The sequence below is a fragment of the Panthera uncia genome, chromosome F1, assembly GCF_023721935.1.
Source record: "Panthera uncia isolate 11264 chromosome F1, Puncia_PCG_1.0, whole genome shotgun sequence".
In the NCBI taxonomy this organism is placed as follows: domain Eukaryota; kingdom Metazoa; phylum Chordata; class Mammalia; order Carnivora; family Felidae; genus Panthera; species Panthera uncia.
Window position 1 is genome coordinate 29,065,336 of NC_064813.1, and position 72,089 is coordinate 29,137,424.

The window sequence follows — 72,089 nt, forward strand, 5'->3', positions numbered from 1 at the left end:
ACAGCACTGAATTTCATTGCTTGTCTAGAAGCCACTTAGATTTTCACTGTTGGTAGATCTCATCAGTGTTGAAGAGGAAAGAGAGGTGAATCTGTCAGCCACCTGAGAACAAGACAGACTAGCAATGCTCACACTAGAAAAACTTCAGTGGATGTTAGAAGCTGGAAGTGATGAGGGTTTGGCTTTAGAATTTGATGACATATCCCTGGCAGGTGTGGGTTCTGAGCATGAAATAGGCATGTTCCCCAGTCAAGGTCAGGCACTCTTACAAGCACTATCTATAGAAATTCCGACCAGGGTGTCTGCCCCATGACCAGACCTAGATGCGCAAGAGGAGGGTAAGACTCTTAGTACAAAGACATCTCCCTATGTCACGAGGTTTCAATATGTGCTGGAGAAACAGCTCCCTCTTCCTGGCTATTAGAGAAGCCCTCTACCTTTAGTGTGAAGTAGGTTTATTTTCCCTTTCACCAAGTTTCTCTCTTTCTAATGCATCTTTCATATTGCTGCTGAAGTGATCTTTCTAAAATATATGTTTAATTGTATATTCTTCTCTCAAGCCTTTTTTTTTAATGTTTATTTTCGAGAGAGACAGAGAGCGAGTGTCAGAGGGGCAGAGATAGAGGGAGACAGAGGACCCGAAGCAGTCTCTGTGCTGACAGCAGCAGATGCGGGGCTCAAACCCACAAACCATGAGATCATGACCTGAGCCGAAGTCGGACGCTTAACCAACTGAGTAACCCAGGCTCCCCTCTTGTCTCACGCCTTTCAATGGCTTCTTAACTTTCTCACTCAACTGAATCTACACTATCCTTTGTGATCTGGCTCCTGTCTTCTTCTCTAGCTTCCTTTCCAATTCTCTTAAGGCTCTATTGAAACACGTGTCATTCTCTGAACAGAACATGCAGAATTGGGGCCTCCATACCTTTGTGCATGCTGTTCTCTTTTTCTAGAATAACTTTCTCTTTCTTAATGCAAAAATCAGCTTAAGCATCCCTTTTCACTCTCCAGGTTAGTGAGTGCTCTATGCCTCCAATGCTCTAAGCTCCCTCCCCTTAGCACTGGTCACATGTGGCCCTACTTCTGTCTCCTAGAGTCCTTAGAGTCCTTGGGAGAGTACCAATCATTCGTCTTCGTGCCTCCAGTGCTCAGGATGGTGCCTGTCACGTAGTAGGCACTACAAATGTCTCATAGCAATTTTGTCTGAGGAATGGAGATGAAAGAAAGGAGCTGCATGTGTGGAGTTGTCTTCCTGTGGGAGAAGGAAGGTAGGAAGGCATCAAAATACTTTGCAACAACTTAAAGTTGTGGTGAGGGCTGAGCTCTAATTCAGCAATGGACAGATGGTCACAGTCCTCTGCCCCGTTGGTCTTTAGGTCCCCTAGGTCAGCTGTTCACACCACTCAAAGTCACCTCCCCGTTGCCCAGTCTCCCGTTGTATTTGGCCCTTGTGGATGAGGGCTTTGGATTTGACCTGTTTGGAGCTGCTTTCTAAACACTGGAACCTTGTCACTTCTTCTCCAACTTTTCTGTACCTCCCACCCCGCCCCCCTGTACACCTGTTCGTTTCTCTGTGATCAAGTTTTAAAATGCATCAGTAAAATATCCCCCAACCAGAGCTGATCCTTCTGCTAATACAAAGTGGCAGCTTTTAAATAGGGTAGCCTTCAATTGTCACTTTCAATCACAGGCTCTGCTGAGGGGGACTTAGAAAGACTTAATCGTCTTAAGAAAACAAACAGAAGCCCTCTGCCATGGAACAGCATGCCGGCAGATAGACAGATAGGAGAGAGGACAGACACTGGCAGGCCCAAGATCCTTCCTGGGATCCACCAGGGTTGCTCCAGCAGGCACAGACCAGGTCCCTGCGAGTGAAACTGACAACTCGACATGTCCCTTATCCTTTCCAATTAGCATCCAGCTCCCGTTCTTTCCCTCTTGCTGTCTGCCTCCCTCTGTGCATCTGGCCCTTATAAAGAAACAAGGTCTGTGCTGTTATTCCCCACCCAACCCTCCCTCTTCATCTGAGCTGACCCCAGATCATTAAAACTTAGAATGTGATAGCTGAAAATAGACTAGTCCATGAGAAATCCAGTCCAGCATCCTCATTGTACGGGTGTTAGGAAGCTCAGCCAGCGACAGCCATGTGTAAATGGTCACATAGGCTAGAGTGAACCCAGATATCCTTCCAATTCCTAGCCCAGTTCTCTTCTGCTACAGTAGTACTTCTCAATGGGCTACACATTCAATCACCTGGGGATCTTCAAACAAACAAAACTTTGCCAATATCCCTACAGAATTCTCATTTCATTGGACTTTGGGGGATGCAGGCATCAGTATATTTTAGGAACTCCCTATATGATGGTCATGTGGAGCTAGAGTTCAGGATCACTGTATTGCATGCGCCTTCTCAGCCTCTTTCCCAGCTTCTGTTCAAATTCATTGAGTCTATGTTTGGGGTGGGGTTGGGAAGGGTAATTAGGAAGAAGAAGGCTGGGTTGCTGTATATTGGGAGGCAGAAAAGAACTCAGGTAAGAACCTCCGTGGGCCAGGTCAGAGACCCCCAACTGGTGATTGCTTAATACCTTCTGAAGGAGGGATTTTCCCTTTTGTTCAAACCCATGCTATCAACCATTTTTACTAACTACGGAGCCAGGTACTAAGCATCATTAGTTTGTATGGGTTGTGTTTTAAAAACAGACAAAGGGGACTGGCTCTTGATTTCTGGGAAAACAGGTAACAGAAAAACATATGCAAAAAACTTAAAACCTCTACAAAGAAACATGCCTCCAGAACCTTGCATACACACAGCCAGCTCTGGACTATGAACACAGTCATTCCAGCGGCCTTAAGTTATTGGTCTCTTAGAGCAAGGGTGTCCTGCTCACAATAGGCACTCCATAAATATTTGATGTGTGGACTGAAACACTGAGTCTGAAGGTGAGGAAGGCACCAGAGATCAAAATGGCCCCAGAGGACAAGGAAGTAATGAATAAGCCATCTGCAAGGTCACTCTGGAGGGCAGCTGGGCATGTGTCCTAAAGCTGACTTCCCACACCTGGTTGATGACAAGACTCAACTGAGGATTGAAAAAATATAGATTTTTGGTCTCACCTAGACCTACAGAATCAGTCTCCAAGAGTGGTGCCTAGGAATCTACATTATTTTATAAGCACCCTGGACAATTCTGATGACCAGTCAGGTTTGGTCATTTCTGCTTGAGGGAACCTTAAACCTGAACTTGATTCACCACGTGGTGAAGCAATTTAAAGTTCTACTTGGGATCACCCTGACTTAACTGATTTCAGTCATGACGTCACAACTTGCTAGCTATCCCCTTTGAGTAAGTCACCCCACCTCTCTGAGCCTGCCCCATCATTTGTAACATCCACAAAGGACAGCAGTCGTGTGGGTAAAATGTTTAGCAAGATCCCAGGCAAAAAGCAAGCCCTCAATAACCGGAAGCTGTTAGGATTTCAGCATCCTTTCTATGCTAAAGAAGAGAGAGGAGTAGCCAAGTGTCAGAGGCCTCACATCTACGGAGTGGGAGGCTGGCTGCTTCCCTCTCCAGCCCTGGTCAGTTCAGGCTGAATAACTGGGTGCTGGGAAAGGAAGTGAGGACTTCCATTTTATGCCACGTTGCCCAGTGTCTAAGGGGCGAGGTAAAAGGCTGCAATGTTTGTGTTCTTAGAACTCACTGGCCTCTATTCCTACGTCCTTCATTGTGTGGCTGGCAAGACCTAGAACCTAGAATCTCTTTGGGTTCCAGTATTCTCTTTGCGAAATGGGGATGATAACATCCAAAGTCCCGCCAGCCTCACTGAGAGCCTGGGAAGATCAAAACACACTGAATCACAGTCTACCCCGTTCGAGCTGGTAGTTAGCGCATGTCTGTGACGATCAGGTGCCACGCTAAGTGGCTTACGTGCACTATCTCGTCTGACCATCATAAGGGCATTAGAGGTAAGTTTTATCTTATACCCACTTTGCAGTTAGAAAAGGAAGGCTTGATGAAGACTAGTGACTCTAAGTCTCACAGCTGGTAGAAGGTGGAGTGAGCAACCAAACTCAGGCCGGTAGGACTTCCAAGTATAAAGTCATATCCATGACAGTGTCTCATGTCACCACAGTCTGTCACTGACATCTCAATCCTCTCCTCGGCCAAAAGGGCTAAATGATCTTTCTCTCTGAGTGTCTGGGTGTCCTATTTGGAGCCCAGTTTTTGACTCTGAGGCCTGAGTTTTACAACTATCCCCATGCTTTCCCCCAAACCAAACGTGGTAGTTAGGGGAGAGCTGGCTACATCCGACTGCACTTTTAAGAATCTATTCATCATAAAAATCAAACTTGCTGAATTTAGTTCTGTACTTTCATTAAAAAATAAAACCATCCGGCTGTTTTGATTTGCTAGGGTGCTTTACCGTGGACGGACCTCTATTTGGGAAAACTTGGCATCTAAAAGCCCATAGTGACAAAATCGATATATTAAGGGTGAATATTCACACGTTGTAAAAGGATTCGTTTCAATGTTCGTTTCAACTGCTCTTTCCTAAATTGGTTTCTTTTTCTCTTACTAAGTATTTGGCAGAGTGACTGGGGTGGGGAGAGGGAGGCAGAAAAAGTTCACATGGTACAGAAAGAGCAACCCGGAAAGTCTCTAAATGAGTCACTGGAAACACAGGATCACGTTTACCCAAAGAAATGATTATCTACAACTTGTCAGGAACACGACAGTTGCACAAAGTACACGTGAAGCTTCTTGATGTTTAATCGAAGGTTACAACTAAGACTCAAAGGGCTGGATTTGTGCCTAGTAAGTGAAAAACGGCACGAGATGTGAGTCAGTCGACATCCCTCTCGTGCTGAATGCTACCTTCTGAGTCCCAGTCTGGCTCTCCTGGTCCAGAGATCTGTTTCACAGGAACCTGAAAACCTGCCAAATCCATCACCGGTGATGAGCAGGTGAGCTGAGGAGCCCCTGATTTATGTCAAAGCATCCTAGGGGCAGAGCTGCCTTGCAAAGGACTGTCAGAACTGATCAATGAATAAACGAAGTCACTGACCAGGGGGACAGCTCACTCTCTTTCTTTTTTAGGGATTTTGTAATGAGAGAAATCACTAAGATTCATTTCGGGGCATGATGATATTAGCATACCCCCCCTCCCTTTTTTTAAATACTTTTCTTGGGGCTAGGGAGGAGAGAAAAGGGAAGGATGGAAGTCAAGGGATTTTTACCAAGGGAAAATCTATTCACCCAACTGGGGGGGGGGGGTGAGTTTGAGATGCTGCTCAGGGACTTTTTGAAGTTGTGAGGCCCTGATCTGCATGGGAAAAGACCAGACGTGTTGCACAGATACTCATTTGTCAACTTCCTCTGTGACTGGGCTCAAAATGGCTGTGTAAATAACTCAGCCGGGGAGGATGGCAGAGCAAAGCTCTGGCAGTTATTGTGCTATGAAATATGCATTAATTGCATTAAACATTCAGTCTGAAACTCAGCAGTGAGGCCCCTTTTGTCAGTTTTTATGGTGCACAGACAGAGACACCAGGATGCGGATGGCAATGGCCTTCTGTGTAGACCCCAATGCTGCAACAGCCCAAGCTTCTCCTCAGATGCTCCAGGAGAGGCGGGCAGCGCCCCGCTCAGCACCACGGTGCACACGAGGCCAGGGTCACCCGCTCTCACTCCCCAGGAGCCCCCCACCTCTGCTCTGCTCCCTAGACGCCACCCGCCCTGTCTTGAATTCCAGCCAGTGAGTCATTTCCTACTTGTCCGCCAGTGACAGAAGGGTTGGATGTGGAGGTGGAGGGCTCCGTGGCGTCTGTCCCCATGAGGGGTAAAGCGACTTCCCTCAAATAAGGGAAGGCAGTTCTCGTTTGCAGTTGATTACGACATTTGAAAATTCGAGGTGTGCTTTATCAGGGGGAGACATCATGTCAGGGCAAAAGAGCCGGAAGTGTAACAGATGCTTTTGAAGAGAGATATTGGAGAGAGAGAGAGAGAGAGAGAGAGAGAGAGAGATTTAATGTGTGCTAGAGGAGTCAAGCCTTAGGATGTAAAGTGCCTTTGGTCTTACCACTTGCACAAAATGAAGCACAAGAATCTCACTGGGGCATTCAAGGCCCTCTTCAGTTAGGCCCAACGGAACCTCCCTGACCTTGCTGTCTACGGTTTCCCTACGCTGAAGCCACTCTCTAACCAAAGTGGATGACATGTTTCTTAACTTGGCTTTTCTATCTGCCTGCCTTTGATTACACGATTCTGCCAAGCAACCAGTCAATCACGGTTTGCCGAGGACTGATAGGATTTTAACCCCGAAACGCCCAAGTCGCTGGAACCCCTTCAGTGCTAAGCACACCAGGTCAGTTGGTTCCCCCTGCTGTTCCCTCTGCCTGGAATCAGTGGCCTTCCACTCTGCATTTTCGCTCAGATAAATCCTTCCAAGTCATGTCAAATACCATCTCCTCCATAACCCATTCCATGCTTTTCCACATCGACTTCTCTCCCGCCACAGACCTCTAACAAACCTACCTCATTAACGCCTGTCGCTCTGTCAGAGCATTCAGTCCCCAACGTTTACAGAGAACCTTGTCCTTTTCCGCCTGCCCACTCACCACGTCCTCTTCAGGCGCCTGCCCACAAGGAGCCGGGCCCGGTCTGTGGAGGCCGCAGAGAGGTCAGCACTCGTAACACGGTGGAATAAACCTTTAACAAGTGGATGTGCAAATTCCATGGTCTAAGGATGAAAGAGTCGTCAAGACTGTCAAAGATCAGAGATTCAGGACTAGGGAAATTGCTAAAAGGAAATACAAAGTTCTGAAAATTCTGCAGACTCCCTTCCAGAACAGTTAATTCCTGGGAGATCTAAGGTCTTTGTTAATTTTTTCCCTTCACCAGAATTCTTGGTGCAGTGAGTGGGGATTCTTTTGCATTTATACATCTAATCTTTATGGGGGGGGGGAATAGAATCTCCTAATTCTATGTTTAAAGAAAAAATAACATGTTTTTTAAAAAATTTTTTTAAGTGTTTATTTTTGAGAGAGAGAGAGACAGAGACACAGAGAGCAAGGAGGGTAGGGGCAGAGAAAGAGGGAGACACAGAATCCAAAGCAGGCTCCAGGCCCTGTGCACAGAGCCTGACATGGGGCTGGAACTCATGAACGGTGTAATCATGAGCCGAAGTCAGACGCTTAACCAACCGAGCCACCCGGGAACTCAACATATTTTTCTTAAGTGCAATAAAATCAATGGTCATTTTGTTATACACACACACACACACACACACACACACACACATTGTGTGTGTGTGTGTGTGTGTGTGTGTGTGTGTTTGTGTTTATCCTATGTCATCATCCAAGGATAACCACCATTCACGTTTTGACGTATAATCTTCTAGACTTTGTATAGAAGTGAAGATAGAGATTTTAAAGCAGAATGAGATTTTACTACACATACTGTTTTCCACCCCAGTTTTAACAACAAAATACCTCTCCACATATTTGTGTATGTGCATGTGTGTGAATGTATACACACATCTGCCACATCATTGCTAATAGTCGTATATATTGTATTGGGTAGATGTGCCTTCATTTATTTAAACAATCCTGTAATAGGATCTAGTAAGATCATTTTTTATTTTTACCATTATAAATAATACTGTAATAAACCTCCTTAAAAATGCACATTTTCATAATTATCCAATATGATCAGACAGATAAAACCCTCCCAGTGGAATTACTGGGACAAAGGATGGGCATAATTTAAGGCATTTGACGCATATTGCCGTTTACCCATCTAACTTACATTTCGTAAAAATCTGTTTTTCCGTACATTTTTGCCAGCCAACATATATTTTGTCCAGCTACAATAGCTAGAGATCCCAAAGAGCATTTTTTCTCAGCGAATGCCAACTTCCGTGATCGCCACCACACAAAGTAAAGGAGAAATCAATCCAGGGGTGGCGTAAGTGAAGGAAAACCCCAAACAAGCCTACTCGCAAGGCAAAGTAGTTAAGCTGTCTTCTTAAGCTCACTCCATCAGAGTTATTGCCACTTATTCATAAGGGCATCCAGCAACAGCTGTTCACCTGGCCAAGCAACCTCTCCAAAGAAAGATCCCCATATGTTGCAGGGAGATGCACGTGAGCTGGTTCTTAGAGAGAAAATGACCTTGTTTCCTGGTTCTGTGTGATGATGCTTCAATCAGAGAGAAGGGGGCGGCGGGGGGGGGGGGGGGGGGGGAAGAGCCCAAATTCAAGGCTTGTGGAGGAGAAACTTGTCATCTTCATTATTTTATTGGGTTCAAAGGGCTCGCCCACGCTTTGTTTCATCTGGAGGTGGACAAACAAAGCAGGTCTGTTAGTGACACTTTTATCACTGGGCTTGCCCAGAGCCCACAGGCAGCAAGTGGCAGAACCAGGCCTGGAACCCAGGGCTTCTCGAACAATCTTGTCACTGTAAATCTCAAAAAAAAAAAAAAAAAAAAAAAAAGTTCCGTGAAGTTACAACAGAGAGAAAACAGGAGTAGAATTCTGACATTTTTGCAAATATTTATATACGTAATCACAATATGTTTGTGCTACTTTTAATTTCTTTTTTAAATGTCAAAGGTGGTGCGGGACCTCTGCTGCAAGGGACAGGTGGGTATGGAAGTTGTACAATTGTGGTTGTCTAAGGGCTATGGGGAAATGATTGGCCATGTACTTAGCCCCACCTTGTGTTGCTAGAAAAGTCTCAGTTTGGTCATCTGAAAAATGGGGATCTACCTCCCAGGGTTTCTGTGAACATGAAAATGCCTCAGAGCCAGTAAGTACCCAATGACACTCTATCCTGTGCTTTTTATTCTTTGAAGCAATTTCATCCCCTCTCCTGGACTCTAAGCTCTTTAAGAGCAGGAATAACGTCTTGTGGCTCCACTGCTGAGACCAGGGTCCTGGATGACATTCCTCCTACACACCCACAGGCGTATGCAGACTACATGCTATCTTCTGAAATTGTACTGGAACATTATTTTATGTTATACACAATGTTTAATGGACATTAAGTAACATTTCATAGTAATATATAGAAGTTTTTAAATACATGAGTTCATAATATGGATATTTTTTCTTTAACTTTTTTTTCCCATTTAACACTACAATTTGGACATCTTTTTATGTAGGTGCATGTAAATCTTCCTTATTCTTTGTATTGGCTACATAATATTTCATCAAAATATTGGACTAAAATATCCAATGGACTAAAATATCATAAGTTTATTTTAACTTTTTTTTGGTAGATTGTTGGATATTTCAAATTTGTCACTTTCACAAGTATTGTCATGAAACATTCCATATATATGCCATTGTCTACATATGTAAGTGCTTCTTGGAGTCAAACCTGGAAGTCAAAATTTAGGGTCAGAATTCTTGTATCTTTCACATTTTCATCAATATTGTCAAACTGACCTTCACAAGGCTGCTCTGAAATATTCTCCTATGCATCTGAATATTCCTGTTTCCCTGGGTTTATAGACCAGCCCTGGGTTTTATAATCTTGGACAATTGGGAGAAAAATTCTATCTGTTGTCATTTTAATTTCTTTTTTAAATAGTGAAGCTGAACATTTTACTGGCAATTTGTACACTCTTTTGTTTAATTGTCTGCTCCTGCTTGTCAGTTTTTCTATTGATTTTTTTCCTTATTGATTTATTTGAATGCTTTGTGTACTAAGGATATTAACTCTTTTATCTGCAAGTTTTAGGTACTTTTGTTATATTTTTAAATTATTTTTAATTTTGACATAGGGATTGTCTCTTTACTCTCTCTGGCTTGGTATTATGCTATAATTGTCTTATTTTGTCCTGACCTAATTAATGCATTCTCCATTTGTAAAATGATAGGACTTGAGCAAGGTAATTTTTAAAGATGTTCTATAGAGTCAGGATTTTACATGATCTAGAACTGCATTGATTCAGACAAATATATGGCAGCCAGTGTAACTTTCAGAAAACACTGTATTGAAAAGATATATCTTAATAAAACATTTAGTCCTTCCATATGTAAAATGTAACCATAATGTTGGCCAGAAAATATTGCACACGAGGGGCCTTCAATGGATATTTTTAATTTAAAAAATAAAATTAATTCATTCAAAATTCAACATATTTGATGAACTCCAAACTAACGATTTAATCATGACTTGCTTTCCGCAGTTCCACGAGGTGGCATCCCAGGAGTCGACGTTTTATGCTGAGCGGCTGTGTCCTCTAAAGCTCCAAACGATTGGACCCGAATGGACACCTGACCCAGAAGCAGCCAATCCATTGGCTGGACAGCAACGAACGACCTATGTGACTTATTTATTTATTTTTAATTTATTTTTGAGAGAGAGACACCCCCTCCCCCGCCACAAGTGGCGGAGGAGCGGGGGGGGGGGGGTGTACAGAGCATCTGAAACAGGTTCTGTGGGACAGCCCCAGAGCCCGATGTGGGGCTTGAACTCACTAACCCACTAGCTATGAGACAACGACCTCAGCCAAAGGCAGACCCTTAACCAACTGAGCCACCCAGGTGTTCTCATGTGATTTATTTTTTTTAAAAAGAATAAAGAAAAACAGTGGGGCAGTCAGATTTCTATTTCGGCAAATTAATTTTGGGAAACTGAAAGAATAAACCAGCTTGCAGTAGAAGGTGCAACCCCAAGAGTCGTCAGACAGAACTATGCTCTTCCGTATGTATGTTGACCCCTTTAAACTCCGAAAAGGGCCAGCTTCGTGGACAGGCAGCCAGTGGTCAAACAGGGCCCCATGCTTGGATTTAGTGCTGAATTTTATTTTTTTGAGTTTGGGTTTTGTTGGTGAAGTGGATGGGACAATGGAACATGGACCAGGCGCTCGGCTTCCCGAGGCTGCGTCCCAGCCCTGAGTTCTCAGACCTGCTCCCCCTCGTCCGTCCCACCTTCTCCTTCCTTCCTCCTCCCTACACTGCCCAGCAGGGAGCCGAGTCTGGGCCGGGGAGGGCTGGACCCCTGTGCCCTGTGGCATCTGGAAATGGGGTGCGGTGACAGCTGTCCTTGCCCCAGGCTGGCACACCATGGTTCATTTGGTGTGATTCATTTGGTGATTCAGTGGAGCAATCTCTCAGCCTCCCCCAACCCAGGTACTTAGTGCATCATCACCCGCAGAGATTGGGTGTTGGGGATGGCCGTCTGCCTTGGGTTGGGGCAGTGGACTTGTGGGAAGGGATGATGCCTGGCTCAACTCCTCCACTCCTCCCTTAGGCATGGTGCTCATCTGGTGGATGGCAAGGAAGGGGAACCCAGCCGTGGGTGCCAAGTTTCAGGCTTGGGCTCCTAGACACCAAGAGAGTCTGCACTGCCCTGCCAGTGTCTCCGTGCCTGGGGAAGGTGGTGTTAAATAGCAAATATAAAACACCAAGGAAGTGGAGACAGAAAGAGACAGAGAAGAGAGACAAAGGGCCGCTGAAGAAAGAAGTGTTACATTTTAGTTTGCATTTTTTCCTCCGTTTTAAACAAGGGACCCTTCATTTATTTTGCAACGGACCTACCAAATTATGAATAGGTCCTGACTCTAAGTCAGCTGCAGAAGCCATTAGTGAGGAAGAGAGAACAAAATGGATGTAGAGAGAGGAGCTGACACATAGAGAACAAGAGCTACCTCTGGAATGTGATGAGGCTTCACTTCCAGTCTAGACACTTGTAATCAACCCTCTTCTCCTGAGGTAACAGAGAAGAGCTCTGTGTCTTGCAAGTAAATAAAACTGATTAAAAGATGAAGGCAAAGACCCCCTGCAAGGTTCTAGAGAGTCCCAGCCCTTGTCTCAAGGAGAACGAAATGAGATATAATAACACAATAAATAATAATAGTAAGGACAATAACATATCACATTTAATCCCCACAACAACCCGACTACCCCATGAGGGAGGAACTATACGTTCACAGATGGGGGAACAGAGATGTAGACAGTCCAGAAGGCAGAGCCGGGACCTGACTTGCTGCCTAGGAGAAATTTTTCTCAGAGTGGTAGAAAACACCAAAATATCAGTGAGAGGGGAGCAGGCTGCTTCCAGCTGGGGAAATCAGGGGATGCTTTTTTCAGAGGCTGTGCCCAACATTTAGCATATACTTGGTAAAGGTTTGCTAAAAGAACCGAATGAATGAATGAATGAATTTGTATTGGATTTAAAAGGAAAGCTTTGGGGATGGGGGAGAAATGAATGAATGAATGAATGAATGAACTTGGATTGGATTTAAAAGGAAAGCTTTGGGGATGGGGGACAAAAACAGGTGGGCAGATCATTAGCAAAGGTCTAGAACAGAAAATGGCAAAGTGAGCTTGCACATGGGCAAGCAGGCCAGCTTGGCCGGAGTTTAGGGCACTTAAAGGGAGCAAGAAGGATGTTTGGACCAGTAGAGTCTCCAGGCCGAGAAGTGTGTGCTGTATTTGGTAGGTAATCTTGAACCACTGAACATTTATAAGCAGAAGAGATATGATCAAAGTCATGCCGTAGGAAAGTTAATTAGTTGATAGTGAGTAGAATGAATCAGAGGAAACAGAAACAGAGAGCAAGGAGATATCAATAATGTGTGAGAATAGACCAGGCAGGAGGTAAGGAAGGCTCCAAGAAGATGGAGGGAAAGGATCTGATAAGATACTCGTCACAGGAACAGACAGGAGTTGTCATGTAGTTGTCATGTAGGTGTGTGAGCAGGGGTGATCAAAAAAGGTGGTTCTCGGGGTGCCTGAGTGGCTCAGTCGGTTAGGTGTCTGACTTCAGCTCAGGTCATGATCTCACAGTCTGTGAGTTCAAGCCCCGTGTCGGGCTCTGTGACGATAGGTCAGAGCCCAGAGCCTGCTTCAGATTCTGTGTCTTTCTCTGTCTCTGCCCCTCCCCTGCTCATGTTCTGTCTCTCTCTGTCTCGAAAATAAATAAAAACATTAAAAAAAAATTTTTTTTAAAAAAGGTGGTTCTTGGGTGTGTAGCCTGTGTGCCTGGGAAAAAGGAAGCCAAACCAGTAATCCCAAAGTCAGACGGTGGATCTTTTTCTTATGTTGACAAGGAGGGAAGGGAAGGAAAGGCCCTGAAAACACCGGGTTCTTCCTGCGTTTAACTTCACCCTGGGGATGGATATGGTAAGTGCTTTCTTCAAAATTTCAGTCCAGTTCCAATCACATGAACATGAATTCGGTGGGATCTATATTTCAGGGTTTTATGAATATAGATAGTTAGAATCTTAACATGAAAACAGAGGTATGGCACTAATTCCAGCTCCACGAATTTAGAATTTGTGACTCTTCTAACTGGCTAGGCAAAACTTTACCTTCATTTAAGCCAATTCATGCTTCATAAACCAGGACACATGGCACGTTTAAATATTTCAGGGGGGGCATCTACCACATTTGAGAGAGTCAAACGTTTTCACGTTATTCTCCCACATCCTGACGAGCATCGTTCACGTAAAATGGCGGAGGCGATGTTCTTTATAAATCCCTCTTGTCGTTTCATTAAAGAGGATCCTTTGGCTCCTCAACAAGACCCGGTCCGGGTGCTTGAGCTATCATCTGCCCTCATAAGAAGTAAAAGTGCATTTCTTAAACTCCTCCTCCATTTCAGGCTTCTTCCTGATTCAGGCTGACCTTTACCATACATCACTGCAAAGAAATCCCCGAGGGGTTGGTTATCACGGTGAGCTGCTAGTCATCTGAAAGGCGAGGTCACTGCCTCTTTGTAAGGTCTGCTCACACTGTGAAAAGGGCCATTGGAGGCATGACAAGGAGGCTCGCCCAGGCCGTTCCACTCCGCCGACTTCCAGATCTGGGCCGAGTCGATTGCTTTTCATTTCCCAGTACCTGAGATCCTGCCATCACATCGGCCTCCTTGACACTGGCCCCGGGTTTCCAGACTAGGACATGGCTCCAGCTCACCCAGTTCACGCGCCAGTAATTGGGTCAGTCCTGTAGTTATCGACTTATTTGTAATTTCAAAAAGGCTGCATGTCGGGGAAGGGAGTTCCCATTTGCCAGGGTAAAGAGAGGGGGGTGGCCTCAGCTCTGGGATCTGGAAGCGGGGACAAGATTAACCAGTCGTCGGAGCGACTTCAGCCATACCTTAAAGCATTTCCCTTCAGATGAAAATGTTCCAGACTAGAAGAGGCTCCCAGAGAAGGCTGGGAAAACAGCCCTCAAGGTTCAAACTGACAGAATGGAGCCTCGCTGCTCAGAGTTGGTTTCTAAAGGCAGAATGACCTCTGAAATCTTGCCGCAGGACTTACAGGCTGCTAATTGGCACAATGGGTAAATATGCCGCATGACCGTAATCGATGAGAACGATTTCTCCAGACCCTGGATGAAGCCGGTGGTGTTAGCGCAGCGCCCTACTGTGCACGCTTTCGGGGAGGGGGAGGCCGGCCTGCACGGTTACCCCCTGATTTCTCCGGGCCACAGAAGGCAGTGTGAACAAAGGGAGGCATAAACCACAATCAGAGGACATGATTCTTCATTCCTTCTCTTTTACTAAAGTCACGATGCCAGCCTTCTAAGCGTTTGTGTTATTTGTATAGGCAACAGGCTTCCTAAGCGGCTTAAAAATGAACCGCTGAGGGTCACCTGGGTGGCTCAGTCGGTTAAGCTACCGACTTGATTTTGGCTCAGGTCTGATCTCCCGGTTGATGGGATCCAGCCTCCGGTCTGGCTTCCTGCTGACAGCAGGGGTCTGCTTGGGATTCTTTTTCTTTCTCTCTCTGCCCCTCCCCCATGCATGCTCTGTCTCTCTCAAAATAAATAAATAAATACACATCTAAAAAGAAATGAGCCACTTACAATCTTCTTTGCGGGTTGGCTTTGCCCACAGTAGGTACTCAATAAATGTGTGATTAATTAAATTGAGTCAGTGAGCAATGACGGCTTTTGTTTTGTTTTGTTTTGTTTCCAAATGGGTCTCCTTTTTCTAAATGGAAATCCTGGGGCTGCCCTCGTAGGTGAAGATCACTTTCTTCCCTTCCGCATTCCAGGCATGTGCCCAGAGGCCTTGGGCGGGTGAGGCAGAGGAGGGTCTAAAATGAGCTCACTGACATCAAAATCCCCTAAGGCTTCAGAACCTGGCACTTGACATTTTTCACATTCTCTAGAGATACTGGCTTACGTTTAAACTTCATTCCCTTTCCCGTTTCTTCTCCCTGTCCCCCCCCAACGAAATGAATTATCTTTGCCTGTCCCTTATACAGTCAACCATTTCAAAACAAACTCGCCTCCTGGACAGAGGGTAGCTTTAGGGACCCTTGTAACCAGGCTGAGGCACCCGGAGCTAATATTAAACCAGTGACCTCGGATCTCCCCGAGAGCACATGGGGGCCACCACACCTGAGAAGCTTGTTCTTTGACCCAAGACACACACCTGCTGTAGGAATAAAGTGGATTTCCCATGTGAAATTGTCCCTGACGCCCCAACTTGAATTGACCCCTTTGCAACCTGACCTTAAAGAAATCAGTTAAATGCTTAATTGGTGGACATATCAGGTGTAAACAAGGGATGGGGGAGATAGTTTCCCTGAAGTCAGATAAACTACTTCCCCTTTCCCTATCGTTTTCTTTTTTAAAACTCGATAGACTCCAAGGTATACGAAGGTATTTATTTCTGAGAGATGTTGTGGACGATATGCCTTTACAGACATTTATGTGCCTCTGGCATGGTCACAGGTAATAACCTTCTCGAGAATAAATGTTGAGAAAGCTGCATTGTAACAGACAGAAACTTGAACATTTGTGTCAGTGAGAAGTTAACCCCCCACCCCCCAAAGGAAGCAAGATTCTTAAATCAGTAACGTGATCTGTTTCTGTTTGAATTTAAAGATTGTAGCAACTTTCCTTCCGACCACTAGTAATATAATAATTGTACCCGATTATAACTCATTTCTTTCTGAGAGAATATTCTTTGGTACCTCGTAGTCATAGAAGACAGTCTGAGAAGCAGAAATGACTAATTGGTTTTTTGAATCTGTATTTTGTATTGTTGGAAAGAGGTCTAAAGGAAGGATTCTCAGACAGCATAGGGCACCTCGCCCCTAGCAAAGCTTGGAGGAGGACGAAAATGTTATGTTTCCCCACATCCCACTCCCACCCAGTCCTACTTGTCTATAAGAATATCATCTGGATGAACGACTGTTACTAATGCAACTTTGTTCTCGCTGCGTAGGGCCAGCAACAACATACAGAACCAAAGTCAAGGTGAAATGTGAACACAAGCAACGAGAAGAGCTGGGTGGAAAGAGCCAGGGAATGGAGACATCCTAGCAGGTATCTCCCCCAGTTTCCTTGGTCAAACACCACCATTCCCTTTTATTGCTGAGTTAATCGCCTTTGACTTCTTCACAGTCCCTCTATTTATGCAATCCAGAATAACGTTTGATTTCTTTTATTGCTCCAGATCCTGGTGCCAAAGGCATTAAAATTTTATCTTCCTCTGCCCTCGGATTCCTCCTCTCAAGTCTACTGCCTGTGGCCGTGGAGGGTCTGTTTGACCTCTGAATTTCTTGTCCCTAGTCTCGTTGCCTTCTTTGTCACTACACTGAATTGGATAATCAAATTACCCATCTCTCCTGGTGGACCGCTTAGAGTTTTATTGTCCTTCCTGACCGCCTTTGTTCCTGCCTCAGGCACTTCCGTGCTCTTCAGCTCCCGCCGGGGCTTCCCTCACTCTGTGTGGGGGACTGGGGGTCCCCTAGACGAGTATGCCCAGCTCAGCCCCTATACCTTTTCCCTGTGGGTCGAACACTCACCCCTGCTCTAGTCCCCAGGTTCAGCGACACAGTCATCACTCACCAGCCTCATCCAGGAATGGATTCCCCAAGCTTTTGCAGAAATTACCGCATATAATGTGATGGAAGGGGCTCCTCGAATATCTACCCCCCAGATAACCCTTACCGCCAGCACCTGACTTCATTGAAACCTTTCAACTCTATACAAAACTAAACAAAACCCAACACTCTGGGGCCATTATTATTTACTGTGATTCTAAGAAGTATTAATGTGATCCATTTCCTCCTTCAGGTGGAATTTGATGGCCTCAATCCAAAATGACCACCCAGCTCTCTTTTCCTACCCAAAATGACCACCCATAGTTCCGTGGCTTCTGGCTACATCCTACAGCTGCACACTGAGCATGTGCACTCCGCTGAAATGTACACTCCCTGAGGCAGGGACCACAGACATCTTATTCGTCTACGCACCTCCCCAAATAGAAAGCATAATGCCGAGCATGTAGCAAATCTTCAATATATATGAAAGTTATATATATTCCAATATATATGGAATTCCAATATATATATTCCATATATATTCCAATATATATGGAAGGAACATAGGTAAGGAGAAGAGAGAGGACTCAAATATGAGGTGGGTCTAATGATGTAAGACAGCTAGGAGCCATCACTGACCATTTGCTGATGGGATTCCCCCCCTCCCCCACCAAAAAAAAAAAAAAAAAAACCTTTTGCTTTTCAAACTCTCCCTTCTTAAGTTCCTGTTATTTATTATTCAGGTGTGATAGTGTATGTTCTTCCTTGGACTGAAGTCTCTAAAGGTTCTTTCCATTTTCCGTGCTTCATTTCTGAATCTGTCAAAGTGACATTTCCTCGCTAGTCTTCGATCTTTCTTTGGTTTCCCCTAGAAAATGTATGTCAGTTTCCAACGTTTGTTCCCCATCTTCCTGAAAGTTCCAGGGCAAAAAATTTATTTAAACCTTTTTAGTCACCTCTACCGCTTTTTTTTTCCTTTCAATAAATTACCCTTCCCGTGTCTTCGCCACCCAGCTGTCTAGCTCAATGACCCCTGTGTTCCTTACGCACTAGGGAAATTTTCCCATGATTTCTCTTAACCTTCAGTGCAATCTTTTTCATTCGCTACCTTTGCCTTTCTTATCTTTTTTTACACTCTCTGGACTTTGTTCGGTAATCCTCCCCGGCCGCCTCTGTACCTGATGCTTAATGCCTCACATACGCCTCTTTCTTACCTTTGATTACTTTTTTTTAACTTGTTCATCCACATTGTGGATTCTCTTATTGCCAGGACTGCATGCAAGATGACCCCTGGGTTTATATTAATTTATATTTGAATACTTTTCATTTCCAACCGTGTTCTCCATTTCTTCCCTCACCTCAGCCCCTGTGCTTTTACCTGGCCCCTCCGATGCTCCTCAGAAATGCAGGGGCGTCTTCATGAAATGGCATAGTGACAATGAACTCTGCTTCTAGTCTCAGCTACATCACCCGCTCCCGAAAAGTAACGCGAGGGAGAGAAGAGGGTGCTCCCAGGAAATGTGTCCGTAAGGAAATAATCCTTGTAGACGTAGGACAAAAATTCTCCTCCATGAGTCATTGTCTACCCAGATGCCACCCGGGGAGCAAACATTTCATGAGAAGAACCACAGACAGAAGAAGGCTTCTTTGCACTGAGCTTCCTCCCGCTCCCTCAGTGATAAGGAGCCCACAAGGTTACTTTCAGAGGAGAGGGCCCCGGATCTAGAATCAGGGCAATGGCGCCCCAGTCCTGGTTTTGCCACTAACCGGCTGTGAAGTCTCAGTACCTTCTTTTCCCTTGTCCTAAGTCTGTTCTCCCAGCCTCAGTTTTCCTTGGCTGTAAAATGAGGGATTGAACTCCACAATTAAGGGTCCTGCCTACAGTTGCAAGGGCATCCACTGTGACAATTTTCTTTCAGCTGCTGCCATAATGAAGACATAAGCAGACTTTGTCCTCATTATTCACACCTTCCCTTTTGTTCTTTTTGCTCTCTTTTAGGCTTCCCTTCCTCCCCAGTGTACTTGGTGCACCTGTTTCCCCCCAGTGCTACCCTGTTCTGTAAGATGTAACTCCATTCATCCTCCCGGCCTTTCCCTAAGGAGGAAGCCTCCTGAAGCATGCAGACCAAGGGGCCAACAAGGCGGCATGGTGCAGAAAGAAAGCCAGGAGTCAGACTTCTTGATTTCACACATGACCCTGGGGCTTCTGACGTCCTCATCTGCAAAATGGGGACAACATTCGCACTTAAGTCAGAAGGTTCCTGAGAGGATTCCGTAAATTACTCCTCATAAAGCCTTAGAAGAGTACCTAGCAGGAAGTAAGCACCATATGAATGTTAGCCAAAGGGAAAAGAAGTATTTGTGTTACAGAAGTCTCCAAATCTTAAAACAAGAGACTGAATTCTAATGCATCAAGTTTCAAGAAACAGTAAACTAAATGAAAGGTTTGGAAGCTAGAGAGGACTATTGTGTTTCCCTAAAATCACAACACACAGGTTGGCATCCCCAACACACACACACACACACACACACACACACACATACACACATACACACACACACGGCAGTATTCCAGGGACTGATTTTGGAGCTCAGATTTCGGATTTTAACCTAGCTGTATTACTTTATATCAAAACTTCAGTTTCCACAGAGATATTCAGTATATATTTTTTTATTTTGAATGTAACAAACCAATTAAAGAATGTTTCACAGTAGGCCCCTTTTGGGCTCCCAACCAAAGACCGCGTATGATCTCCGAGACCTTTTAGTTTCTGTTATAGATACAACTTGTAACCATGAGGTGACCTAATTTTAAATTTCTCTCTGCCACCAGAACCTGAAATGTATCTTCTCCAGCAGGTAAACTCAGTCAACTCATACAATCTAACATGTTTTAGAATATCCTTCTCTACGGGTAAGAGGATAATGGGTGAGGGAGATGCCTTCAAATAATAAAAAGCTCATGACTCCCAGCCACTTTATTGTCAGATGTCTGGACACAGGACGGATACAGCAACTGTTGGGGTCTCTGGTGCCATGATTCTAGATTTCAGGGACACTTGGGAAACATATCATCGTCCTCAAAAGCAAGTCACGCTATACTGCAAGACTGCAAGACTCAGGCAGTTTATTGGAGATTTAGCCCCATGAAAAGTGATTTTTTTGTAGGACTTGGCTCTAACGTACCCAGTGGGTGAAAACTGTCTCTTGAAATGAAGTTGATGTAAATGCCAAAGTCATAGTGGAGGCACCTCAATGACCTTGTTCTTCTAATATCTAAATACTAATGTGTGGAAAACTACAGACTGATAATTTGGAAGGAGAGAGCTCTTACTTGAGGAAATAATAATGAGAAAGATGAGAGAGGCAGCAAAGATTGAGGACACATTTTAAGGCTCACTGTTATTAGAAATATGACTTTTCTCAAATATTAAAAATAAACCTTTAATTCCCCTCATGCCATCCAGAGTCTTTTCTACAAACATCTGGATAAAGGAATCACATCAAATCCATGGCGTTTTGAGACATTCCTGGAGCATAGATGTTCTTGAGATTATGTTTTTGGATTACTTGACTAGAAATAATAAATACTTTCAGTACTTAAAGCTGTAATGCTTTGGGTTGGATTTGGATTTTTGTTTCATTTTAGTAAAAGGTGGAGATTCAAAGTCAGCTCCTTAACCAGAATGATATATTGGATGTGAATATAGTTTATTGCTTTCTGACCTACATTTCCCCCTTTTTTCATCATTTGAAAAGTTACTTGACAAGTTGAACGCCTGCAGCTCAGCATTTCCAAACATCTGCCTTGAAGGAAGCACTTTGCTTCAGATTTTCACATGATGATCAAAAGTGGGTTTAACTTTCTCAGGTTAAATGGGAACAAGGGGGATGGTCTGACGAGGATAGAAATATATTTGAGAGCAACATGAAAGAGAAAAAAAAAACACTTGGAGCTGGCAGAAGCTTAACCCTAGAGCCAGCTTGGACTCATGAAGACAGATTTCAGCTGAGAGATGAGTCATCTGTGGTCCGGCACTGGCTCTGGCCCAGTTTGCCCATCTGTACGATGGGGACTTCAGAGTCTACCCTTTGGAAGAATGTAAAGTCAGTGGATGACGACCATGTGACCTAATGTCCCGACTCTGCTGTAAACCAGCTGTGTGACCACGGGACATCCTGCTATCCTTTGAATGTCCTTTTCCTATTAAAAAAAGGCCCCCTGCCCCCACTAGCATTCTGTAATTGAGAATTTGAAAAGGAAAGCTCAAACATGTAGATGAGGGCTTAATACCAGCCTAAGGAAACCGGAAGTTAAGATAAATTAAAATTCACATTTTTAATTCAGGCCATGGAATAGTACGTACTGGACTCCTGATATGAGCCAGAACAAGGGCTACAACCATGAGCAAAACGAGACAGGGTCCCTGACCTGTCTGAGTTCATAGGAAGACCAACATCAATCAAATAATCATACAAACAAATGTAAAATGTCAAGGTATGGGTTGGAGAGCCTTTAAAAAAGAAGAGAACACAAAGAATAAAAAGTTAAAATGTTGGGGCGCCTGGGTGGGTCAGTCGGTTAAGCGTCTGACTTTGGCTCAGGTCACGATCTCACAGCTTGTGGGTTCCAGCCCCATGTAGGGCTGTATGCTGACAGCTCAGAGCCTGGAGCCTGCTTCGGATCCTGTGTCTCCATTCCTCTCTGCTCCTTCCCTGCTCAAGCGCGCTCTCGCTCTCTCGCTCTCTCTCTCAAAAATAAATAAAAACATTAAAATTTTTTTTAAATGTTAAAATGTCAACAAGTGACTTTATAACCTATTCTCAAACTGGGTCAATAAGGACTTGAAAACAAGTACAGAAAACTAAGGGTGCCAGTGTTTTGAAATTATCATCTGTTCTGGTATTCCACAGTGCATCACGTGGAATGGATTCCATAACGTATTGTATAGCCAGCCACCATCTTTCAGGGGTCTCCCTGGTTCAATTCCACTTCTGTTTATTCACTAAGTCGACACATTTTTGCCACGAAAGCACAATGAACCAGACATCTCGCCAGGCACGAGGCATACAATATTAGCAAGACAGTTCTCGCCCAGTTAGCCTTTGCTGTGCGACAGAACTTCTCAAAACTTAGTGGCTGAGCACAACCACGATTTATTAATTTTCATGATTCTGTGGGCTGGCTGGCTGGTTCCCCTGCTGACTGCCTGGCTGGGTCGTGTGCTTGCCTTCAGCTGGAAGCTTGGCTGGGCCACAAGGTCCGAGATAGCCTCACTCTAGCGACAAGTCCAGCGGTGGGTGCAGGCTGTTGGCTGGAGTGTCTCTGTTCTCCTCCAGCTTCTTTATGCAGTAGTCCCAGGGCAGCATTCTGAGACACACACACACACACACACACACACACAGAGCGCAGAAGCTGCAAAGTCAAGCCCTAGCCTTGGAAGTCATATAGTATCGCTTTTATGGCATTTTGCTGGTCAAAGCAAATCACGTGAGCATCCCAGATTCGAGGTAGAGAAACAGAATTCACCTCTAAGGAGTGTACAGACCGAGACGGGAGGACTCTGTGGCCATCATCATGATTAAGAGCACTTGGGTGGCTCCCTTAGTTAAGCATCCAACTCTTGATTTCAGCTCATATCATGATCTCACAGTGAGGTCATGAGATCAAGCCCCTCATGGGGCTCTGCACTGGCCATGGAACCTGCTTAAGATTTTCTCTCTCTCTTTCTCCTTCTCCCTCTGCCCCTTCCCTGCTTGCGTGCACATGTACAGGCTCTCTATCTAAAAGAGAGAGAGTGTGCAGGCGCGCATGCGAGAGAGAGAGAGAGAGAGAGAGAGAGAGGGCATGCGTGGATTCTGGAACCAAAGACCCCCTGAGTTCATATCCTGCTCTGTCACTCGCTCAAGCGCTAGTGAAGTAGCATCGGACAAGTTCCTTTATGTCTCATTTATCTGTAAAATGGGAACACTAACAGTTACTATTGCAGAGCCCTTGAGAAGATTAAATGAGTTAACATATGTAAAACCATTAAGAGAGTGCCAGGATTGTAGGAACCAGTGAATAGAGGTTAGGTATCAGTATTAGTATTAATCCAGTCTATGTGGGACACAGAGATTCATCAATAAATTGCACGTGAAGATTAGCATTGGTGCAGAGGGCTCTGAAGGAAGGATGGAAACTAACAAGAACAAATAGCACAGAGCGAGCCGGGGAGCTGCGCCATGAAGTGGCTGTCGGCTGAAGCCTGAATGGTATGCACACGAGTCCAGATGAAGGCAGGAAGGCATCTTCAGGAGACAGGAGCTGTGTCTACACAAGTTAAGGTGGAAGGAGCACAGGACACAAGGAATTGAAAACCCACTCTGTCCTACTTCTATTCCCTCAGCACTTAAATAAAAGAGTTGAATATTAGTAACTCCACGTTTTGTTGACCCTTCCTTTAAAGCGCGGTAAAACCTTGGTTTGCGAATGCCATCCGTTCCGGAAACACGCTTGTCATCCCAAGCACTTGTGCATCGAAGTGAATTTTAAGAACCATTGGCTCGGTTGTGATCAGATGACATTCGGCGTCACGTGCTACCCGTATTGCAAGCCATCGCTCGTTTATCAAGTTAAATTTTTTTAGAAACACTTGCTCGTCTTGTGGAGCACTCGCAGAACAAGTCACTTGCAATCCAAGGCTTTACTGTATTCTTAAAACTATCATGGAAGCAGTGGAAATGAGCCAGAAATGGTTTGTCTTCAGAGTCAGACAGACCTAGTTCCCAATTCTGCCCCTACCACTTACCAGCTGGGCAAACTTGAGCAAGCTGCTTCACCTCTCTGAATCTCAGGCTCCTCACCTATAAATGAAAACCAAAGTACTTTACCCGTAGATTGCCGTGCGTAGAGTACGATGTGCAAAATATTGAGCCGTCAGAGCAGACAGCGGCGGGCTTGTGTACCCGTGCTCGCCACAGCTCAGGCCTGGGTGGGAGGATGAAGTGATGGAGACTGGGAGCCTTCCTATAACTTAGGCACCAGTAAACAGTTGCTCTTACTATTATTATGGTCAGTGTTCCCTTTGTCTCCCAGCTCCCCAGTGGGGCTCTCTAAGCGCCGTGTCCCCTCCCTTCTCCCAAGCCCCCTAGGTGTGACCAGCCCAGGGCTCTGCGGCCAGCTGCTGGTCCCCGAGTGGGGTTAGCATGCTGAGACTCAACCCGCTCCAGTGCCGTGGAGACGGCTAAAGATGAATCACACAGACCAGTGCTGAAAGGAGAGGGAGGTTTAAAGCTGGAAGGTTTTAAGGGGCTGGGGCTCCCCTTCCTGGGGGCTCCTCGGTGCGCCCTACCCTTCTCCCCGCTCTGTGCCCCTCACTCCCAAAAGCACCCCCTCCCAGGGCAGTGCAACGTCAAGGATGCAGCCAGCCTTTTTCTTTACCCCCTACCACTGTTCTCTCTCTCTCTCTCTCTCTCTCTCTCTCTCTCTCCCTCCCTCCCCACCCCCTCTTTTTTTTTAACATGCAAGTTGCCATGAAAAATTTGTTAATGAAATATTTGCTCAGAAGTCTGCTCTGGTCTAGACTGATAACCTATCTGTGTTTGAGTTTGGCTTCCCATATTCTAAATACTCATCTTCTGTCTGTTTAGCTTATTGATTGGTTTGGCAGGAAAAGAAGCCTTGTCATCAGTGACCAAGGTCAAACTAAACAAAAAGGGAAGGGTGGGGAGGAGGACGAGAGCTGAGGGGCTCTGAGGAGCTAGGAGACTTCTCCAAGTTTCCCTGAAGGGCCGACCCCCTCCCGTCGCCCCACCCCAGCCCCGGGGTTCAGTTCCACAGGCCACTGGGAAGCCCTGCAAATGCTTCAAGGTGGGAGTCGGCAGCTGGTGTCCACCAAGGGGACTTCTTGGACTGTCCCAGGCAGGAGTGTTAAGAGGGATGTTCACGCATACCTTGATGAACAGAGCTGAGGGCTTCTCAGGGTGCCATTGCTGATAGTTCTGGTAAAGTCTAATTTCTCAGTAAGGTGCACTTGTTAATTAAAGGAACGAGAGTTGCTAAATTAGCAAAAATAAAGCACAAATTCATGCCCCCAAACAAACATTGATAACCCACAGCACTTAGGACTCTCTTGGGATCTGAATGTACTACTTACCGGTTTTGCTTCTGCCCCGCCGTCTTAATCATGTCTCTGGAGGCTGACGACTGAGGTGGCGGTCCAGGAGCCTAGACAGGCTGGGCCATGGAGGGGTGCCTGGGTGTGTGGAAAGGCGCCGGGGTGGGGCCGGAATCCTGCTTCCACCGCTATCAGCGGTGTGACCAGGGCAAGCTTACTTCGACTCCCTGCGCCTCAGTTTCTTCATCTGTCAAACATAGGTCATACTACCTACCTGAGAGTTGCTATGAGGAAGAATGAGATAGCTTCTAGAAAGTGCCATGCGTGCTCAGAGATCTAGAGGAAACTCTCTGGGATCATGTATCTCCTACAGGGACGTCACGAGGCAGACCCTCCACCCCACCACTGCCGTGTGGGGAGACTGAGTTACGCCGACCCAAACCTCATTCCCTGGCTCGCTGCCTGGGGGTCATGGAGATGCACCAGGTATTCTGGGCACTGGAAATGCAGGTACAATTAAGGCACAATCCTAGTTCTCCAGGAGCTTCTGATATTTGCGGGGGGGGGGGGGGGGGAAGCACAGACACATGGAAAGTAAATGGTCACAGACACTGGGACTCGAAGGACAGCTGAAAACACAATGGAGGAGTGACCATGTCTCCCTGGTGGGCGGAGGAGGGAGGGAGAGTCCGGAAAGGCTTCTCAGAGGATGTTTTGAATTAAGTGGTGCTTACCAGGTGGACCAGGGAGAAAGTGAGCGTGGGGAACAATGACATCAAAAAGTGGCCTGCACAGCCTGTTCTGAGATGGCAGGTGGCTCCTGCGGCTGGAGGGCTGGGTGGGGACAAGTGAAGTGACAGGCTGAGGCTGGAGAGGGTAGTGAGGGACTGGGGCTGCCTGCAGGGAGTGCAGGAGTGTGTGGGGGTCAAGAAATAGAGGCAGTGAGTACGGACTCCTCGCCAGAAATGCATCTGCTACTGCAAGGAGGATGGGCAGGCACCAGTTATCGAAAGGATGCTGTCAGAGACTTTTTTTTTTTCAAGTATGAGACTTAAAACACACTCATAGGCTACCTGGAAGGAACCGGAAAAGAAGGGGAAGTTGAAAACATCACAGGGAGAGGAATGACTCAGTCAGTGGAGCCAGATGCAGGGCCAGGAGTCACGGGAAGGGAGGGGATCAAGGCCCCAGAGCGAGGGTCTGGCGCAGGGGCGATACCTCTTCCTCGAGCCTGGAGGGACAAAATGAGAAGGTGGGTTGCAGGAGGGAAGGCCTCGCGGAGAAGGCCTCGCAGAGAGGCCGGAGCTTTGGTGCTTGCTTCTCAGAGCTCTGCATTGCTCTGAGCTACAAGGTTATCTGCTGAGCAAGAGAGGCTGGGATGAGGGAGGAGAGTGGAGAAACCAGGCAGTGTTCTACTGGGAGCTGGGGGGGCAGACGGGAAGGGGCTTATCTGGTTGCATTAAAATGTGCCCTGGAACCTAAGGGCCCAGCTGAGGCCACAGATCACCACCCGCCGTGGCCCCAAGGCACCCGTTTGGGGGACTACTTCCTCTGAACTCAGTTGAGAGAAGGCGTGATGCAAATGATTCGTTGGACTGAAGCAAGGAGGAGCTTCTGCAGGATTGTAAGCCACTGAGGGTGCTGGGGAGAAGATGGCAGAAGGGATAGATCCTAGGGCTGGCCAGAGAAGTGAAGCCCCCTCGGGAGATTAACAAGAAAAGTCAGGAGACAGCGGGTCTCCATGACTTCAAACAGCAAGTGGGCCGGCAGCAGGGACGGAGCCCAGTGGTGGGCAGGAAGACGGGACAGCAGAGTCATATCCTGGGCTTTCAGAGGAGGGCGGAGAGTTCCAAGGGCTGACAAAGCCCAGTGTGTGCCCTGAGAGCAAGCAGGGGCCACAGTGGAGTCAGAATGAAACTTGCCCATCTCTGGAATGTCAATGCCCAGCGCTGGGACGCGGGGAAGATCACCCTGCGTGATTCATTATTTAACAGGGCAGGATTCAGAGAGGGAGTGCACTCAAGTTTTGAAAAACATCTCATTCTGTGCTTAGCCCACGGATTCCAAAAATGTCTGCCACGGGGAGGTGCCCGCGGTACCATTGAAAGTGAGAGGGAGACCTTGTACACTGATTAAGGCCATGGTTCCCAAACCGTGCACCCAGGCACCCCAGGGCGATGCCGCAAACTCACCAGGGTTTTGAGGTTGTTCACAGTTTCAAGATAGATGGTGCTATGCTCCTTTCGGTGACATCATAGCTGTGAAAAGCTAGACTTTAGTGGTTGCTGCGATAAAAAGCAAATACTGAGTAAACAGCAATGCAGAACAGGAAATGACAGTGCTGTGGTCCAGTCTGCCTTGAAGATTTGAGAAGTTGGGCAGTAGTCGAAAGTCACAAGCACCTGCGAGTAAGTGTGGTTATGTAGGCGTGAAATAGCTTCCAATTCATGTCACTTCAACTCATGTGTATTATTTTTTCAAATGGCTACTAAATGATTAGGACATAGCTATTTATTATTTGGGCCATTGAACAGATGGAACTTTGGGGTATTTATTTCGACCTCAGGACACCATGAACCATATCACTGAGGCCCTAAGGATGCTGTGAACCTTCAGGTTAATGGATTACCCACACTTGGGTTTCCGATGCAACTTTCTTAAATCACAGAAAGTTAGAGTTGCAAGGAACCTGAGAGCTGATTTAGAACAATCTCTCACAGAGGACGCAGCCAAGCAAGGATAAGGAGTGTTGTCAAAGGTGATCAGTTTCGGGTATACTTAGAATAAGAACTCCAACGCAGGTCTCCTCCTTCCCTGTCTGACGTGCCTTCTGCTGAAAACAAGTAGCTTAATCCACTCATACCATTTGTGCAATAATAATCACTCGTTCATTTTCTCTCGAAACCCGATTTATAGACGTGAAAAGTGCCAACTCAGGAACGTGCAGATTGTTCCTCGCTGGTGTGAGCCATTACTGATACCCGTTCTTATTAACAGGGACACGTCTTCCCTTGCTGACACCCTTCAGGACCCTGTAAGTTGAAAGCAACCCCTTTTGATGGAGTGAGACTGAATTCTGGAAATGAAATCGGTAGACTCTGTAGATTCTAGAGGGCCACCTTCCCAAAACTTTTCTAATCTTCCCAGTTTGGGATATTGTTGAAAACAAAACCTGCCCAAGCACGTAGAGAACAATGAAGCTGCTCAGGACACGAATGTAGGCAGTCAGCGGGGCTCAATCACTAGGTCCTGCGCAGAAACTTCGATGGCTCTCGGATTCAAATTGTGCTTCAGAAATATTATGAATGTGTGGCTCGTGGGTGGCTCAGTAGGTTAAGCATTCGACTTGGGCTCAGGTCATGATCCCACGGTTCCTGGTTTCGAGCCCCTCAGTGGGCTCTCCCCTGTCAACACAGAGCCTGCTTTGGATTCTCTGTCCCCTTCTCTCTTTCTCTGTCTCTTCCCTGCTCATGCTCTCTCTCTCTCAAAAATAAATAAACATTTTTTTTAAAGAGGGGTGCGTGGGGGGCCCAGTTGGTTAAGCATCTGACTCTTGGTTTTGTCTCAGGTCCTGATCTCAAGTTTGCGAGTTCAAGCCCCACATCAGGCTCTGCACCGATAGTGCGGAGCCTGCTTGGGATTCTCTCTCTCTCTCTCTCTCTCTCTCTCTCTGCTCCTCTCCTGCTCGTTCTCTCTCTCCCTCTCTCTCTGTGTCTCTCTGTCAAAAATGAATAAATAAACTTTTAAAAAATCTTAAAAAAAAAAAAAAAGAAATACTATGAATGTGAACACATTATTCTGAGTCACATTGTCTAAGCCGATGAACTAGCTGAAGTCCCTCTCCCATGAACCGAGGGAGATTGGTTGCTTTCTCCAGGATCCCTGATGACTCCTGGGAGAGTTCAGGCAGGCACCGGGGGTGGGCTCGGTTTCCGTCCTCTCCCCCCTTCCTCCTGCCCGGGGCAAGGGTTGTGTGCCCGCTGCACCTTGCCTCCCCTCCTGCTTCTCTCTGTTGTGTCATCTGCCTGATAGCCCCGCCTGGAAGACACCCCTTCTAATTAGCTCCCCAAGGCAATGCCTGTATCAGACCCAGACTAACAGTAAGGGGCCGGGGGCCCACACAGAACAGGAACCAGCTGAAATGTGTATGTTCGGAATCACTGGCTGGAAAAGTCACCAGCCATTCCTCCCCACAAGGCTTTCTCGCTGGCCTGGTCCCCAGCCTCCAGCTTTCTACCACCTTCCACATCTTCCCCTGGTCTGCAGGCCCCTTCTGCTACCTTCTCGTCCCCAGTGCAATCTCTCGTCCCGCGCAGAAAATTCCACGTTGCTCTCACTTTGATAATTAGAGAATGTATTCCTTTTGTCACTAAAGTAGCTCGGGTCCTGGGTTCCCACAACCAAGTGGTTGCATCCAACAAAGTAAGGTATCGACACTGCTTCCTGGAGTTGTTGTTCTTCTTCCTTTTTTCTTTAAATCTTTTAATGTTTATTTATTTTTGAGAGAGAGAGAGAGACAGAGTGTGAGTGGGGGAGGGGCAGAGAGAGAGGGAGAGAGAGAGACACACAGAATCCGAAGCAGGCTCCAGGCTCCGAACTGTCAGCACAGATCCCGATGTGGGACTTGAACTCACAGACCACGAGATCATGACCTGAGCCGAAGCCGGACGCTCAACCGACTGAGCCACCCAGGTGCTCCTGGAGTGGCTCTTCCTTAGCATTTACCGCAAATCATGCAACAGGGTTGCTTTAAAATATTCAAAATTTCCCGGGTTAGAGGCTATACTTCGCAGGCTAAAAGCAGCCATATGAGAAACACAGGGATTTTCAAAACCCCAGCTTCGGGGGCCGCTGCCTTTGTTTCTCCCTCAAGCTACCGGAGCCCCTGTTTGCGAAGACCGACTGAGTCGTCTCTGACAGTCTCAGACCTAGAACCGACCCCCAGGAGTGTGGGCTCATTTCTTTCCAGTTCAAGATCGTGGGAGGTGTGAACCGGAGGCTGCAGCGGCCGGCCAGGCATCTGGGAGCTTTATTTCGATAAGTCGGTGCTGCTGTTGACACATGAAGCTTCAGTGGCCTGGCCAAATTGCTCAAATATAAACCCAATTTCCGATTTGCAGGGTTGGGTGGGCTAACAAATTGTATCAGAGGCTTTGCACCGAAGCCTTTAAGAAAACGGAGCTATTGCCACGAACCCGTGACTCCCTACCCCTCCCTCTGCCTCTTCTACCTCCTTGCTGTTATTAATACACAACCTGGCGAGCAACAAACCTTACCCCGGGCAAGTGGATGACACAGAGGCGGCGCGACTACTCGGGGACAAAAGCTAATGATAGCAATACTGGATACATTTTGAGGATGCTCTCTCTTTGGTCCCGGCACCCTTCTGCACACGGTCTCAGTGAATTCTCACAACAGGCCTAAAAGGTAACTACTGTCATTATCCCCGTGTGTCAAGATAATTTTGTGAAATGCCATTTACCACTGGAGTTTTCGCCCGTTAATGGCTTTTGTTTAGCTGGTCAGCCTCCACTTGCTGCTAAAATACACCTTGCAGGGGCGCACGGTGGCTCAGTTGGTTAAGTGTCTGCCTTCGGCTCAGGTCATGATTTCGCAGTTCGTGAGTTCGAGCCCCGTGTCGGGCTCTGTGCTGACAGCTCAGAGCCTGGGGCTTGCTTTGGATTCTGTGTCTCTCTCTGTCCCTCCCCCGTTCACGCTCTCTCTCTCTCTCTTTCTCAAAAATAAAATAAACATTAAAAAAATTTTAATACACTTTCCCATGCAAAGCCCTTGGAATAAGATTGCTAGAGCAAAACAAAAACAAAAACAAAACAAAACAAAAGGAAAAGCAAACAAGAGAATGTTCTTAGCATCTGAACTTTATAACTTATGTCTACTCCGAACATAAGATTTGGAATTTAGATATGACTACTTTCCCTTGTAGTTTGAGAGGAACTCAGGACAGAGGGAGGTCTAAGGGACCAGAAGTGGCCTCACAGCTGGCTTGTGAAGGATGGAGAATGGCAGGTGTAGACCGTCGACCAGTGAAGACTGTGGGTGTCCCTGCAGCTACCAGTAGGATGGATGCTAATGTGTTGGGTCCATGTATCTTCCTGGTTTACTACTCACCGGGTAAAAGTTCAGGGTTTTTTTTTTTTAATTTATTCTAAAATTTGCTTCACGAGCAAACCCCTCTGCAGCCTTGCTACTCAAAGCGTGGTCCGGGTATCAGCGTGGGCATCACCTTGTATTTCGTTCAAAATGCCAAGTCTGTGGCCCAACCCCAGACCCACAGGACCAGAGTCTGCAATTTAACAGGCTCCCCGGGTAATTTCAAGTGCACATTCAAGTTGATGAGTCACCTCCACGGTTTTCAATTCTCTACCAGAAACAAAACCCAGTGTGCCAGCCTCAGCCCAAGAGACTCTGCTTAGTTAGTGGAAGAATGGCTGGAGAATTCTGATGTGCCCTCAGATCTGAACACCGCCTCTCTTTCTCTCTTTGCCCTTAGTCAGTTTAGTTATTATTCTTTGTGTTATGCTGGTTAAGAGAAGAAACTTGGAATAGAACACCGTTGAGTATGAATGTTGGCTAAAGTGGAATTTCTGGTCCTGACACTTTCTCTGCTTCTGGGCTCAGCACCCACCCTCTTCTTCTGGGGAGCCGTTTCCTTGCCCCATTCACACCGTTTGCTTTCAGTGGAAGCTGCCAATCACAGTGCCATTCAAAGAAGATGATATTAGTTCCTCTCTGAAAGCAAGGCTATGAGATGTAAGGCCTGAGCAACTGGCTGCCCTGAGCCCTGATAAGCAGAGAAAGCTGGGCTGAGAAATGAGGCTGACCCTCTGGAGGAGCAAGGAAACCTCCAAAGCAGTTTCTGCTTGTTCTGGAGGCCAGCCGCTTCTCTGCCTCCCCCGAGTTCTGCTGGCCTAACTACTGAATTCCTTGTCCAATTTAAGTCTTTCGGGTTTTTACCACTTACAATCATGATAATACCCAGTCTGTGATCTTCAACAGTTAATGAGGTACAAGCCCCAGTTTCCCCATCTGCATAACATGGACACAGAGTATTCTCAAGGTTAAGTAAGATATTTACACGAAATACTTTGAACAGAGGAGACACGCACATTGTGAGCTTTTACTTTTCTCGATTCTCCTTGAGATGTATTTCCAATGTAAGTTCTATGAGTTTACTAATGGAATAATGGATGCTTTTTCATTTGTTTTCAATTTTCTTCTTAATGCCCAGAATTTACATATGTAAAAAAAATATATATATATATATAAACATTTGGCCAAGAATATGGAGGGTATGGACTGTGGGAGGAGGTGAAGGATATATCTTTCTTATGTTGCTTTGAATGTTGCTTTCTTATGTTGCTTTCTTATGTTGCACTATTGAATGGACCTCATCTGATAAGTTCATCATGTGACAAATAGAGGTTGGATTCTTGTCCTCTGAAAAGGCTTATGTATAATTGCTTATACTGGCACTCTCCTGTTTTTTTCTGTGCCCCCCTCTCCTTCCTATAAACCCAGCTTCATGAGACCTTTCTGAAAACTACCCGTCTAATCTTAGGGCTTGGGGCAAGGGAGTGAGCATTGGCTGTTTTAGTGACAGCACCATTAAGCCACCTCACGTTTCTAAATCTCAGTGGCCCCATCTGTAAAAGGGAGGCATTGGATTGGCTGAGTTTCATGGTTACTTCCTACTCGAACTTTCTGTGACCCGGCTACTTACTTGGTATCGGTGAGATCCCTTGTGCTTACGACGTCCTCCCTGCCACACTGAGTAATCGTCTTCTCTTTCAGTTCAGTCATCTTAAGCATGTGCTCTTAAGCATCCAGACAGGAAAAAGGGAAGAGGTTAAAGGTCTAAGAAAATAAAAAACAAAAAACAAAAAAACAAAACAAAACAAAAAAAGGGCAGTGGCTAGCTGAGTCTACACCCACCTCCCTCTTAAACTGCTTTCTTGGAAGCCATACTCCATGACTTGTTTTCACATCTCATTGGCAGAAACATGTCACATTGTCACCCTTGTCCATAAGGGATTCTGGAAAACGTAACTAGTCACAATTCTCTTTGATAAGAAGACTACAAATGAAAACTGTAGTAAAGTACCTGTTTTCTCACCCATCAGAGTGCCAAAAATCAAAATGTTTGATAACACTGTGTTGGAAAACAGTGTGAGTAGAAAGGAAACCTCAAGAATTGTTGTGGGCATGTAAATTTGTACCATTTCTATGGAGGTCAATTTAGCAACATTTATCCAAATCACAAGTGTCTTTTGACCCACTTCTAAGAACTTATCCTACAGATATCCTCACCTGTATGTAAAATTATATATGTAAGTACGCCTTATAGAAATACTTGCAGTTGTCCACCAGGAGTAGACTGATTAAATAAATTATGCTCATTCATACAATGGAGTAGCATGAGGCCGTTTAAAAACTCCAAATGAGGGGTCCCCGGGTGGCTCAGTCAGTTGAACATCCAACTTCGGCTCAGGCTATGATCTCACCATTTGTGGGCTCAAGCCCCGCATTAGGCTCTGTGCTGACAGCTCAGAGCCTGGAGCCTGCTTTGGATTCTGTGTCTCCCTCTCCCTCTGCCCCTCCCCCACTTGTGCTTTGTCTCTCTCTGTCTCTCTCTCTCTGTCTCTGAAAAATAAAGAAAAATGTTAAAAAAATTTTTTAAAAACTCACATGGAGGAAATTCTTTTTCTACTGAATATGAAATGCTATGACAAATATATTTTAAGAAAAATCAGTAAATTAAAGCACACATACATAGGAGACATGTATGTACATAGAACATGTAAGGGACATATATGCACACATATATACATCTGTTTATAAAAGCAGAGAAGATAAAATTATATGTGTGTGTGCATTTGCTTGTGTATGCTTAAAGTATCTCTAGACGGATACATAAGAAACTGATAATATTTATTCCCTGTGGAAATAGAAATTTTGATATCGATACTAGACAAAAACACTACAAGAAAAATGTTATAAGCAATTTCATTTATAAATATAGGTGTCAAACTTCTAAATAATTTATTAGCAAATTAACTCTTTGTTCAATTCAATATTTCTGTGTAAAAAAGAAAAAAAATCACCACGGCACAGTAACCTAAGAGAGCAAAGATGGTTCCATTTTAGAAAACAATTAATAGGTTTATGCAATCTGAATAAATGCTGAACAATCGTTTGATAAAATTCAATATCCATTTGTAATTAAAAAAAAAAAATTATTGGCTCAGTCAGTTGAGCGTCCTACTTTGGCTCAGGTCACGATCTCGCAGTCCATGGGTTCGAGCCTCGTGTCGGGCTGTGCTGACAGCTCAGAGCCTGGAGCCTGCTTCAGATTCTGTGTCTCCCTCTCTCTTTGCCCCTCCCCTACTCTCTCTCTCTCTCTCTCTCTTTCAAAAATAAATAAACATTAAAAAAAATTTTTTAACTATTACCCAACATAAATAAAATCACCTTCCTGAACTTGATTAATACTATTTACTGGAAATCTATAGCAAGCATTACACTTGATGGTGAAACATTAAAAGAATTCCTAATGAAATTGAAATAAAACAAAGATTGTTTCTCTCTTCTCTACATTTAACATTATACTGGGACTCCTAGTTAACACAAAACACACACACACACATGCACTAAGGAGGAAAAGAGAGAGATATGGAATAAAAGAAATAAAAAGTCATTATTTATGGAAAATATGATCATATACCCCATAAATATATAAAGGTTTAATTAAAAAACTGCTGGAACTAATAAATACATTTAGTAAAACCCTGGATACAAGATAAGTATAAAAAATCAATAGTATTCTCATATATCTACAATAATCAAGGATAAAATAAAAATAGAGAGGCACCTGGGTGACTCAGTCAGTTAAGCGTTGAACTCTTGGTTTCAGCTCATGTCATGATCTCACAGTTCATAAGATCGAGTCCCACATTGGGCTCTGTGCTAACAGCACAGAACCTACTTAAGATTCTCTCCCTCCCTCTCTCTCTGCCCCTCTCCCACTTATCCTCTCTCTCTCTCTCTCTCTCTCAAAATAATTTAACTTAAAAAAACTAAAAATATTGGAAATAATACCCTTTAAAATATCTATAAAATTATACAATATCTGGGAATATATTTCATAAAATGCCCACACATCTCCATGGAGAAAAAGCTATAAAGCTTTCCAGGAGAACATAAAAGGAGACTTGAATAAATTAAGGTATACACCATGTTCATAAATAAGATGACTCAAATACAGTATTTATAAAAATTCTCCCCAAATTAACCTATAAATTTAATGCACTTCAATATCCCCCAAATTGGTTGATTCTATAATTTATATGAAAGAATATAAATGCCAGGAATATTAAGGGCAATTTTGAGAAAGAAAAATGGTTAGGAAAGTCACTGGCTTATTACTTACTAAAGCATATTATAAAACCACATTCATTAAAATAATATAATATTTTGAAAGAACAAATGAATAGGTCAGTGGAACTGAATATAATTCTAAAACAAAGCACTGTTGGGGTGCCTGTGTGGCTCAGTCAGTTAAGTGTCGATTTTGACTTAGGTCACGATCTCCCAGTTTGTGAGTTCGAGCCCCACATCAGGCTCTGTGCTAACAGCTGAGAGCCTGGATCCTGCTTTAAATTCTGTGTTTCCCTCTCTCTGCCCCTCCCCCACTCGTGCTCTGTCTCTCTCTCTCTCAAAAATAAACATTAGAAAGTTTTTTAAACAAAGCATTGTGTATATGGAAACTTAGTAGTTGATAAAATCAGCAGATAAAATAAAGTATAATAAATGGTGTTGGAAAAAATGGCAACATATTTAGGAAAAAATACTAAGCTACATCCCTAACATATATCATTCACAAAAAATAATTCTAGTGAATAACATGTATAAATATAAGAAAGCAAACATATGAGTATTAGAAATAATAGGTGAATATAATAGCGACCTTGGAGTTAAAAAGCCCATCCTAAAAAAAAAAAAAAAGTTACCAAAAACAGAAGTCAAAGGAAAAGGTTAATAAATTTGACTAATTTATCAAATTTATATTCTTGATTACATTAAAAACATTAGCTATGAACAATTTAAAACCAAACGCAGGAGGAACTCAAGGGTAAAATGTATTTGTCACATAGAAAATAATCAAATCCTTCCGATTCAGGATAAAAATCTCCTACGATTAATAAGGGGGAAAAACGTAGGAATTAAGATAGTCATAAGATATGAATATTATTCACACAAGAAAATACGTGATGGGAATTGATAACGTGAAAAGGCACTCAATCTCACAAATACCCATAGAAATGTGCATTCAAACAACAGTGAGGCAGCCAGTTCCAGATAAGATGAAGTGAGCACACACCATACTTTCGCTTCCATTGAATGCAAGTATAAAACCTGGACAGAATACATGGCCAACTACTAGAAGACTCTAAAAAGTAAATAGCAGTCAACAGCCGAGGTGGAACACCAAAAATAAAGTATCTTCAAACTAACAGTCACCTTACTAATTTTTTCCCTTCTGTGTCCTTCTAGCCCAAGTTCATTGGAAAACCTACACTGAGCACCGTGGTAGACAAGGAAAACTCTAGGAGAAACCCTCTAGTGCAGGTTTCAGAAGTGCTAAAGGGAAGTTCTAAAGCTCAGAGAGACTGGGGGAAATTATCCAGCTTTCCCTCTCCTTTTGCTTCATTCTCTTGCTCCCTCCCAGGCAATTCTGTGATGGTAGCCTTCAGGAGCCAAAATTCCAAGGGAGGAGAACTTTCCTCACCATTCAGTGAAGCCAGTGCTTCCATGGAGGTGAGGCCAAATCTCACTGCTTTTTTTTTCTTTCTTTCTTTCTGTCCTCCTACCACTTGGCCACAGACAAACTGCAATTATATGGGAGATGGAAAAAAAAAAGTGAGTCCTAGGGAGCGGAGATGTACCGGGGAGATCACAGAGATGGCAGAGCTTAGGACAGTGACCCAGTGAATTTCTGGGCTCACCCCCCAACCTGCATATGTGTGCACTTGTGTAGATCTAATCCTAATAAGCATATCAAAGACATTAAGAACTATACTAACAAATATATTTCCACCCAGGTCCTGGAATGACTACTTGGTGGTTACTCATGAGACAGATCTGGATAGTATTACAAAGACTGAAAGCGAAACTGACATTGTAGCCTCAGCCTACAGAAGGCAAGTAGAAACTTGTGGTCTAAATATAATCATCAATTGTCCATTGAAACAAAAATATCAGCAATACTCATGTGATTCAAGCAAGACCCAAAATCTCATAACCTAATAATCATAATGTCAAGAATACAATCCAAAATTACTTCCTATGAAGAATCACAGAATTCTCAACTCAAGTGGAAAAAAACAGGTAATAGACACCAACAAGGAAATGATGGAGATATTGCAATTACCTGACAAAGATCCTAAAGCATTAAAAAAAAATTCTTGAAAGGGCAATACAAATGCTCTCAAAATAAATCTTAAAGAGAAAGAATCAGCAAAGAAATACAAGATAAAAAGAAAAACTAAGTGGAAATTTTGGAACTGAAAAGTACCATAACTGAAATTTAAAAACCAACTGAGTGGACTTATTAGCAGATTGGAGACGATAAAGGAGTCCATGAACTTGAAGATAGGTCAATAGAAATATTCCAATGTGAACAACAGAAAGAAAAAAAATTGATAAACAACAACACAGCCTCATTGATCTGTAGGAGAGCAACAAAATGTCTACTGTTTGTGTTATCACACTTCTAGAAAGGGATAGGAAAGAGGGAAGTTTTGAGGGGCGCCTGAGTGGCTCAGTCAGTTAAGTGTCTGGCCTCGATTCAGGTCGTGATGTCACAGTTCGTGTGTTCGAGCCCCTCGTCAGGCTCTGTGCTGACAGCTTAGAGCCTGAAGCCTGCTTCAGATTCTGTGTCTCCCCCTCTCTCTGCTTCTCCCCTTCTCACATTCTGCCTCTCTCTCTCTCTCAAAAATAAATAAACATTTAAAAAAATTTTAAAAAGAAAAAAGAAAAAGTACTTGGAGAAATAATGGCTGGAAACCTCTCAATTTTGGCAAAAGACAAAACCTAAAGTTTCAAGAAACGAAATGCATCCCAAACAGGATCAGTCTAAAAAAATCCATACCCAGACAAATCATATTCAAATTGCATGAGCCAATTCCTATAATAAATTTCCTCTTAAATCTGTTTATATCCTATTGGTTCTATTTCTCTGGAGAGTCCTGAGAGATATAGTTGTTGTCAGGATACAAATCTTTGATGGTAGCTGGACCGATGGCTTCACTTCCTTTTAGACTATTGGCTCAAGGACATCTCAGTTGTTTGTAATAAAACCTTTCCAACATAGCAACTTGCTTCATCAATGCTAGAAAGGGAGGGAGGCACTCTGCTAGCAAGACTAATCTTCTGTAATCTAATCATGAATATGACATCCCATCACCTTTGCTATGTTCTATTGGTTGGGAGCAAGTAACTAGGGTCAACCCATACTCAAGAGGAGGGAATTACATAAAGGCATGACCACCAGAAAGTGAACTTCACTGGGAGTCATTTTAGAGTTTGCTTAACCACAAAGGTTATATTAATATCAAAGTAGGTTTCAGAGCAAAGAAAGTTCTCAAAGGTAAAGAGAGATATTACATATTACTAAAAGTGTCGATTAACCCCAAAGGCATAATAATCCTAAATGTGTGTACACCTAAGGAACAGGCTTTGAAAATACATGAAACAGGGGCGCCTGGGTGGCTCATTTGGTTAAGCGTCCGACTTCAGCTCAGGTCATGATCTCACAGTCTGTGAGTCCAAGCCCCGTGTCGGGTTCTGTGCTGACAGCTCAGAGCCTGGAGCCTGCTTCAGATTCTGTGACTCCTTCTCTCTCTGCCCCTCCGCCTCTCACGCTCTGTCTCTCTCTGCCTCTCTCTCAAAAATAAATAAACATTAAAAAAAGAAAATACATGAAACTAACATGGACCAAAATGAAAGAAAAGGTAGACAAACACATAATTATAGTTGCAAACTTCAACACCCTTCTCTCAGTAATAGTACTAGTGAGTAGAAAAAAATCAGCAAGAATATACAAGAATTGATTGATATCATCAACCAACTGAACCTAATTATTAACCCAAAACAGTAGAATACACATTTTTTCCAAGTGAACAACAGGAAAGTCTCCAAACACTTGAAAATTTTAAAAACTTAAATATAATCCATGGATCAAGGAAAAAGTTTCCGTGAAACTGAACAAAAAAGAAAATGCAATATCTGAAAATCTGTGGGACACAGCTAAAGCAGTGCTTGGAGGGAAATTTATAGCACTAAAAACGCCTATACTAGAAAAGGAAAAAGGTATCAAATAAATAAGCTAAGCTTCTACCCTAAGAAACTAGAAAAAGGAGAGCAAAATAAGCATAAATCAAGAAGAAGAAAGTAGGGTGCCTGGGTGGCTCAGTCAGTTGGGCATCTGACCTTGGCTCAGATCATGACCTCACAGTTCGTGGATTTGAGTCCCGCATGGGGCTCTGTGCTGACAGCTCAGAGCCTGGAGCCTGCTTCTCCCTTTCTCTCTGCCCCTTCCCTGCTCACACTGCTTCTCTCTCTCTCTCTGTCTCTGAAAAACAAATAAACATGAAAAAAATTTTTTTAATAAAAAAAGAAGAAAGTAAGTAATAAAGATAAAGGCAGATATCAATGAAATTGAAGAAAAAATAATAGAGGAAAATCACTAAAACTAAAAGCTGGTTCTTAGAGAAAAAATCAATTAACTTGATAAGTCTCTAGAAAGACTGACAAAATAAGAAAGAAAACACAAATTACTGCTATCAGGAATGAAAGAGGCAGTATCATTGCAGAAGCCACAGACATTACAAGGACAGTAATAATAAAAAATACTACAACCAACTCTGTGCACAGCTATCAACAACTTAGATTAAATAGACCAATTCCTTATAAACCACAAACTAGTAAATGTCATTCCAGGTAGAGTAGATAACTTGAATAATTCTATAACTATTAAAGAAATTAAATTTGTAGTTAAAATCTTCCCCAAAAAGAATCTCCAGTTCCAGATTGTAGCCTTTGTAAAATTCTACCAAACATATAAAGAAGAAGCAACACCAATTTCTACATACTTTCTTTCAGAAAACAGAGGGGAATAATTTTGAACTCATTTTATAAGGCCAACATTTTACTGCTACCAAGCCATAAAAATACAGTATAGAAAAAAGAAAACTACAGATCAATATTTTTCATGACCATAAATGAAATAAAAATCCTCAACAAAATATTAGCAAATGAAATACAGCAATATACAAAAAGAAATACTCACCATAATTAACAGAGATTCATCTCAAGAGTGCAAGGCTGATTCAATATTCAAAAATCAATAATACAATTTACCATGTTAATCATCTAAAGATGGAAAACTAAGTGATCTTATCAAGACATGCAAAAAAGCATCTGACAAAATATAACATCCATTCATGATAAGCACTCATAGCAAGTTAGGAAGAGGGGAATTTTTTCAAAAAACTTTCAGCTAACATTATACTGAATGGTAAAAGATTTCTCCCTAAAATGTTTTCATCCTAGGATCAGAAAGAGGGCTAGGATATCCATTATCAATACTCTTAATTCCACATAATACTGGAAGTCTTAGCCAGTGCAATAGTGCAAGAAAAAGAAATTAAAAGCAATCAATCTTAAAGAAGAAATAAAACCATCCCTATTCACACATGACATGATCATCTATATAGAAGATTCCACAGCTCTACTAAAAACCTTCTAGAACAAAGTGTGGCTAGCAAAGTTGCAGGATCCAATGTTGACATACAAAAATTTATTGTATCTCTATATACTAGTGATATGCAATTGGAAACTAAAATTACAAAAACCATTCCATTTATAACAGCTAAAAAGAATGAAATACTTACAAGGGCATAAATCTTAGAAAACATGGACATGTTACAAATGCATGCATAAATCTTATAAAACATGCTAAAAGCTATAAAATGATGATTAAAAAGTCAGAAGACCTAAATAAATGGAGACACATCATATTCATAGAATGGAAGTCTCAGTGTAATTAAGTTGTCAATTCTCCCTAAATCTATGTATGGCTTTAGTGCAATACAAACCAAAATCTCAGTAGGCCTTTTTGCATATATTAATGAGAAGATTTCAAGTTCATATAGAAATGCAAAGGACTCAGAACATCCAAAGTAACTTTGAAAAGAATAGGTTAGAGGAATCTAACTACATGATATTAAAACTTACTATAAAGTTACAGGACTCAAAACGGTATGGTATTGGTGAAGAGGTAAGAAAATAGATCAGGGGAACATAATAAACTCCAAAAATAGACGCATTAAAATGTGCATTTAATCTTTGGCAGCCATGCAAAAGCCATTCAGCAAAGAAAAGAGAGTCTTTTTAACAAATGATTTTGAAACAATTGGCCATCCATATGCAAAACGATAAACCCTGCCTTATACCTCAAACCTTATACAAAAATTAACTGAAAATAAATCATAGATCTAAGTGTAAAATGTAAAACTTTTAGGAAAAAAAAACATAGGAGAAAATCATAATGACCTGGATTATGCAAAGAGTTCTCAGACATGACACCAAAAGCATATTCCGTAAAAGAAAAACATATAGATTGAAGCCTATCAAAATTAGAAACTTTTGCTCTGAAAATGAAAAGGCTACAGCCTGAGAGAAAATACTTGCAAATACTGTGATTGCAAGTCACAATTCCAACCATGGACCTGTTCCCACAATATCTAAAGAATACTCAAAACTCAACAATAAGGGGGCGCCTTGGTGGCGTAGTCGGTTAAGCGTCCGACTTCAGCCAGGTCATGATCTCGCGGTCTGTGAGTTCGAGCCCCGCGTCAGGCTCTGGGCTGATGGCTCAGAGCCTGGAGCCTGTTTCCGATTCTGTGTCTCCCTCTCTCTCTGCCCCTCCCCCGTTCATGCTCTGTCTCTCTCTGTCCCAAAAATAAATAAAAAAACGTTGAAAAAAAAAAACTCAACAATAAGAAGCCAAACAATCCAGTTAAAAAGTGAGAAAAATATTTGGATAGATCACCGAAGAGGATATATAAGGACGGCCAATAAAAGATGCCCAGCATCATGAGCTATTAGGAAAATGCAAATTGAAATCACAATGAGATATCCCTACACACTTCTCAGAATAGCTAAAGTAAAAATACACTGACAATATCAAGGGCTGGCTGATGAGGACGGGAAGCAACTGAAACTCTCGAGTACCTGTGGGTGGGAGTGCAAACTGGTATAGCGACTCTGGAAAACAGTTGGACAGTTTTTTTAGAGTTAAACGTACACTTACCATTCGACCCGGACATCCCACTCTGAGTATTGACTCTAGAGAACTGAAAATGTATACTGACATAATGACTTGTGCACCAACGTCCAGAGTAGCTGTATTGATAATTCCCCCAAATTAGACATGCCACACGTCCTTCATTCAGTGAATGTATAAACAAAACGTGGTACAACCGTATGGTAGAACACTCCTCAGCAATAATAAAGGCAAAATGATCACTGTTAGGTAACAACTCTTGTGAATCTGAAAAGCATTGCGCTAAGTAAAAGAGAAAGAAGGCGGTGGACATCACCATAGGAACAGGTGGTCACGGGCTCCAGGAAGGCTCAGCTACTGTAGATCTGAGAAGTCAGGCCTTGGCTGGGGAAGTCCTGGACGAACTGGATCTGCCCCATGTCTGCAGTAATCGGGGAAGCCCCGACTTTTCTCCCAGCCCCAGAAACCTCAGTGAGGAGCCCTGAAAAGACTTCATAGAAGCCAGGCGAGAACGGGTAGGGAAACAGACCAGTCTCCCGGGCCTTTCCTTATTCTGGTCCTTGCAGCTTCCCCACACCCTGCTGCCTGCACCCTGCTCCCTGACTGACCTTCACCGTTGTTAGGAACGTTCACACGCTCTTAACACCATCAGGGGCCTCTGACTCCCTGCCCAGCACCCCCTGTGGCTCCTCTGTGTTGCTCCAAACTTACAAATGACAGCGCACAGAGCAGAAAGCCCTCAAGCCTCCCTTTGCTTTTGCTGGCATGTTTTCTCCACCTGGAATTCCCTCTCAGGAATCAGGACAAGCACTGCTTTCTTGGGAAAGCGCTTCCTGGCTCTCTATCCACTCCAGCCTCCTCCCGTGTTCCTCCGGCATCCTAAGGGACCTCCGTCAAAGCCCTTGCCGGTTGACTTTGCCGTCGATTGGTGCCCTTTTTCCTTGCCGCTGCGTCACACTCATCTTCGGCTCCCTGGTGCCGGCAGCACAGCCTCTAGGTAGGGAATGAAAAGTGCCTGTTTTTGGAAATGAACTCTTGAACTCTGTGTTGGCATGTGAGATAAAAATAAAATCTGAATTAGATCCAGGTTGAAAATGCTCCTCCCGGAAGTGGTGATTTGGTTCTCTCCTTTCCCCAGGGGAAAACGGGTCAGGGGCAAAGCGTAGCTGATACGTCAGAAATCCCGGGGGAAAGAAATTCCCAGGTAAGAAGCATTTACGGATGTCTGCGGTGTAAACGGTGCCGTTTGGGTCCATTTCAAGCTACCCGCATGATGTCACGGGAAAGCAAGTTGAGAAGAGATACACAAAGTCGGCTCTCCCAAGCGTGTGCGAGCCAGCTCCAGAGCACCACTGGCTCAGACCAAACCCGTACCAAGGACAACAGGTGGCTGGGGCTAATAGCAACCTACAGGCTGAGGCAGAGGTCCCCTGCCTGCCCATATCGGACTGGCCAGCCTCTCTCTCTCTCTCTCTCTCTCTCTCTCTCTCTCTCTAGCGAACCAATGTTTTATTTCTAAAGCTCTGCCACATATTTCTAGTGGTGCTGATGGTCACCTGTCGCACTCACACCAGGTTATCTGTTGAAGCCAGCAAACAGAGTCTGGCCATCAGCAGACCAGGCCAGACAGGGACACTGGGGTGACTCCGCCTTGCTGCTGGTACTGATTACTTCCTGCTTCAGTTCCTCTACAGTGACCTTGCCTTCCGTGTCCCAGATCTTGATGCTGGGGCCCGTGGCAGCCCAGAGGCAGCATCCATTAGACTGAAGCACAGGGCATTGATGATGTCCCCACCATCTAGTGTATAAAGGTGCTTGTCTTCGTTGAGGTCCCACAACATGGCCCGGCCATCCTTCCCTCCAGAAGCACGGAGAGATCCATGGAGAGACGGTCACAGTGTTCGGGCAGCCTGTGTGGCCGATGTGACTGGTCTTCAGCTTAAAGTTAGCCAGGCCCCATACCTGGACCAGCTTGTCCCAGCCGCAGGAGAGAATGATGGGATTGTTGCCATGGGGTGAAACGCAGACACAAGACACCCAGTCCGAATGGCTCTCATCCTGGACAGTATATTTGCATACACACCAGCTTGATGGTTCTATCTCAGGAGCCAGAAACAATGTGGCAGTTGTCAGAGGAGAAAGCCACACTCAGCACATCCTTGGTATGCCTTACAAATCTGCGTGTGGTGGTACCCATTGTGAGATCCCAGAGACGAGGGGGCCAGGAGGCTCCCAGGAGCCTGAGAGGGCAAACTGGCCAGCTGAGGAGATGACCACCACATCACTAACAGAGTGGGAATGACCCCTAAGAGCACTCTGTGGGATGCCAGAGCTGTTCTCAGCCCTGGTCAGCTTCCACACGATGACGGGCAGACTGTAAGTACCACGTCCGGGAACTGGGGAGCGGTGGCGATCTGAGTCACCCAGCCAGTGTGGCCCTTGAGGGCGTCACCCAGTGTCATCTGCTCAGTCATGGCAGCCGTGAGTGCAGGTGTCGCTGCGGCGACAAGGATGGAGTCGGATAGACTATCACCACAGCCGCGGCCCCGCGGACGAGAAGAGTCCGACTGGCCACTCTTGGAGGTCTTGTTCAAAACTCCCCTCCTGGGCACGCTTCCCGTGACTTCCTAGCGCAACCAGGCACCCTTCCGTACCAATGAGGTGAGTCTAGACTGCAGTTAACCTCTTCCCATTGCCACGACTCATTCACACTTTACATGCACACTCTCACAATTGTTCTCGTATCACGACCCACTTGTTTCTTTTCCATTTTTCCTCCTTTGCTCAGCTGGATTATAAGCTCTGTCAGGACAGAGACCCTCTCATATACTTCTCTTGATTCTTTCTCTCACCCGGCACAAGGCTGTGCATACAAGTAGTCCTTGCTACAGAATTCGTGCCTGGCCTAAATGCCCCTCTGGAGGTTGCATCACAGAGACTCAGTGAGCACATCTGGGGGGCCTGCACGTGGTCACCTCATCTGCTTGCCCCGTCTCTGGCCCCTGGCCCAGGCTTTGGGTTCTACCTCTGCCTCCTTCCCCATCTGCCACCGAACATCAGGCCCCCGTTCCACCGGTCCCCCCTGTGATCCCACTTCCTACTCTGCAAATGCTTTCTAGCTCCTACTCGCTGCTTCTGCAATGTCAGTCGTTCCCCCTGGTTTGTCCCTCACTGCCAGTGTGACGTCATGGATGGATGACTAGATGGAGAGGATGGTGATGGATGAAGAAACGGAACGGCTGGCTGCCCCCCTAGACTCACCAGACCGGCTGCGAGTGGCAACTGTCACCCACCATGCCTGCTCCTTGCCGTCGCTTCTGCCTGTGAATTCTTAAACCAGCCTTCCCAGGCCTGCACCCATGCCCACCTTACTTAGCAGTTCCCAGCAGGTACCTATTGAATACCTAAAGTGTCTGGTAATGAGTTCCTAATCAAAAACCGCATTTTGTCATTTTTCCGACTCAGCAGGACAGGTCCCTTTGCAGAATCCCTGGCACACCTCCGGTCAGCTTCCCTTGTTGCATTTATCACAGTTCCCCTGGCCGAATCTATTCGTGCCTTTGCCTTTGCCGCTTCCTCTGTCAGGTGGGAGGCTCTCGGGAGTGACTTTTTATACATTACTCCCTCTGTATTTCCGGCATCCCTCGAAGGCAGGGTTTGTGGTTAGTAAAGCTCAGTGGGTAGTTCTGATTTGGTCTGATTCACGAAATTGAATTAAATGGCTAGATAAAGATGGATGAATGAGCTATTAATACACGGTCCTGCAAATTTCCCCGCAGTGCCCCGTCCACACTTCTTCACAGAATAGACCTTCAGTCAATGCTGTTGACACACCTTTTGATGTGTTTGAAAACGAAGAGTGAAGATTCCTGGTGAGTGAGAGGTTTTCATTTGCTCGATATGTTTTGGCTTCAAACCCTAAAACAGTCCTAGCCCCCGAGGTTTCAAAACCAGAACTGAAACCATCTTCCTTCTAGAGCCAGGTCGCCACAGAGAAGGGCCTAGAGAATAAAGTGCTTCTGAATGGCTCCATCCGAGGCATATCTGAAGACAGAAAATTCCAAAGGCTTTCCCGGACGGCCTCTAGGATGGGCTCTATTATTAACCTCCTGCGCGAGGCCGAGCTTCTCTCTGGCCTTGCGTGACTGAAATGAGCTTCTCCCGGGCTCACGCCGTGGCTTTGTGGGCCACAACCACTTCCTAGAAGCCAAGTTCATCTGAGAAATGAGGGAGGCCCTGGTGGTTTGTGGTTACAGAAGGCGTTTCCTTTGACACTCAGCTGGGGGAAGGACAAGCAATCCACAGCAGGCCCGAGAGAAGGGGAGCAGAGCCTGCTTTGGGATGTCCAGAGGGCGTCCAACCCTTCTAGCAAGAAGAGCCCTCCCCTGCATCAAGTGCTTATTGGGGGGTAGGGGGGCAAATGCCCTGAGACACCGGCAGCCACCTCGGGGGTGTCCCCGGTATTCAGAGGGTGTCAGAGAAAGGACAGTGCAGGCCTGCTGAGAAGTGAGCTGGGTCCTCTGGAATTGCTGAGTGGTCATGGAGGGGTAGGGGTGGGTGGGGGAGAGACAGACGACAGGTGTGTAACCAAAATGCACCTCAGCCTGTAGGCAATTCCCAGCCTGTGGACAGTGTCTAAGCATGTCTTACCATCCACCCTTTCGAGAAGGGTCCTCCCAGCCCCGTTCACAAAAGACGAGGCTGACACTCGCACCCTCCAGGATAAACGCTCCTGACAGCAGAGAGCCACAGGCCTCCACGACTGCCAGAGTGACTGGAGGCCTCTCACAGCGTGATCTCAAGGGCTCTGGGCAAACCTCCCAGCTTATAAAAAAAAAAAAAAAAAAAAAAAAAAAAAAAAAATTAATTTTCCCATGAATCAGATAATACCTGAAATTCCATCATCACTTTGCCTGAGGCTTAAACGTCTGGAAAAATACAAACACGTAGGGGGAGCACTCCAAATAGTATCATTTACACCTCAATGTCTGGAACCCTTCTGGATCCTTTCCTGCCCGCAGGTTTCCTGAGGGGCGGGGCTGGAGCAGGGGAGAGAGCCAGAGAGTAATGGGTGACTGAGGTAGGAGGAGGCCTGGAGGGGCGGAGGAAGAGGCAGAGGCTGGAAACCAGCTCCTAAACAAACTGGCCCTGCACAGTTTTGCCTGGGGCCACCCCGCAAGTCACTGTCGGATTCACTCACTGTTGCTGCGCTCTAGAGAAATTGGGCACCGGCCTCTCCCAGGAGGGCCCGCGTCTTGGGCACAGACTCGCATCGTGGCTCAGGGCCTCCGCACTCAGAAGGGCCCTGCGCTTGTGTGGTTTAATGCTTTGTTATCACCTTCTTGAAGATTGTATTAAATGTTTTTTTTATTTTTCATTTTGGAGAGAGAGAGTGCACAAGCGGGCGAGGGGTGGAGACACAGGGGGACAGCGGATCCCAAGCGGCCTGTGCACTGACAGCAGAGAGCCCGTTGGGGGACTTGAACTCAGGAACCGTGAGATCGTGACCTGAGCCGAAGTCGGACGCTCAACCGACTGAGCCACCCAGGCACCCTTTAATTTAGAGATTTTTAAACAAGGGACCCCACGTCGGCATTTCACACTGCGCCCCACAAATTATGTAGCCAGTCCTGCTTTGCAAATCGCAAAAGCCCTCTGAAGGGAGGTCAGCCTAACCTCGCCATACCCCTTCATCACACACATTATTTCCTTGGGTCTATTTTTACACATCAGGGGATATTTGAAGAAATGTCCTTAATTCTGAGCACTTTAATTCACCTCCACCAACTAAGCCTCTTTCGAGGTGACTTAGGTGTCATGTGATCCGTCCTATTATTAGCCCATGCCCAGCCTTTCCCAACCCCCAAACTCCTGTTTCCCTTGCCCTTATATATATCTCTCTCTCTTAGCAGAAAAGTGGCACATGACCTCGTAGCCTCAAGAATACTTGGCACAGGTCCCTGTTTCTCAGCCGTATCTATTGTCCTCGTCCAGAATGACACTGGCTTCTAAGAGTCTCGCTGACATTTCTGACTTTTAGTGGGGAATGCCATTAATCAATCGGCTGCATCTGTTTTGGAAAAATTAAATAGCTCAAGTCAAGGCAAACACAGTAAATAATCCGTCAACAATCCAGGGGAGGAGTGGGGGCAGCGAAGGCTGGGTTTTGTCTTCTCATTATTTGAAATGCATTTAATCTGCTGCTGGATCCTCCACACCCAGGCTAGGGTTACTGGACACAGAAAGAAGAGATCAAAAGCGTTTTAAAAATGTGGGGCCCCAACCAGGGCATTAAAAGTATAAGTGGGCTATTCAACACGTGTGTCGTGGAGAATGAGTTCGCCAACAGGAGGGCCATGAAATGGTTCTTCAGAGAAAAGGAGCTGTAACCTTCCTTGTGGCTTAAAAATATAGAAACATACTCTGTCTAATTCTTGGTAAGTGTGGCCTTCCTTAGGGGAAACAGTCAGGGGGCAGTGGTTAAGTACGGGTGCTGGAGCCAGACTGATTGAGTTCCAATCTTGACACTTTCCCTTACTAAGCACTGACCTTGGGCAAGTTACTTAACCACATCGTGCCTCCATTTCCTTATCTGTAAACTAATAATAACCACCTCAGGGTTATTGGGGAAATAATGAATTAGTGTCTGGTAGGTTAAAGGTTGCCCGTAAATTCTTTGACATTCTTCCCGTTACAAAGCGGGATCTTGTCCCCCTTCCCCTGGATTCCGGACTGGTCTATTACGACTTTAACTCAGAGCATAGGGCAGAAATGAAACTTGCCAGTTCCGGGCTTAACCTTTACAAGAACTGGTAGCTTCCACCTTTAGCTCTAGCTGATTACCTCACTGGAGAAGCCACACAAAGAGGCAATAAGACTACAAGGAGAGGGAGGGGGGGATTGCCAGGCGGAACCTTCTAGCCACTCTACCAAGCCACCAAGCACGTGAGCCCAGCCATCTTGGACCCTGAAGCCCAGCCCAGCCACCAGCTTGAGCACCATTGTGCTGACACCGTGTGAAGCCGAACAATCGCCCAGCAGAACCCTGCCCGGATTTCTGACCCATAAAATTGTGAGAAACAATAAAGTGATTGTGGTTTCAGTTTTCTAAGTTTTAAAGCAGTTTGTTGAGCAGCCATACAAAAATGGCACAATCTACACACTGTCCAGGACAACCGATCTAGAGAAACAGGACGACACCTGCAGCGGAACCTGTAAGCTCTTACAAATTCTTCAGGGACATCACTTTTCCTCTACTACCTTTGTTCGTGAGGTCACCTCTCCCATCTCCTAGTCCAATTCCATTTCCATACACTTTTGCTCGGCCACCTCCTGTTCATGCCTCCTGTTTATATTGGGTTTCTCAAACCTCAGTGTGTATGCTGTTCACCTGGGCATTTCTTACAAAGGCAGATGCTGATTCCGTAAGTCTGGGACAGACCTGAAATTCTGCATCTCTAACAAGCCCCAGGCCATGTCCACGATGCTTGTCCATAGTCCCCACTTACAGTAGCAAGGCTTTAGTCTCAGCCGAGGAATCACCTCCTCCAGAAAGCCCTCCTGCTTCCTAATCTCTCACCCTAAGGCTGTCAGGTGCTGTTGAGGACTCCTTTGGCTGCCTACCTCAACTTTTCTTTAGGGCTGGCCAAGCCTGTTTTATTTCAACGTCTATTCCTTCCCTCTCCCCCCATGGCTTGGGTAAATTTTGACTGATCTAAATGTCATTTTGGCATTGCCCTCCTTCTCTTTATTGTGATTTTTCACAGGTGTCTGTCTGGTGACTTGGTTAGACAAGGTTAGGAGAAGTCTGCTATGGGGAAGGAGGGACTTTTCAGAAAGTTTTCTTCATTTTTTTTTCAATTTTTTAAATGTTTTTATTTATTTTTGAGAGAGAGAGAAACAGAGCACGAGCAGGGGAGGGGCAGAGAGAGAGAGGGAGACACAGAATCCGAAGCAGGCTCCAGGCTCCGAGCTGTGGGCACAGAGCCTGATGCGGGGCTTAAGCTCGTGAACCGTGAGATCATGACCTGAGCCGAAGTCGGACACTCCACTGACTGAGCCCCCCAGGCACCCCAATTTTTCTTCATTCTTAAAAGGAGGTGCATGTGGGGATGCCTGGGTGATGCAGTCACTTAAGCGTCCAACTCTGGATTTCAGCTCAGGTCATGATCTCATGGTCATGAGACTGAGCCCCTCATTGGGCTCTGAGCTGAGCACAGAGCCTGCTTGGGATTCTGTCTCTCCCTCTCTCTCTGCCCCTCCCCAGCTCATACTCTCTCTCTCTCTCTCTCTCTCTCTCAAAATAAATAAATAAACATTTTTTTTTTTTAAAAAAGACAGAGATGCATGTAGAAGAAACCAACCCGTATCTGTCCCCAGGTGTTAGTCTGTTGATACACGGTGCCTGTGGCTACTGCAGCCACCTTGCGATCATGAGGGGATCTGCACAGCAGGCTGAGTGACAATGGCAGTGGGGGAAGGTGAAAAGCACCTGGGTCTGCATCCAGTCAGTAAACGAACCAACTCTGGCCTCTCCTCCATTAGGACTTCTTTTTATGGAAGATAACGAACGCATCTCTTTATTGTTTAAGCTATTTGTAATCAAGCTTTCTGTCACCGGCGGCCAAGAGCATCCTATGGCGGATTCCTATGGCCCCCTCGATTCCACTCTCAAGCTGCATACATCATCTGGGTATCACTGCACTTCTCGCGTTATCCTGTGAGTACACATCTGCCTCCTCTGGTCGGGCACCTGTTGAGGTTTATTCCTCGCATTCCCAGGACCCGGTATGGAGTAAATGATATGAACTAAAGTGAACTCACCTAAGGGTCTTCAATTAGAGAGAAAGCAAGTGTTTGCCACTCCAGGTATTTTCCCCTGTCAAGGTTTAACCTTGAAGAACTGCCTCTTGGTGCTCTGCACTCCTTGGCCTTACCTCCCACCAACATGGGTAGTTCTGGAACACAATCTCATTTTGATATTAACCCGAATGAAATATCATTAAGAAGGTTGCAGAGAGGCCACATGACTCATTCTAAGGCTGAAAATAATAAAAAGAATCATTATAATGATTATAGTAATGCCTCGCTTTTGCATAATAATAATGGTTACCATTAGCTGAGTCCACCATATCCCAAATGCTCCTGGATACGCATAACCTCCAACTGACAGGGATAAATAACTTGTTAAAGGTCACAGGGCCAGTAAATAATGAACTCAGGATCTGAACCCAGGTGTCTGACCCCTGAGCCTGGGCTCTTCCCTTTTAGCTCCCAGAAAATGCCTCTCTGAGCACAGCAGACTCATCAAAGTGCTTTCACGCACATGATCTCATCCAGTGTTCTCGAAGGAACTGCGGGGACGATCAGCCGCGTTGTTTTGATATTATTCATGCTGCTAAACTAAATAGAAGTTACAGTGCGGTCACTATCGAGCTCCCCCAGCCATTCTCTAGCGTATTGGTTTAAAACTCCACTTCAAATAAAGAACCACTTTTTAGAACAGAAAGTAACCTAATGTGACCGAATTGGGGGAACTTTTTTCTAGTGCTAAAGGCAAAAAAAAAAAAAAAAAAAAATTAAGTTGGCCCAGTTTTTCATAGTGGCATGTTGATGAAATGCCATGAATGAATTGTGGGATGAATGAATGAAATATTTCAAAGTGGAAAAATAAATCACGAGGAAGAACCAATTCCCCAAAGAAACAAGGCTGCAGATAGCAATTCCCTAATTTCCAGCCCCTCTACATTTTTCATTCCCAGGAGACCTCCCTGTCAAAACGTCTCTGATGGAGACACGGAACTGGAGCAGTAAGGGAAATCTCATTCTGTAGAGCATCTCTTTGCTTCCACCCCAGGCCTTAGGGCGGTGGACTTTCTTTGTTCCAGGGAGCCAAGCAGTCAGCACTCATCATCAGCCGGCCACTCAACAGGTCCTTTGGAAGTGAAGACAGAGCAGGTATCTCCCGGGGCTTGTGGGTAAGGCAATCATGGGGACGTGGTTTTATCTCTCCCAAGGGCACGTGAGTTTCCCCACTCACCACTCCCTTAAAACTAAAACCCTCCCTTCACGAATTACCTGAAGGATAATATTAATGCGTTCTTAACTCATAACCTCCAATATGTCATTATTGGAATCAGTGTTTGAGTGGCTCTTTCCCCAGTACAGTGGCACATGGTAGCACCGGGCGAAGCACAGAGAAGGCACTTGATGTATTTTTTTTTTTTTTTAACTCAACAGAATGAGATCAGACTGATTTTCTTCCTTCTGTCTCCCCATCCAGGTCACTGCCTTTCCCTGCCCCCTCTTACCCTCTGGTATCAGTTGCATACGTTTGGTTGGCACAGACTCAGTTTATTTTAGTGGGAAGCCTGGAGGCGACACCCAGCGAATCACAGCTGTCATTCTCACTAGATGTGGTGATCCCCACCCCCCGGCACAGAAGGGGAATGGTGCCAGGCGGTCACCACGTGATGAGCTCCTGGGACGCAAACCTGGGTGACCCCTGGATATAGGGTGAACTTTGCAGCAGCCTGCCATTTTGCATTAAGAGGCAGCGGCCAGCCTAGAGAAACGGAAATGGAGGAATAAGAATAACCATCTTTATTGAGGGTTTCTCCGCCCATTGGGCTGCGGAAACAGAATACCACACACAGTGGCTTCTACGCTGCAGAAATGTACTTCTCACGGGTTCTGGGGGCTGAAGTCCAAGATCGGGTTGCCAGCATGGTCTGCTTCCGGTGAGAGCCGTCTTCTGGACCGCAGATAGACTGGCTTCTTACTGTGTCCTCACAAGGTGGAAGGAGCAAGGGGTTCCGTGGGGGTCTCTTTTATAAGGGCACTAACCCCATTCGTGAGGGCCCCACCCTCATGACCTAATCACCTCCCAAAGACCCCACCTTCAAACGCCATCACATTAGGATCTCAACATATGAATCTGGGGGTGGGGGGGAGGGTGGCCATAAACATTCAGACCAAAGCATGCATTTGGTCCGAATGATTCCCCCCCTCCGAATTCATATGTGGCTTATGAGTATGCCAGACTCGGCACACTGATGTCTGATGGGTGACCTACAGGGACTACTGTGCTACCTCCCTTATTACCAACAAGGACACTGAGGCCCACAAAGGTTACCATCATCTCATGGTGCCAGGTTGGCAGAGCAAGGGTATGAACACAGGCCTGTCTGCTTCTGGAACCACGCCCTGCCACCACTCACAGATCTGTCCTCCTGGGGTCGGGGACGCTCAGTGGCCTCAGCCTCTGGCAGTTTAGCCCAGTCCCAGCAGATATCCTACAGTGGCTGCCTTGCCACAGGTACCCACTTCCCGCACTGGTGTCCACCTCGTGGTACATGTACCTGCTGCGTGGGTTGTATATGCCACCAAAGGATAAAGGATCTAGATCGGGACATTTATTAGCCAAGCATCCAGGGTCTGCAGTGACTGCTTCACCCTCCAACCTGACGCCTCTGTCCTCCCTCCCCGCCCAGGCACCTGCAGAGTGCATCACCCTGGTCTCCCTTCTTCCCAGCTCCAGGCCTCTCCCCTGCTGCCTCCCCCGCCCCCCTTGGATTGTCTCCTTCCCTCCTCCTTCCCACCCTGGCCTGTATGAGAGCCTCCTGGTGGCCCAGCCCCCACGTGCCACACACCTCCCCTTCCCTGAACCCCTGCAGGTACGCCCCGCCCCACTCAGCATTTGCTTACATTCTCTCATGTGCACTAATAGCTTTCTGGTTTTAATATCCTTTTTCTGATTGGATTGTAAGCTCCTTAAAAGCCAGGACCATGCTCGCACTTTGCTTATGCTGCTTTTCCAATCCTGTCCTTTCCAAAGTCTCCCCGCCCCCTGCACCAGGCGGGGGTGGGGGGGGTGGGGGGGGTGGGGGGGGTGGAGAGGACACATAATGTAACAGGATTCCTTTAAGCACCTGACCCCAGAGGCACTTTGCTCACTTCGGGTGTGGAACTAGAGTTGGTCGAATAACCAGCTAATTTTGCTTCATCCCGTGACCTCCCCCATCCCAGAACCGTCTCTGCAGCCTTCTGCGCCCACCTCCAAGTTGCCCCTTGCAGAGAGTGGCCGTCTCTCCCCACAGTCCCCATGGAGATTGGCAGAGCCCGGCTCAAAGGGAGGCAGGCTGGATGCCTCCCCTGGACTCAGTGTACATTCTCGCAGGGACACATTCTGTCTTAGCAGCAGCTCAGCCGCCTCCCAGAGTCCCAGCCATCTCCTGCAGCAAGGCCCCCAGATGGCACGTTCTGTGGAGCATGCGGCGATGGAAGGAGCCACCAGCTAGGGAGGAGAGCAGCCTGGGGGCTCAGTGCCACCAAATCATTTGTCCCTTCGTCCTAGCCCTTCCACAAGGTGTCTTGCTCTTAACAGGCATCCCGGTGATGAGAGAAAGCCTTGGCCACATCCCGCCTGTGAGTGCTGGAGGCATTTTGGGCAGAGGGGGCTGCTTTCTTCCTTCTAATCAAGCCTGCCTCCCTTCCTCTCTCAGGCTGAGTTGGAAAGCTCTTGAAAGGTAGCAGATTGCAGGCACTGGAGGCTCGTGTCTTCTGTTTATCCACAGAACGAGGACATTGGCCGATGCAAGAGCCCCGGTACTGTTCCTTCCATGTGCTCCTGGCTCCAGAGCCCCCCAGAGCAGCCCGCCTGGGCTGCATAAGACTCCAGGTCCCCTACCCCCAGCCTCCCATCCCCCATGATGTTTCAGAGGGAGCTGTGTTCTCGGAGGCGGCGGTTTTCATATCGTGGGGTCGTGACCCATCCGTGGAACACAGTATCAGTTTACCAGGTCACAACTAGCCATTGTTTTCACGGAATAAAATGGAATGGAACATATCAGTGCATCACACATAGGGGTGGTACCGTTTCACCAGGTTTTTGTCAAACGCACACAAACACACACACACACACACACACACACACACATACACACATGCATGATATAAAATGCACTTCCTCCTGTGAGTCACAATCCCAAAGGTTTGTGAGTCCTTGTTCTGCGGGCTGGATAATCCAAGTCTTGTCCCTGACCCTGGTTCTCACATGGTGAATTTTCTAGGAGAGTGGGGGATGCTTTCTCCAAGCTGACCAGCCCTCTCCCCTCACCACCAACCGAAAGGAAACATCTACTGACGGAGAAATGATTAAGAAGTGATTTCTGCCCTCTGAGAGTATGAATTGGGAATAATGCTTGAAATGAAGCTGGGGGGAGTAAGATATACAAAACATCGGGTAATAGGGTGGAGGGAGATATTAATTCCCACTGCCAAAGAGACCCTCAGACTTCTGGTTTGACCAAAAGCAGTAAAGAAGCTTCGTGGTTGAGGAGCACTGCTGTCTACGGGGTGGTAACTTGCCTCTACATACCTAAATTTCCTTAAGCTGGGTTATTAGCCCTCAATGGCCCACCCTCTGGAAAAGCAAAACTGGTGCACAGGGCTCTCAAAAGATACCCCTAAGGGAGTATCTTTCCCCTTCTGGGTATCTCTATGCCCATCTAATTCCTGGAAACACTAGCATGGGGATCAGGAGACCAGACTTTACGCCTGGGACCGACGTATTTTGCTCCGTGACTTTGGGTGAGCCATTTCACCTCTCCGGGAGGCAGATCTTCAGCTACTATAGTGGAATGTGCACAAAAATGGCCAGGCTCAGTCAGTGACTTTGTGACCCGGTGAACTTGGCTGGGGACAGCACATGTCCAGAAAGGATGAGGGTTAAACAGACCCACACTGGTCTTTACATAAGAGAAGATCTTTCCTCTACGCAGTCCCAGCCAATTCCCTGCCGTCTTGGACATGTGTACCTTGCAGCTGTGAAAAATGCCTGTTTATCTAGTGAATCACAAAGGATAATTGAGCACAACTGTCTTGCATGTGAACTGATGTTCACAAGTGAACCAACCACACTGGCTTCAGGAATGGCTTTGCTGGGTGAGAGCAATCCCACCTGGGAAAGTGGGGTGGTGTCCACCGTCTGGCCTTCTCGTGCTTTGCCCAGACGTGTGGTTCCAATACAGAGACGCTGAGGCACTCGGGCTCCACAGGCAGCAAGCTTAAAGCTATCCCTCAAGCCCTTGTTTGCAAATAGAGCTTCCCTGCCTTTAAGGTCACCATTAGGGAATCTATACAAAAGCAAGGGGAAGCCAATAGATACATCGTTTTACTGCATCGCTGTCCCACTGCCAATTATCATATCGGTTCTAAAGCCAAAGATAGTCTTTCACGACTATCTAGCTAGGGTCTAGAGCTCGCTACTTTCCATTTCTGGACAATTCCCCCATGCTTTTGTCCCAATTCGTCTTAACTAGAGCCTGCACCCTGATCCAGGACTCTGAACTCTGACCCTTCCTGTCGCTCTAAGCCCAAAGTCCAACTCCCTCGCGGAGGTAAGGTCATGACTATGCTGTTTTCATAATGGACAGTAAGGAGTGACAAAGGTGAGCCTGTAGGATGAGGGGTCTGGTGGCGGAGAGCCCAGCACAGTGATGGTGGTGCAATTTGGGACAGAGAGGATCATCTCAAAAGTTCTGCCCAGGGACCACCGAGGCAACTTGGCTAATTCTGCCATTCATAATTATGACTAGCTGAGTGAAAATGTGCTGATACCCTGATGAAGTCAAAAAAGGCTTTCTTGGGTAGTTGGGGACAGTGGGGTGGGAGAGAATGAGTTATAACTGCTGAGGACATGGGCAATCTATGCAATGGCAGAAAATACAGAAGTGATGGACGGTCACCGTCCCGGAGGAAAGGCGTGCTGATTTCCTCAACCCGCTTGCAGAGGGCTCCGTTTGGAAAATGACATTGAAAAGTGGAAATTTCTTTTGTTTGTTTGTTTGTTGTCGTTGTTCCCTAAAGGAGAAGCTAAGATTCCATCACGAGTAACTTGATAAAAATACTACACACCTTCCCTCTCCAAAGCAAACAGACCCCTTGATGTTGTGTTGGAGGAAGAGGCTCTCCCAACATGGTCCCTAAACCCCAAGTGGTTATTCGAGGGTGAAATCTTGGAGTAAAGGCCAGGCCTGAATCCAAAACGGCTTTGGATTGGCGCTGAGACTGTAATTATTGCCAAAACCGGATTCAAAGACTCTCGACCCACTACTGGCCTCTACACATGTGAAACACCTTAACTTTTGTGTAGCAACTTTAGTTACATGTTTCAATTACTGTGTATGCAGCACCCTGAGCCCCGCAGGGCGTTCTTAGTCCCTCTGTTTTACCGCGGAGGAAAACAAAATGAATTTTTGGAGGATCCTCAGCAGAGGTTCTAGTCGGATCTCCTACCTCAGCCATGAAGTTTCCCCAGTTTCCGAGGTTTGTTCATTCACACAATTCATCCGGACCCTGGTAGTGACCAGAGTAACTGATTACAGAAATGTCTGATGCTGACGCTCTTAATCAGAATGCAGACGTGGGTATTACATAAAGGGGTTCTGAAACTTGAGCGTGCATCAGAATCCCCTGGGGGCTTGTTAAATCACTAAGCCCCAGCCGGGAGTGTCTGATTCAGTAAGTCTGGGGTGGGCCTCATCTCCCAGCACCTCTGCTGCTGAGGTTTCTGCAGGAAGGAGCCTGTACTGGGAATGCCGTGGGCCTCCTTCCCTCCCCACATTTCCAGTCTACACCAGGGATGACTTTTTCCCATTCCAGCTTGACGGCCACAACTATAGATCCTTCCCTTTCACTGTGGGTTCTGGGAAACATCAAAGGCGTTAAGACGGAAATAAGGAACTCAAGCTTCAGCCTCGGGAGCAACTTTGTTCCAAAGGCTAAATACCATCGCATGTCACACAGTCCCCCAGCACCCCCGTAAGATCCAAGATGCACATTAGTACACTCAGCACTCTCGGGAAGTCCTGAAGGGTGTAAACCAGTGTAACCTTGTTTAACGTGGTTCTTCCCGATTTTACGTGACTACAGACCCCTTGACTTTCCCTGATAATATCACACTTCTCATTTCATGGAGTAAAAGCGTTCTGATAAGTACTGGTTAGGAAACATTCCATTAAGGTCCTATGGCGTTGGCTGGATAATTCCAGTTTCGAGTTTAGTCCTCAACCACCTCTCCCCCGACGGGCCTGTCCTGTGAAACCCAAAGCGTGGAGGGTCAGAGCAAAACCTGTGTTTCCTGTGGGCAGCTGAACCCCAAGAAGGAGGAAGGAATTTCTCTCAAGTTGACCAGGCAGATGGGTCATTTCCTCTTTTCTGGAAAGGAGCGCGTGAGGAGGCAGGGAGAGGCCAGGGAGTGACACAGATGGAACCTGCATGGAACGAAAGAAAACAAGGCAGGGAGGGAGCATTCCCTGTGGCCCCACCACCAGCAGAGCTGAGCAAGAATCAGACAGACAGAGACCAGCCCCTAAGGAGCCTTCAGTATGATCAGGGAAGCTTCCTGAAGAAAGCAATACTAGACATTATAATATGAGCGTTTCTGGTGTCACTGCCTTCAGGCAACCCAAGAAGAGTGTTATCATTCACGGACATGCTTCAGACATTGGGATGTCACTTGTGTCAGTGCAGCTGGCAGATGGGCCCCAAACAGGAAAGAGGTTAAGTCGCTTCTGATGGCCAGTGCAGGTGACTCCAGCTGACTTGATCTGTTGAGTCCTTGCACAAACAGATCTGTTCCACGGAAGCAAATTAACCCTCAGGGGATGACGTTTTCCTACCTGAACTGTCTGCACGTGTTAGCCGACAAATGTCATGTATTGTTTTCCTGCAATCCAGGATGAGGGGAGCACTTAATTCCTGTCCTGGGGAGCGTGTTTCAGACCACAGTCACCCTCCACGATCAGAACACACGTCAAGGTCACAAGCCAAATTGTATTTTCCTGCGGGAGAAGGACTGAATCATTATATAGGAAGCCCTAAGATGGCCAGGGGTCAGGAAACAAGTCCACGGCGTTTCCTCTGTGGAGACAGATCTCATATCTCTGACAGTGGGGGCGTCCACCCCATATCCTCTTGGCTCTTCTGGGGCCCCTCTGGGGACTCCTCCGTGTCTCAGTGCCCTGGGGATGGGGCGCCCCCGGCTCTTCGTCCGTCACCGGCCCACCCCCATCCCTCCTGTCTTCAGGCCTCCCAAAGCACTGTTCCAGCACCTTCAGTAAACAGGCCAACGATGTGAAGGGACGACGCACCCAAGAGAAAACAAGCTGGCTCAGAACGTATGGAGACACGGTCAACCTCACGAAGAATCAACAGTAAATGTCACCTTTTGCTCATCGCATCGACAATTAGACAAACGTTAAGATGCTCCCTCGGGGCAGGGTGTGGTTTCAAAATAAGGTACTGACAGTGAGAATGTAAAACCTTACCGGAAGCCACGTCACAAGATCTTAACGAAAGTGTTCGCGCCTCTGCGTTTATTAATTTGGAAATACGCTCACCACACCTCTGGGTTGTCTTAAAGAAGGTTATAAAATAGCTCAGACAGAATAATCTTATTTGGGGGGGGGGGGGTGTGGGTGTGAATGTGAGTGTAGAAAAGTGTCTAAAAGGATAAGTTCCCAACTTTTATTTCTGATTTTCTTGGAATCTATACCACCCATAAGCCTGCGCTTTCCTAGAGCCCCATCATCTGGAGGGTCTCGCCCTGGCCCTTCTCCAGCCTGCTTCTCTCCCATGGGACAAGGACTCTCAAGGCCAAAGCAATGAACTCCCCTGAAGGTCTGGCCCATCCTCCTTCTACTACACAGTCCAGGACCCAGGACATTGGAATTCTCATGCCTAGGACCCCACAGGTTTCTCCCCGGTTCCCTCTCCCTGGGGGTAGATTGTGAGGCTGGTGTGCATGCCCAGGGCCCGAAGAGGTGGCCAGAAGGAAGCTGTTTGCAGGGGTGTGGATGGCGTTTGCACATGGGACAGGATTGTCCACACGTGCACACAAGGGACCCTCAAGGTGAAGGCTGGAGTCATGGCCGAGACAAGAAAGGAGGTGGCCGGGCCCTGAGGTCAACTCTCCCCATGCTACTGCACTCTGGCCCAGAATTTCAGGGAGTCCCAGAATTCAAAATTTGGGCCTAAACTTTCAGATTGTCACAAAAGGATGCACAGGACATATTTCATGTAGCAGTCAGCTGGACTTATTTCTTCTAAATATGTAGATATAAAGGAGGTGGGCCTTTGCTTATACTATTGCTACAGACCATAAAAATGCTAGGAATGGACCCACTTTGGGGAGAATTAAGGATCATTTTATTTCTCTTTATTTCTCTCTGCCTCCCCTCCCCTCTTTCTCCTTTTCTCTCCCTCTTTCTCTCCTTCCTCTTTCTCTCTCTCTCTCTATCACTTTTAATCCCTCCCCATGTTCTTTTTTTTTTTTTGCCATATACTAACAAATTGATGTTCTTTGTTTTAATAGTTCCAGGCCTACGAATCTAATCTTAAAAAAAAAAAAAATTAGAAATGTTGACAAATATCTGTGCACCTAGAAATGAAAATAACCTAAATGCTAAACAATGGGAAAACAGTCAAATGAATTATGATATATTCATACCATGTGGATAAACATTTTAAGATTTCATTAGTGAAACCATTTTACATTAATAAAAAGATTTAATGAAAAAATGCTCAATATGAATTGAAAAGCAGGGTACAAAATTATATAATATAGAATCAATATAAATTTAAAAATATAAATATGTGAGATTTGATACACACACGTAGTAGAAAACCATAAAGATATTCACTATGTGTATGTGGGATGAAATTTTTAAAAACATTTTTGGCTTTTTTCTACAATGGTTAAGGATTACATTTGTAATCAGGAAGAACATGTTTAAAAGTCTAAACATGTGCCTTTGTCCAGTTTGTGTTTCCATGAGGAAGCCATACCCCGGTGGCCTTTGACGTAATCCACAAATGGGCCCTCCGTCCTGTCGCCACTGTGGAATCCTGATTTCCAACTGCTGCTTCCCTTCGGTGCCTTCTGACATTTGGGTTCCTAGAGCAGCTCTGGAGGCCTCATGCTAACCGTGAGGCTGCCTCCTTGATGGGCCACCGGGAGGGTAGCTTCTACGGCAAAGCAACACGGACGCTCTTACAAAAGGAGACCCACCTGCCTTCTCTCCGCAGGGCCCTGGCCTCTGTGGGCTGTGAGGTCCTCGCTGCCTTCACCCTACACACGCTGTCATCACCGCCCCCTGGCCGTGCTCCATGCTGCAGCACCTTTCATTATTTCTCGCCTCTTGCAAAAAGGTCTGCTCAGTTAGGTCACACAAACATTTCCCCTTCTAAAGGTCTTCACTTTAACAGGGAGATGACAAACTCAGCCCAGGGAGGAATCCCCAAAGGCAACATGTCTGCCACATGTAGAAGATGTTTGGGGACAGCAGCGAGAAGCAAGCTTTCTGGTGTCCCGGAAATCCAACCTTGTCCATTACCTCCTTTCAGCAAAGCCCACCAAGACCAGAGGATGGAAGGACTGAGAAAACCTTCCAGAACTAAGCATTAGAAAATGCGAACCGGAAGGAAAGCCGGAGGAGCCCAGATATCTCCTACTCAAGCCGGACATAAAGCATACAGATTAAGATGAGAAACTTCTGTGAGCCACCAACCCTCAACATGTACCCAACGTTTCTACGAGTTGAGAGAAGACAGCTATTTTTATTGTTACTGCTATTGCATTGTTCTTGAAACTCTTTCAAGTCACAGACTGCCTGCCACCTTAAATGCTCCCTCCTGCCTGGTGCCCCCATATCACACACAGAGCCTTGGCTGAGGGTGGTGGGAGAGGGCTTTGTTGGTCCCATGATCGCCAGTGCTAGGCAGGCAGGCGGGGAGCCATTCATTAGTTTAGAAGTTCATCGTCATTGCTGGAATACAGACCACTAGAGACAGGGGTCTACCAAAAAAACTATATAACAACCATAAGGGCCTTAATTTTCTTTTTTTTTTTAAAAAAAAAGGAGGATTATATTAAATTTCCAAATCCTTTATTCTCCTAAGACTATGTAGTTCCATGTAAATTTATGTGCATTTTTTTTCTAAAATCTAACGTACTTTTCCAATTTGTAATGCTATTGCCACACCCCCAAACTTTCCTGAAATTGTACTTATTTCCAACTTGGCTTGCAGAGGGCAGCACATCTTACTCTTTTGCACAAGGCCTCTTTGATGCTGAAAACACTGCTCAGCACATAATTCAGGTTCTGGAAGACTAACTGGACAGACTGGATGGTCTCAGCATCACTTCCTGGCAAAAACCTAGGCTTTGCAACCAAGCTGGCCCCGGAGTGAATCCTGCTCGTTTCCTCATCTATAAACAGAGATAATTGCGCCCCCCCTGCCCCCCGCATTGTTGTTTAGTGAGCTTTATTTTTTTTTCAACGTTTATTTACTTTTGAGACAGAGAGAGACAGAGCATGAACGGAGGAGGGTCAGAGTGAGAGAGGGAGACACAGAATCTGAAGCAGGCTCCAGGCTCTGAGCTGTCAGCCCAGAGCCCGACGCGGGGCTCAAACTCACGAACCGTGAGATCATGACCTGAGCTGAAGTCGGACACTTAACCGACTGAGCCACCCAGGTGCCCCTGTTTAGTGAGTTTTAAATGAGATTATACACAAAGCGTTTATTACAATGCCTAGCACAGAATAAGGGCTCGGTAACACCAGCTCTTATGTTGGATGATCATCGTGAGAATTTCTTTTACTCTCCTGGAAGTACAGAGTTTAAAAAGCATCATCCCCACGATGAGGAAAACAGTTGGTGTCAAATATACCTCTGACGGCTCCAGCGTCTCTGGGAGGCTTCCCTTCTTGGTTTGGATTTCCACCTTGGCGTGTCAGCAGGGGCTCCTTGGGAGTAAGAACAGCTTGGCTGCTTGCCTTGAAACTTATTGGCACAATAATAAGAGATAATGATTTCCCTGTATGCACTCCCTCAGAGCACTTATTGTTTAAGTATTTCCCTTATTCCTCCTTTGCCGGAAAACAATACCTTATAGAAATCAGCTGAGGAAGACACTATTCGCAACTTCAAAAGTGCAGCCTTCTCCCTGCCCGGACTTGGCGAGGAAACCTGTTTGGAGCAGTTCACCTCAGACCCAGGAACAGAATGTGACAAAATGAGTCCCCGAGGACTGATGTGGGCACCAAACACTTGGCAGCTTTGGGGCCAGCGAGGCCAGCGATAAGAGATTGGTTTCCTCAATTGATGTCCCATTTGGACCATTTGCCAGTCCCAGAAGGTCACAGCCATGCTATGAAAATAAGAGGTTTTTTTTTCTCTTTTCCACTCACCCTCCATGCCTTCCACGATATTTCTTCTCCGTCCCTCGGGAAATTTGTGTCTTTGCGGGATCTGTCCTCTGCCCTGCTTTTGTGAACATACCAAGGCAGAGATCCATTTAATTTTCAGAAACTGTGTCTGTCAATAAATTGCTTTTGCTCTATCTTGGAGGGGGGGCTGCCACCGTCTTCCCCGAGCGGACATTCCTTATGTACGGGAAACGTTTCTCATTATCTGTCTTGACCCCTTGTGCAATCTTCTTTTCATCCTCTCCTTGAGCTTTTCTTATCATGGTTCACACTCCCTCCACCTCATTCTGTAATCGGCAGCATCCTTCTTAGCACCTGGCGGCGTATCCCTCGCATATGTCCTCCGCCACAACCTTGATTATTCCCCCTCATCATCCGCCGGAGCCTCTCGAACCGGGAGCGCCGTCCTTGATCTCACCAAACCCAGCACTTCAGCTCCTTTGCTTCTGAATCCTCCAGACCTGCCTCGTGAAGGAGATCGGGCGTGAGAAATTGGAGGGCTCTATGGGGGCGCCTGGGTGGCTCAGTCGGTTGTGCTTCCGACTTCGGCTCAGGTCATGATCTCACGGGTCCGTGAGTTCGAGCCCCGCGTCGGGCTCCGTGCTGACGGCGCGGAGCCTGGAGCCTGCTTGGATTCTGTGTCTCCCTCTCTGTCTGCCCCTCCCCCGTTCATGCTCCGTCTCTCTCTGTCTCAAAAATAAATAAATAAATAAATAAATAAGAAAAAAAAGAAAAGAAATTGGAGGGCTCTATTTCCCCACTCTGTGTTTACTGAGTGCCTCCTATGTGCCAAGCACTGTTGTCTATGAACAAGACAGATATGTTGCCATACTCACTGGGCTCACAATGAAATGAACAAGGAAAGAGACAAGTGAACAGACACCCGCGGGTGGGGAGCCCCAAGGAGCCCAGGCCACCACAACAAACTCACAGGCACTCTGTGGGGTATGTGAAGTCTGAGGGTCACATGGCAATACTTAGCGTCTGTCAGATACTACCGGCTTGAGGCGGTATAGGTGTCCACATTAGATCAAAGTGCGTTCCTTTCCACAATGTATCTGCGGTTGCCGTGATAACAAGAAATACTGTGTAAAAATCAGTGCGGTGTCTTATATGATTGCAAAGTTTTGGACAGTGGACAGTGTCCAACAGCTCCACGCATCCCAAGAGTATTTAAGAATGAATTTTAGGGGCTCCTGGGTGGCCCAGTCGGTTAAGCATCTGACTCTTGATTTCAGCTCAGGTCGTGACTTCACGGTTCCTGAGATTGAGCCTGGAGTTGGGCTCTGCACCGACAGCATGGACCCTGCTTGGGATTCTCTCTCTCCCTCTCTCTCTGTCCCTCCCCTGCTTGTGCTCTTTCTTTCTCAAAATAAATACAACTTTTTAGAAAAAAAAAAAAAAGAATGAATTTTAAATACCATATTTCCTTCAATTTGTGAGACTTATTTTTCAAATGGCTACTGAGTTCTTAGGGGTTCCTGGGTGGCTCAGTCAGTTAAGCGTTTGACTTTGGCCAGGTCATGATCTCATGGTTCATGAGTTCGAGCCCCGTGTCAGGCTCTGTGCTGATAGCTCAGAGCCTGGAGGCTGCTTCACATCCTGAGTCTCCCTCTCTCTCTGCCCCTCTCCCACTTGTACTCTCTCTCTCTCCCTGAGTCTCAAAAACTAAATAAACATTTAAAAAAATTTTTTTTTTAATGGCTACTGAGTTCTTAGGGCGTAAATACTACATTGTTCAGACCTAACTACTTAATCAAGTAACTGTTCAGGGCTTCTCTGGGCTTTGAAGCTCCATGAAAAATTAGAGACACTAAGAATACCGTGTGAGAGAAAATTTGGAAATCTCTGATCTAAGCTGAGACCTGCAGGGTGAGGATTTGTTCATTGGGCTGAAGGAAAGGGAAAGAAATCTCCAGGCCAAGTAACACTATATCCAAGTCCCAGCCGTGAGAAAGAACAGGGTGAGTTGGGGAACTGTAAATTGTCTCATAGTGCCAGCTTCTTGCTCCCCCGGAGGTGAGCGATCTGGCCCACCACTGCTGCACGCATGCACACTCATACTCTTGCACACCCCTCCCCTCCCCCAGACCCCTGCCCACCGCTTTCCCTCCTATTCTCAGGCCTCCAAGGCCTGGGATCACACTGCAGCAGGGAAAACAAAGACCTAAAGATTTGAGAAGACTACTGGGGTGGGGCCAGGCAGACGGTGGCCGCCCAGCAGTGTCAGCAGCCTTCATGGCAGGTCTGGCAGCAGGTGCCAGAGAGTCAGCCGGGGAGAGACTGGATTTCAGAGACAGGACTCCAGTCCCTGGAAGGAACTGAGGCCCTGAGCAGGAACCCAAGCAGGGACACAGTTCCCAGAAATGGGGCACAGGGTGGAGGTTCAATGACAAAGAACAAAGTAGGAGCCCAGTTACAAAAACGGTCACCAGAGCTGAGAGGGACCAGCCGAGAGGAAGTGGTCTATTCATAACAGGAGAAAATCAGAAACAGCTTTCATGTCCAAAGTAGGGGATTATTAAATAAATTATGGTAAACCTGCACTGTGGAATACTGTGTGATATGAAAAAAAAAAACAAAAAAACCAAAAAACCACGTTCTATAAGACCACGGACAATAGGGGAATAATCAGGTATATGAAGTTGGGACATTAGGTGACCGCCTAATTTGTAAAACAAAATGTCAGTGTGGGCTTAGAGACAGCAGAGGGGAAAGCAGATATGGAAAAATTACTGGAAGGAGATATAACCAAATGCTATCTAAATGGGTAGAGCGTAACTGATCTCAATTTTTTCTTTTTTCTGCTTCTCTGTAATTTCCAAATTTTCTCAAGTGGGAAAACAAAAACTATCACATCGATTTCTTTAATGAAAAAGAAGCAAAAGCAGAAGCCGCTTGGAGTAATGACGTGTCCCAACGCAGACCAAAGCCATTGGAGAAAGCCGTGTCCCCAAAGGGGTCAGTTCTCCGTACAAACATGGAAAATCAATAATTAGAAGGTGCAAGGTGGGGTTACCAGATGTTTGGTATAACACCAAGGCCAACCTGGGAATTGGAAAGGATGAAAAATAAAAACCCAACAAACTAGAAATGTCACTACTGCTACTTCTTTCCAAAGTTCCCTTTCCTTCACTTCTTTTTTATTTGTATTTAAATTCAAATTAACATACAGTGCAGTCTTGGCTTCAATGGTAGAACTCAGTGACTAGATATGACACCCAGTGCTCAACCCCAAAAGTGCCCTCCTCAGCGTCCATCCCCTCACCCATTGCCCCTCTAGCATCCCTCAGTCTGTACTCTGTGTTAAGAGTCTCTTATAGTTTGTCTCCTCTCCTATTTTTACATTATTTTTGCTTCCCTTCCCTTGTGGTCATCTATTTTGTATTTTTAATTCCACATATGAGTGAAATCGTATGATATCTGTCTTCCTCTGACTTATTTCACTTAGCATAATACATTCTACTTCCATAGACGTTGTTGCAAATGGCAAGATTTCACTCTTTCATTGCTGAGTAGTATTCCTTTGTATATATATACCACATCTTCTTACTCCATTCATCCATTGATGGACATTTGGGCTCTTTCCATAATTTGGCTATTGTTGATAATGCTGCTATAAACATTGGGGTGCATGTGCCCCTTTGAATCAGCATTTTTTTATCCTCTGGATAAGACAGTATGGTATTGGCACAAAAACAGACACATAGATGGATGGAATAGAATAGAGAACCCAGAAACGGATCCACAAATATATGGTCAACTCATCTTCGACAACACAGGAAAGAGTATCCAATGGAAAAAAGACAGTCTCTTTAGCAAATGGTGCTGGGAGAACTGGACAGCGACATGCAGAAGAATGAACCTGGACCCTTTCCTTCATTTCTGTTCATGACCAGGTATGATATCTGTTTCCAGTGACAGCTGTGGCTGTAACTGCTTTCAAAGCCCCGAGCGTCTGATGAGAGGAACCCAGGAGGTGAGGTGAAAAGTTACGGTGGTAGCATCAGGACAGCACTCTCTGGGCAAGTGACATAGCATGGCATCCAGGGCAGCAGCCCTTGCTCTGAAGCTGACCATGTCTTCTGCTGGCTGTACGACTTTGGACAACCCAGGTCTGAGTCCATTGCTTCATCTATCAAATAGGGAGAAGTAGGGCCAAATAATATTGGCCCTACTGGGCTATTGGGGCTTAAATCAGATTAATCTGCCTGGCTGTGCTCTGGGAACCACAAAGTGTCATGCGTGTGTCAAGTTTACTATTACTAACTGCTAGGTGGCGGGTCTACTCACACGGAAAGACACATTTCTAAAAGTGTTACAGACCTCACAAATTCCATAAAACCCATAAAACACAAACTCCATAAAACACATCATGTTTACATACTGCAGCGAAGTCATGGTGCTTATACGAAATCTCATCCAGACAGACCCGTGGCTCTGATCTTCGTGGGGAAAATGCAAATGAGCATTCTTCTATCTCCATTAGGGAAACCCCATAAAATAAAGGCCCCGAGCCTGGAAGGCTACAAGGGAGCTAGAGAAAAGTTAATGAGAAAAGTCTTTGTCAGTTTTGCTTGGCATGTAATTTTTCTAGCCAAGACATCAACATGTCTCTGCTTTCCAGTGACCCTAATCTTGATCGTAGCCTCAAGTCATGACCTAGGCAGTAGAGAGCTTCAGAATATTAATTGAAAAATCAAGTCTGATATAACCTCTTCTCCCAGAGATCCTAAGAGACCCTGAAGAAGGTCATAAAGTATTATTCTTTCATTGAATTCAGAGATTTTTACGTTGAAAGATGAATGAATGAATGAATGAATGAATGAATAAATGATGAGTGAGTAAAGACTCAAAGTTTTATTACAAGGAATGAAAATTATTCTCTAGCTTCTCAGGAAAAATACAGCGTTAAAAAGATATGCCCAGGGGAGCCTAGGTGGCTCAGTCAATTAAGTGTCCAACTTTGGATCAGGTCATGATATCGTGATTCATGAGTTCGAGCCCCACATTGGGCCCTGTGCTGACAGCTCGGAGCCTGTAGTCTGCTTCGGATTCCGTGTCTCCCTCCCTCTCTGCCCCTTCCCTGCTCATGCTCTGTCTCTCTTTCTCTCTCAAAAATAAACATTAAAAAATTAAAAAAAAAAAGGATATGACCATTTTAACAACCAAAGAACCATAGAGAAAGGACAGAGTCCGATGTGGACGCATGGAGTTCTAAGAATACTTTCAGAGAAACCACTCTGTTCTGAGACACCATTAAGTGTCCCATCCAAGGGAGCCCCAGACTCAGGGAATAAAACTGTCACTGACACAATAGACCAGAGTCCCTGTCCCCTCCCCCTCTCCTCCTGCCCCACCTTTCCTTCCCAGAAGACCCGCAATACCCATCCCTTTCCTCAAACTGCAACCTGTCAGATTGGGACTATCTTCTAAGCAGCCTCCTACCCATCCCCTGTCTTTTCCCACTTCTGCTGCACACCATGCTGCTGCCTGATCAGGGTACCCCGTGCTGCTGGCCGGAACCCTGCCCTGATACCCCAATCCCAGATCAGGCATGGGAGCAGCGCAGTCTCAGAGGTTCCTGCACCTGGAAGAAGAGGTACCTTGCCCTCAATCCTGGCTCCTACGTTTGGAGGAGTCAAGGTCCTGGAACCTGTGACTATCTTCTTAGTCCTTGACTATCTGACACCTTTTCATATGTCTTAAGGATGTTTTTTTCCCCTTACAAACATATTCAAGTCAAATAAAGAGAAATACGAACCGCTGCCTTGAATTGAATTCGTTTGGACTGAACCAGACGTTTGTTGTGGAAAAAGAAAATCAATTCATTTTGTGGATTTTTTTTCACCTGTTTCTGAGAACCCTGAATCTGGCTGCATGCCAGGGTGCGAGGGGTCAGGATGTGTCAGCCTTCTCTGTCTCTTTGTCCTTGCCTCCGGATTTCCTTCCGGCTCGCAAAACACCGCTTCACCAAGAGTGCTTCATGGGCAAGTCACAATGCCTCATCCACCCTCCAGCCTGAAAGGTCACGGATCTTTCTCCGGCTTCCCCCCAAATCAGCCAGTATTTGGGGCCACATAATGCCTTACCACTTACTCATTCATTACCAGTGATTCTATTTGAGACTATCTCATCAAGCAATTTTATCAAAAAGGTACCCATTATGACTGCTTATTTTTTTTTAATTTTTTTATTTCTATTTTTTATTCAAATTCAAGTTAGTTAACATACCCTGTAGTCTTGGCTCCAGGAGTAGAACCCAGTGATTCACCATCTCTATGATTGCTTTTTAAAAAAAAAAAAATTTTTTTAACATTTATTTATTATTGAGAAACAGAGAAAGAAAGAGCATGAGCAGGGGAGGAGCAGAGAGAGAGGGAGACCCACAATCTGAAGCAGGCTCCAGGCTCTGAGCTGTCAGCACAGAGCCCGATGCGGGACCCGAACTCACAAACCACGAGATCCTGGCCTGAGCTGAAGTCAGGCGCTTAACCGACTGAGCCACCCAGGCGCCCCTGATTGCTTATTTTTAACACATAAAAATTTCAAGTCAAAATGGGGGTGAGTCTCTTGTTAACGGGGAGACGTGGAGGTGGTGGGGATTGAGGGCTGACTCCCAGTGATCTTAAGGTGCAGACGGATAGGGAAAGCTCTTGCTTCGACATCTCTCCAAACAGACATCTCCCTCATCGCTTTGGGCTTTGTAGGAAAGGAGAGGCAAAGAGGAGACTCAAGAGTTCTACAGACCTGGGTTAAGAGAAGGAATTCAAGTGCACTCAACCTTAACCATGGGCTTGAATAGAAAAATAAGCTATCTTCCCAGAGGAGAATCACCAAAATGATAATGATACCTCATGGCTCTCTGTTTCAAAAGTGATGGTCACAAAAGCAAAGCGGGTGGAGAGGGGCCTGCTAGGTGGTCCTGTGGTGCCTCCTGTTGTGAGTCCTGTGCCCCAAACAGACAGGAGTGACTGAGATGTGTCTTAGCATCCTACACCACCACCGCCGAAATCCTTGGCACCCACACCGGTCCTAGGCTTCCCCAGCCTCTGCTGTGGAGAGGAGGCGATGAAGGAGGGGACAAAAAGCCAAAAGTTCTGATCTGTGTCGAGAGTCACAGCCCCTTTCGTTACCAGGCCCTTCAAATCCACGTTCGAGTCAAGAAATTCCACAATCGGTGCAAACAACAGATTTGAGGGGAAAAGTAATAATGCAGAACCGCCAGCTAGAACAGATTTTCCTGCATTTGAAGATGGCAATAATAAGACAGAAGACAGATTTTTGCCTTCAAGAAACTATCTCTTCATTGCAGCCAAAGCAGCACAAAATTCAAGGCAAACATTCTATTATTTTCCCCCCACTGTTTGGAAATATGGAAAAAGAAAATCTTGCCATGATTTTTTTTCCCCCTGGTTCTACCAGAAGTGACACTTTGGGTTTTTTGTTTTGTTTTGTTTTGTTTTGTTTTTTATCTCCAGCATTAACAAATGACTGGGGATGATTCTTCTGGTGCTTGGAACGGAGGACAGACCCGGCAAAGAACAGAGCCTGGATGGGAGACAGTCTGCAGGAAACTGTCGAGCCGCAAAGAAAACAGAGGCCCCCTCCACAGGCTGTCTTCACAACACTAGTCTTTTTGAATATGATGGAAATATGATCTGCCTTATTGATCCCCAGCTCCCTAAATAGAACAGAATTATTTGTAGCAAATGCAACCAGCAATCACAAATGTGCAAAACAGTAACACGCTACCCTCGTATCTTAGCTTCAGACCCACTGCCGAGTACCAAGCAGGGTGAGTGAAACTCCCATGCATTTTGTTCACGTGCAGTTTGGGGAATCACAAGAATCTAAAAATGTCACAAGATTAGTAAGTGAAAGAATATAGTCTGCTTCGAAAGATCGAAATACTAAGTCTCAACATTAGTTTTTTCCAGGAGAGTTTGGGTTTTTCCTCATCTTTTGACTTCCCTCATTGTGGATTGCTGAAGTAAAATAGGGAATAATTAGTTATCATTTCAGTGAACCCACCCACTCTACGGTTGGGAAAACTGAGGTCCCAAAGAGAGGAAGTAACTCCCCAAGGTCATATAGATAGCCAGTAGCAGAGCTGGGATTAGAATTTCGATACACCTCTAGAAGATTCACTCCCCTGGTTAGGTGAGTCCAAAGCTGGTTCCATTTCTGGACGGGCAGAGTAGCTTTGCCCAGAAAGGGTTCTCTCCGTTAACATGAGATCGTGTGCTCTGTAAGCTAGTTGGTGACTTCCCACAATTGTGCTATTGGATGGTGTGACTTCCTCAGCACCTTCTCGGATCCTTCTACCCATGTCTCGGGAACACAGAAGATGGGTCATAACAGTATCTGCAGCTCTGAAGGCAAAGATACCCTTCCTCTAACGGATATTCTCCTGCCACTGGTACCGTTGAATTTTCATTGGTAATTTGGGTAATTTTCTAGAAGTTCTGTTTTGTTTTGTTATGCATCTTGGGACAAGTTATGACTCTATGCTACTTTTTTTTTTAACAGCCCTGAGATTGATAGGTGACTTCTTAAAG

At 45.7% G+C, this 72,089-nt stretch overlaps 1 long non-coding RNA gene and 1 pseudogene across 4 annotated transcripts; one reads left to right on the forward strand and one right to left on the reverse strand.

The window, feature by feature from the left end:
* The first annotated feature begins 3,693 nt into the window (after positions 1-3,693).
* LOC125925911 (uncharacterized) lies at positions 3,694-20,249 on the forward strand. 4 transcript variants are annotated; one of them, XR_007458926.1, is made up of 7 exons: positions 3,694-3,963; positions 6,271-6,362; positions 10,193-10,330; positions 12,965-13,133; positions 13,615-13,948; positions 16,192-16,292; positions 18,792-20,249. It is a non-coding gene; the product is annotated as an uncharacterized LOC125925911 (long non-coding RNA). The 4 variants fall into 4 exon arrangements; XR_007458928.1 differs by lacking the exon at positions 13,615-13,948 and having other exon boundaries at positions 18,792-19,110; positions 19,626-20,249; XR_007458925.1 differs by lacking the exon at positions 13,615-13,948.
* Positions 20,250-43,149: 22,900 nt separating this feature from the next.
* Positions 43,150-44,766, reverse strand: LOC125925795 (receptor of activated protein C kinase 1-like; annotated as a pseudogene).
* Positions 44,767-72,089: the final 27,323 nt, after the last annotated feature.